Below are 72,089 nucleotides of genomic sequence, written 5' to 3'. Positions count from 1 at the left end.
TATATAACGGTGCGGCTAATCTATGGATTTGTACAGCTAACGGCCACTAGGGGACCTCCTAAATCTATGGGTTTTACAGGTTACAGTCCACCACCTTTAACTCTATGGGCTCTATGGCCGGTCCGCGCCCCCCACCTTTAAGCGGCGGGCTCCAGCAGGAAAAGCTGGAGCCCGGAAAAGAGTGAGACAGGTAGCGCGCTAAAGTAAAAGTGGAACCGAGAGTGGTACGAGAGACAGAACGAGAGCAAGACAGACAGACATTACGAGAGCGAGACAGTTTTTCCCCGTACCACTGGTTGAAAACCACTGCTGTAGATCACTGCCGGTACGTGCGCTGGGAGCGCACCGTTTAAGTTTGAAAGTTGAAAAGTTTGTGTGTCTGAAACGCTATGTGATACAGTACAGTTTACACAGCACATGTTCTGTAGCTACTATTGCACTAAATGCTAACACTTGAATACGTTATGCAAATATGCAACTTGTTTGTTGAAATGTTAATAAATGGGAGCTTCCTCAAACAGCCATCTCTTTCCCGACAATCCCCTCTGTGCACGAACCCTTACATATGGTAATGAAACATTAAAACACCTGCGGCTTATAGTCCAGTGCGGCTTATATATGTACACATCATTCAATTTAGCTGCTGCGGCTTATATTCAGGTGCGCCTTATAGTCCGGAAATTACGGTATTAGCATACATAATATGTTGTCTCCGTCTATATTTATCGCTTGTGTCCAAAGTTTAGGTGGAAAATATCTGGGTCACTTCAATGTAAAAGAGGTGGAGTTTACCACAACAATCTATGCAAAGGGTGGCCAGTAATTAAAGCAAGCATTTAGTTTACAGTTCAGTACAAGCAGTCTTCTGTCTATGGCTTTATTCTGACCTAACTACTAAATATATATTTGCACAACTAATCTGTTATATTCGTCCATATTTCTCCCTCCTGTTCAAGATGAAAGTGAACATTAAAGTCTGCCGTGTTGGCATTAAAGTGTGGTACTCTCTGTCGGATATCTTCCAGTAAGTGTTATGTGCTCTGCAGGGTATTCTCGTAACCTGGACCAAAGGCTTCAAAGCTACAGACTGTGAGGGTGAAAATGTGGTGGAGCTTCTTCGGGACGCCATCAAGAGGAAAGAGGTAATTGCAAACAGGAAGTACATGCCATCATCTTTAAGAAGGCTATTATGTCACTGCAGCAACACAGAGCACGTCCAGCGATTCCAACATGTTCATTTTTCTTGTGACAAATCTGCCATTAAGAGAACATTAGGAAGTGAAATAGTATCATTTTAGCAAAAGGGTTTGCTCAAAGTCAGGTACAGATTTGAGCTTTAACGTAGCAATGAAAGGAAAGTGTGGGCAATACTCCATTTAGATTCAAGATTTAGATTAGATTACTCTTATTAAATTCCATTTGTAATGAACTTCTGACTGCTGCTTTGCTGATGCATCGAGGCAGTTTTGTTTGATTGTGTTTGAGAACTTAAAGACGTTATCAACACTTTGTTTTGGTTTCAATGCACCTTGTATCACCTGTCTCTTTGTAGCTTAGACTGTTGTCTCATGTTGCTTTAAAGCCTGCGTATAAAGAGTCTGACTGACATGCAGCCTCTGTAGCATTGTTGTTGTTGACATTAGATCAACAATCCTTTGGCAGGATGTGTGTGTTTGTCTAGCTACTTGTCTGTTCCTGCTCTACAGAACTACTGTTTGTTATCTTGCCAAAGAATACAAATAGAAATGCTGCCTGTGCTGGACGCTGCGGGGCAAAAAGGAGCCCTGTAATAAACCCATTGATAAAATGTAACGGGCAAAGATAGTCATCATATTGAATAATCCATTTCTTGCACAATAATATCCTGCATTATATTTGTTACTGGAAATGTGTATTTCCACTTTTTTTTAACTTATTAATGCTATTTTATTTCATTTTCAGAATAATTTTGGACTGTTTATGTCTGTCTACCTACCTACCTGTCTACCTACCTACCTACCTACCTACCTACCTACCTACCTACCTACCTACCTACCTACCTACCTACCTACCTACCTATTTACCTACCTGTCTGTCTACCTACCTGTCTACCTGTCTACCTACCTACCTGTTTACCTACCTGTCTGTCTACCTACCTGTCTACCTGTCTACCTACCTACCTGTTTACCTACCTACCTGTCTACCTACCTGTATACCTACCTACCTACCTACCTGTTTACCTACCTACCTGTCTACCTACCTGTATACCTACCTACCTACCTGTCTACCTACCTACCCGTCTACCTACCTACCTGTCTACCTGTCTACCTACCTACCTATTTACCTACCTGTCTGTCTACCTACCTGTCTACCTGTCTACCTACCTACCTGTTTACCTACCTACCTGTCTACCTACCTGTATACCTACCTACCTACCTGTCTACCTACCTACCCGTCTACCTACCTACCTGTCTACCTACCTACCTGTCTACCTACCTGTATACCTACCTACCTACCTGTCTACCTACCTATCTACCTACCTACCTGTCAACCTGTTTACCTACCTGTCTACCTACCTGTCTACCTACCTACCCGTCTACCTGTTTACCTGTCTACCTACCTACCTGTCTACCTACCTACCTGTTTACCTACCTGTCTACCTACCTACCTGTCTACCTACCTACTTGTCTACCTGTCTACCTACCTGTCTACCTACCTACCTACCTACCTGTCTACCTACCTGTCTACCTACCTACCTACCTGTCTACCTACCTGTCTACCTACTTACCTACCTGTCTACCTACCTACCTGACTACCTATCTACCTGTCTACCTGTCTACCTACCTACCTGTTTACCTACCTATCTACCTACCTACCTGTCTACCTACCTACCTGTTTACCTACCTGTCTACCTACCTACCTACCTACCTGACTACCTATCTACCTGTCTACCTATCTACCTGTCTACCTACCTACCTGTCTACCTGTCTACCTACCTACCTGTTTACCTACCTGTCTACCTACCTACCTGTCTACCTACCTACCTGTCTACCTACCTGTATACCTACCTACCTACCTGTCTACCTACCTGTCTATCTACCTATCTACCTACCTACCTGTCTACCTACCTGTCTATCTAACTATCTACCTACCTACCTGTCTACCTATCTATCCATCCATCCATCCATCCACCCAATTTGCATTGCAGCAGCATAAATAACAAAACAAGGCAATGCACATAAGTAAAAATTAAAGACTAGAAATGAACTATTCTAAAATGTAAACATCACAAAATAGAAATAAAACAGCATTAAAAAGTAGAAGAATATACAGTAGACCGTGAAGGTAAAAACATCTGTAGCCCTCGAAGGGCCCGACTTTAGTTTGTTGCATCCGTTTTGTCTTCAGAAAGTTTTCTTCATCAATCATCACGTTTGAGTTTCTTGATTTCACCCTTTCAGGTGGAGGATCCAGTAAGTATTAAGTGACTGTAAATCATTAAGTGACAGGTAAAGCAGTGCAGGCCTGGAGCGGTGTGTTATTCTTGAAATGGCATGTCATAACACCTGGAAAACCAACGTTCAGATACTGCGGCGAAGTGTGTGGGGTTCTAATGATGGGAGTGGATGATCCTTGGGTGTCTGTGTGTTTGGCGAAGCTCCTGGGATTTGCAGCGCTCTGGATCAGCTTGTGTTTTTCATTGTGTTTAGGAATGTGAGTGAACTGCATTGTGCTCAGTGTGGCGTTTGAAAAGCTGATATTAATCCTTCTTTCTACACACCAAACAGATGCTACACATTGAATGAGGACGTAGCTGTGATTAAATATTATGAATTAACATATTTGCTATTTGTTTGGGTTAGTTATCGTTTTACATTTCTACCCTGTCAAGAAAGGGAATTTTGCTTTATCATTATAATAATCAAATATAACATGATTTGTACACTATTCATTTGATTATAACAGCCAATATATTGAATTGTGAGTTTTTTTTAAATGTAATGACAGGTGTGCAGTTTCATGTGATTTCAAACAAAAAATGGCGTTTGTTTTCTCAGGAGTTTGAACTGGATGTTGTTGCCATAGTGAACGACACAGTGGGCACGATGATGACCTGCGCATACGAGGAGCCCAACTGTGAAGTGGGACTGATCGCAGGTTAGTCATTGTACCAACAAGTTCATCTTAAATCAGGATATTGTAGGGCTTTACGGATTTTTCACCTTGGAGTTGTTTTAATAAAGTACATTTTTGTTTACTTCTTTGTTTGTTTTGAGAATTTCATTAGTTTTATTTCCACATCAGTCCCCGCCAAAATAAAATGTTTGAACAAAATACTCAATTCCACTAAAGTGATTTCCCGGGGTGAATCAGTTAGTGTTTCTTTCGTACATATAACTCGGCAGTTTCGTTAGTTTGCTGCTAGACATTATCGTAATACAGGTGTGTGTCTATTTGTGTGCAGCGAGCGTAGAGGAATTTGGAAATGCAGTTTTTGAAAAAGCTAAACACCAACAAATATGGATCGAAATGCAATGCATGGGTGGAAGAAGAATTGTTTGTAAGATAAAAGCATTACTAGATCGATAATTTTATAAATGCAGATTTATTTGACTAACCAATTCTCTGGTTTAAGTAAATGTTCAGATTACACAAGCCCGAAACAATGATGATAGGCATCCACCACTGGTATCTAACTTATAACCGCTTCAAAATGTTCATACAGCCCGAGAAATGTGTTTAAAAAAAAGTTGAAGGTGACAATATTTGGTAATGGCTTAGATAGTGAACTTGATATAACACCAATAGGAGACACTACTCTCAGAAAGGTCTCAAATAACAGAGAGGCTTCAGGGTTTTTAATATGTTTACTGCCTGTGTGTCCTCTCAGGGACCGGAAGTAACGCGTGCTACATGGAGGAGGCGAAGAACATTGAGATCGTGGAGGGGAACGAGGGCCGCATGTGTGTGAACATGGAGTGGGGAGCGTTCGGAGACAACGGCTGTCTGGACGATATCAGGACAACGTACGACCAGTCGGTGGACGAGAACTCGCTCAACGAAGGGAAACAGAGGTGAAGACACCGCCACTATCGAACTATACATTAGATATTAAAGGTCACCTATAGAGTGGTGCAGTGACGAGTCTTGGAACCCGGAAGTGAGTTAGCATTTTGCCACTTCCTGTTCCCTCGTCTCAGAGCCAATGGGATCTCTCCATAGGATTTTGGAAAATAGCTGAAATAAGGTCTGTGGTTGACACAAATTTAAGAGACGGATCACGTTTTGTTCTACGACATGAAATCCATCAGCAGTGACCCCACTGGTGATTCTTTAGAGTTTACGTGTCTGAGAAACGATGGTTGTTACCGAGTGGCTGAATAGGACTACAGAAGTTGTCGAGGCCGTTGTACGTCATTACGCCGAACACGTAAACACTCCTCTAAGTTAGTTTGCCCTGTTCTGCTTGAAAGCAAGTACCTGCCTCCTGCAGACTGTTCAAACAAACGCTTCAACTCGTACCATTTAGAATCTGTATGTTTGAATATGGATCTTAAGTTGGCGTGACGTTGAAGCAGCGACCCTGCTGTAGTTCGTTTATAGCATAACGTTAACATTTTGCTTCGGGCGATTAGATGTATGATTAGAAAATTATAAAAGTAGGGTAGACGTGAATATTATCCGGCTGAAAAAAACGTGCATTTATCAAACAGGTTAGTTTTCCACAGATCTTATTTCGAGCTATTTTCCAAAATCCTATGGAGAAATCCCATTGCTTTTTTGTCAAGGGAACCCATGCGCAGCTTACGGGGTAAATACGTCTCTGTCATGAATTAATATACAGAAGGAGCTGAAACTCTCAGATGTTATCTCTCTGGGGGAATTCAAGTCCATCTTAAAGGACAGAGAACAAGAATCGATTGGTCGATGTGATTGCTCGTATATCCCATACTTGAAGTCGTTTTAAAATGTGTAATGTTTTATAATGGCTTCTTTATTTGCACATTGACTGGTTGATGTGCCTTTTTCATTTGTGTTTTATTTGTGTTCCTCTGCCTGTTTTGTTTTATGTTCATTTGTTGTAACTTTGTTCAAGCTGCCCTCTTGGCCAAGTCGCTCTTGAAAAAGAGATTTTAATCTCAATAGGTGCTTTCACACCAAGTATTTTTCCCAGGAATAGTTTCCGGAACTTTTCCCCAGAACTTTTATTTCCTGGAACTATCTAGTAAATCACGTTCACACGGGAATAAGTCCCTGAGGGAGCCGCTGACGTCACTTCTTCTTCTTCTGCTTTGGGTTTACTGGCAGGCCGCAAACAACTTCACGGCGTATACTGCCACCCGAAGTCCCTGGCCGGAAGTCCCCGGAGTTGGGGACTGGCTTCAGTAGAAGCTGCTGGGACTCCCAGCAGCTTCTACTGAAGCCTTCAATCGCCAGGACGCCGACACCTCCTCATCTCCACCGCTCCCATGTTTTTTTTTGTGTTGCCATAAGTTAGTCTCTCTCCGTTGGTGCGCTGGGCTAATGCTAATGCTAATAATGCTAATGCGAGCAAATAAAATGGCGGCTTCACAAAAACTTTTCAGAGTTTTACGGGGCGTGGTTTGCAATTCGCAATCACAAATTGGAACCTTTTTCTCCCCAGGAAAGTCCCACCTCTCTAGCAGGGACTAAAAAGGGGTGAAAAGTTTCGCATAAAAAGTTCTAGTTCCAGATATTTTTGGTGTGAACGCAAAATCCCAGGAACTATCGGAACTGTTCCTGGGAAAAGTACTCCGGTGTGAAAGCGCCTATTGAGACTTCTACCTGGTTAAATAAAGGATGTATCAACAGTATTTTAGATATTAAATATAGAAGGTATGTGTTTTCTCCTCTTAAGGCTATTTAATGTGTGTCTCTTTGTTATCTGCGTCAGATTCGAGAAGATGTGCAGTGGGATGTACCTCGGAGAAATCGTCAGGCAGATTTTGCTCGATCTGACCAAGCGTGGCTTCCTCTTCCGGGGACAAATCTCCGAGGCGTTGAAGACCCGAGGCATCTTCGAGACCAAGTTCCTGTCACAGATAGAGAGGTGAGTCAAACACCTAACATGCATTACCAAGGCAGACAACGACTCTATACTTATTCTTTATATATTTGTTGTCCTTTTTGTGGTGAAATTAGACCCTCCAGAAAAACGCGATTCTGTGATCGCAGAATTTACCGCATAATTAGCAAAATGGCGCAGATTTTTAAAAGGCCGCATATTTATGAAAAGGCCGCATAATCCCCGCATTTTTCCACACAAAGTTGAGGGAAAAAAAAGTTGTCTTGACGTGACGTCATCAGCTCGCGCATCACAGAATGTAAACAACACTGTATAGAGTGAACGTGTGGAGCTCACACGATAGAGAAAACACCAAGAGGAAAAAATCTAATCCATCTCATTTACCGACGAACATTTCTACTAAAGACCGGGCAAAAAATGGGGGGGAACTATTCTGCACCCCGTGCAACTGTGTGTTGGAGCATAAGAGAAAATCGACGGTGACGACCCACTTCGATTCATTCAAACATTCGAAAATGCTTTCTGCTGCTGCGGACAAGAAAGCCAAACAACTCACGTTCACCGAGGCATCAACCTCCAAAACCCTTTCGAGGGCTACAAGAAACGAAGTGAGTAGCCTACAAGATTGAAGCTGGTCAGATAACGAACGAGTAAATGAAAACGGAATGAGGCGGAGAAGTGTGTGTGTGTGTGTGTGTGTGTGTGTGTGTGTGTGTGTGTGTGTGTGTGTGTGTGTGTGTGTGTGTGTGTGTGTGTGTGTGTGTGTGTGTGTGTGTGTGTGTGTGTGTGTGTGTGTGTGTGTGTGTGTGTGTGTGTGTGTGTGTGTGTGTGTGTGTGTGTGTGTGTGTGTGTGTGTGTGTGTGTGTGTGTGTGTGTGTGTGTGTGTGTGTGTGTGTGTGTGTGTGTGTGTGTGTGTGTGTGTGATTAAAATAGCCCAATTGCTTTTACAATAAATAAACATTGAATGAGTTTAATTGAATAGTAAAGGGGTTTAACGTTAGTGGCAGGTTGTGTGTGAGAGAGAATAAATAAGACAGCCCAATATTTAAAAAAATTGTTATTCTTTCCCCCCGCATATTTAGCATATTTCGCAACTTTCCGCATATTTCGCAACTTCCCGCAATTTCACCGCATAAAATCACATAAAAACCCCGCATGTTTAATCACATAATCAAGGATTTTAGCCCGTGTTTTTCTGGAGGGTCTATGAAATGTTCCTATTTCAGCAGATAAGCAAAACACGTGTGTTGCTATCATCAGATTTAAATGCAACTTAAGTGAAGTATTTCATGGCAGAACATAGCATGCTGTGATCTAGATCAATGCCAATACTTTCCAACAGTAAGAAATCCTTAGAATTCCAACTCCGATAGCAGCAGTGATGATAATGTGGGAAATGTAGAACACGTAACCATAGTTCTGTAGATAGTAGATGTAGACAGGTAAAGGCAATCTACCAAAAACGATAAATTGCCAAAAAATTCCTTTGTTCACACCAAATACTAACTGTGAATGCTAATGGGTGGATTTTCCTTTATAAGGACCATAGCTAAAATGTGTGACTGTTTGATCATAAAAATAACTTCCTCGCAGGACGTTTACTGCTTTTACTCTAGTAAAGGAATTGAATGTGTCTTCCACCTCTGCTTTAATACACTGTTTGAGGCTTAAACGTACAAACACAGTAGTAAGATCGAGAGGGTAAGCACATAAGAGCCCATGCTTAAGCAGCATTGGTGTTGGAGGAGTAGCATCTAGTGGGCTAACAGGTATGAGAGGAGGATGAGGAGGAGGAGGAGGAAGAGTAGGGAGGGTGTCTAATGTGAGGACTTGAGTTTATACACTGTTTAAGCCTACCTTAGTCCCTGGGAGCAGCTGAGAAGTATCCGGTGTCTCTCCTGCTGTTGGCTGACCTCTGACCCCTGTCTCTCTCCACAGTGATCGTCTGGCGCTCCTTCAGGTCAGAGCCATCCTGCAGCAGCTGGGTCTGGACAGCACCTGTGATGACAGTATAATCGTGAAGGAGGTGTGCGGCACGGTGTCCCGTCGCGCCGCTCAGATCTGCGGAGCCGGGATGGCGGCCGTGGTCGACAAGATCCGTGAGAACAGAAGCCTCGAGCACCTCGACATCACAGTGGGAGTGGACGGCACGCTCTACAAGCTGCACCCTCAGTAAGGAGAGGGACACAATGGGGGGGGAAGGGGGTCATTCATTGTAAAAATATTGAATTTCAGGCTTTTTGAAAGGATTCAACCATTACGGCGTCTTTCTTTCTTGTATCAATTATTTATTTATCCCCTTTAAAAACGATGTCAGTCTACACAAAGGTGGCCTTTCAGGAGAGGGAATAATAGTAAAGCCTATTATACAGATTACCAATTGGTTTGGCTTTAGACAAGAAAACTAGAGCGGCAGCAACTTTTAGATTAATTGCTTTTAATTAGGTTGAAAAAAATGAAATGCCAACATTAGATGCACCGAGATCTTTGAATATGAAGATTTGCAGGTTTTTTTCAAGATTTCTGAAACACTGTGGAAGTTGCTTTGTGATTTTGTTTGTAGGTAGTTGATTTGCAGTTTGATTTTTTAACAAACTCAGACATTTTAATATTTTTCTAACCCCAACCCTTTTTCACTTCTTGTGTTTTCTTGAACTTTTTTGTTTATATAAAAAAAAATTCTTCAACTGCACCTTAATACTATAAGTGATTTTGTTTACAGAAATGATATATTTATTAAATATTTTGTTATTATTATTGTTTAAACTACTATTATATTTTACTCTAACTTTTTATGTTTATGAAGTATCTTTAAACTTGTTTTAGTGCACAATCCCCACTTCATTTGTATACATGTTTTTATTTATGTTAATTTTGCATTTATTTCATTGGGCTGTCAAAAAAACAAACAATTTCCTGCGGGATAAATACATTTTTTAGATTCTGTACTCAAAACCATCTCTAATTTCTAAATATATGTTTTATCTTTTTTAACAGTTTATTTTCACTTCTTATTTATAGAAATATTTTAATCCTATTTCACTTTTTTGACATTTTCCTTTAATTGCTGTTTATATAAATATTAATATTCCATTGTATCTTCTTTTACATGTTACTTATATAAATATTTTATAAACATTTATTAATTTCTCTTTTATTGAAAATGTACTTAAACCTCCTATGTTTATATTCATATATGTATTGCACATTCTTGCTTTCACTTCCTAAGTTTATATATCCATACATTTTCATTAAAAAAAATTCATCGATTTCATTCTAAAATAGAGCAAAAGCAAAAAAACGAATTTCCCAGTATTCTGATTGTACTCGAAAACGCATCCCTAATGTCTTCCCCTTCAGCAGCGCCCTCCCTCCTAACCACAGTGTCCTGTCTCTCTCCTCCTCTCAGCTTCTCACGGATTTTCCATCAGACGGTGAAAGATCTCGCCCCGAAATGTGACGTCAACTTCCTGCTGTCGGAGGACGGCAGCGGGAAGGGAGCCGCTCTCATCACTGCAGTCGGCTGCCGGCAGAGAGAGCTGGACGCCCAGCAGCAGTGAGGAAACCTGCTTCTCCTGGAGGAAAGACTACCTGCTGCTCCACCTCTCATTTCCCCCCCTTTTGGCAGCCGTGACTCCGCCCCTCCACACACAGCCAGAGAGTCATGCTGCACGAATAGGAAATCAAATATCTAATTTATTTATACTGAACCAGAGGGTTTATTATTTCCACGTTTGTACATGTTCCCCTATGACTCATCAGTAACCTGATAAACCTACAATAATCCATAGGTGTGCAATATGTGTGTATTGCTTATTTTATTTTTATATGTATGGAGGCAAATGTATTTATATAGCTGAGGTCGCTTTGAATCCCAGAGGTCATTAGGATTTTTGCATCATAGACACAAGAAACTGCAGCATGTCTTTTTATATGAGGGTTACGAACAAGCAGGTCACTTCCCAATGAAGGACGTCTTTCTCACCGAATGAGGAAAGAGTCACGGCTGTCCCAATCATCCTCATGTCTGTGCAACATGCCCACACAATGTGCTTGGCTACTAACCACTTTGTGTAACTGTCAGTGTAACTTATATATTAAAGTAATCCAACGGCACCGCGCCATTTTTCTCCTCCAGAGCTAGAAAGGCAGAAAGTGGAAGTGCTAGCGTATCCTGTTGCTATTTGTGAACTACGATACTTTTGGTGTTGTGATGAATCCCCACTTTTTCTCATCGTATGTGCAAACGAATAAATGTTTATTGGGCCCCGTGAAAAGAGTGGAGACTATGAGCGCTTCTGTGTGTGTTTGTGGCGAATGTGTCTTACTGTAGTGAGCTGTAGCTTTCAATGTCCGAAGCTCTGTGGAGACTGCTACCTTACATTAAGACAAAGGAGAGTTCTGGGTCACTTTTCTTTTCTTCTGTTTTTCTTTTGTACATCAATATAGATTTGTGATCGACACAGTGGAAAGTGAACTCATTAAATTATATTTTGTTGTGGACCAAATCCTGGCGTCTCTTTCTTAAACTATCGAGCAGCGGAAGAGGTATGCTTTAACTTGAAATTAAATAACAGGGAGACACTATATAAGAATATGAGAGGAACAAGAGGACTTGATACCAGTGAGCTAAACATCGAGCAGCTAGAACTGTTTAAAGATGGAGTAGTTAAGATAGAGATCTGTACTTTTAATAAAACCAATTTCCATGTAATAGTTTCTCATTCAATTGCACAACACATCCTAATTAACGGGATCCTGATTTTGTATGTTTTAAAGGACACAATAAAGGCTTCTCAATTCTCTAATTTCCCCTCCTCGACTCCTATCCTCGTGTCTTAGTCCCGCCCACAGGAGATGCGAGTGGAGGAGTCGAGGAGGGGAACCTAGGAGAGAGGAGAGGAAGCAGCAGGCGGTTAGAGAAATGAGAACTCCTCTCCTCTGAGCGGTCATTTTAAAGTCCATTAATGATGACAGGAGGCACGGCAGCCCTCTGTCTGATGGACAGATGTGTTCATGATGACTTATATATTTACTTTGAATCATTCACAGTGCGGTATAATGAGACAGGCTACAGATGCGGACATTTATATAAATATATACAATTTCAGAATCAAACAAGTATGAGAGCACTCATAACGTAACACAATCAGAGACTGGATATATATAAAATAATATCCAGGGGATGCATGCAGAGCTGTCATTGGCTGAGATCAGTCAGGCCGTGCGTCACGACTCTTTGAAACATCTCTGTTGCCGGAAATACATCGGCGGAGGAACCATCCATGTATCCTCGATTAGAGCTCCCCCAGAGAGCCTCCTCGACGCTCGGTCCTCGATGTGCATTGAGAGAAATGAGATGTCCTTCAGCATGGCGCGCTGAAATCCATTTCCGGGTCACTACCGGAGGACCGAGGAGTCGAGGAGGGGAAATTAGAGAATTGAGAAGCCTTTCATGTAGGGTACTTTTCCATCAATACAAGCTATCTTCTCTATGAAGTGGTTAAATGCATGGGTGCAATTAAACATGAGAAATTAGAAAATGCTCCATTTAAATACATCCAGCTCTTCTTCAGTCTGAGAGAACAGAAGGTCGCTGGTGGTTCTTAATTAATGTTCATGGGAGCATTATGAAATGTGGGTAACACTTTATATTAAGGTATTCACCATCAACTAGTTGTTCATTAACATATTAGAGTCAAACTACTGGCTTATTTGTTATGAACAAGACTTCACTTTCAAATAGGGAACATATTCTCCAGCTCTCCCCGTGGGTGCGTTTGACTTCTCTTATTTTTTATTTCCTCGCTCCTCGCTCTCGGTATCACCGGAAGTTGATTTGTCTGCGCCATCTTGAGTACCGTCCCAGTGGCTTTATTTGTGCCGGAGGACCGAGGATCGAGGAGCGATAATCGAGGAACTACCAGACCATCTGTGAAGCTGACCGTTGAGCGGCCCGACCAAGCAAGGAGGCAGAGGCAGAACGTCCCAGATATAACCCGGTGTGGGCATTTATTCAAACATGAACACAATGTCACACAGCTTCAATCCTGCTGCTGTTTCCTTGAGCACAGCCTGCAGCCACCAGGATCTCACACACACGACCTGCCAACACAGACAGGGAAACAGAGCCTAAATACCCACACACTAATCACAGGGGGGGGAGACAACACAGGGCACCAGGTGAACATAATCAGGAGTAACAGACATGGGGAAAGGGAAACACATGTGCAATAGTACAAGGCCCGAAGTCATCAATCCACAGTGACAAAGTTACCTTCGTCACACCATTCTCCGGTGAAATCCTCATACACTCGCCCCGCCCCCTTACTGTGTATCGCTCACTGATTGGACGATGCGGCGCATACACTGATCTGGCTGCTGTCAGACGATCAGCTGTGCGGCGTCATCACAAACGGACGTCGCTTCACGTGACGCTCCGGAGGAAACAACGTCCCATTGCTCTTAAAACTAATTTCCCTGCTTCTCGTGGTTCCTGGGACTAGTCGCAGGGAAACTACGCAAGTGAGGAATGCAAGGAATCCATTTAACCAAAGTGAGATGCTCCCCATGTCTCCTTCATGAGTCGGTGACTCCTCCTGCATTGCTACACAGAAGTTTCTCCCACAAGAGGGTTAAGCCCCAAAGACCCCTTCGGCGGGTCTTTTTTTTTTTTTTTCACGACACTGTCTCAGCCGCTTCTTAATATTAAAAATGTTTTGAATGTGGCATACCCTCCTAATGGGAAGAGACTCAGCTAACTGATGATACAAACCATTTTTACCGAAACAAAAATACAAGTCCCACAAGAAGGGTCTAAATGAGCCCTGAGCGAAAACATGCTAACGCAGAGCACAGAATTCTAGCTACACTGATCGATATACTTATTGGATCTGCACAAACAAGCTTAGATAACATCCTGAGATTCCACAGATTATAGAAATATAAGTATCATCACTGAGCGATTAGAACTCACGACAGGGGAAGCAAATACAGACAACACACGACGTAGCTTTAGGTAGCAAAAAACGGAGATATGCTCACCTTAGCTGTTATTCTGATCAAAAGTTGTGTTCAATGGCATTAAAACGAGAAAAAACGCGGCTGAGGGTTAATCCATAGGTTATACCAATGTGTCTGTCACTTAAAATTCAAAAATTATTGATAATCCATAATTCAATTTTTATGCAAAAATCGGAGAATAAATATTAGCTGCTAATGGTAGCCACCAGGGGTTAGCGCAGCTTCCGGTTTTGCTACGCGTCTCTCTCACTCAGGGACGTGCACAGGCACGGGCTAATGTTGCCCGGGCAACGGCCCTTTTGAACTTTGTGGCTGACCTGCCCCTCTGGAGAGACCGAAAGTCTTTTTTTTCTGTTGTGGCCGAATAAACATGATAAGCCCACAATTAGTATTGTAGAGTCTCGCTGTGATAAAACACACCTTGTCAGCGCTGTCATCTGCCCCCAGTCACGTGACTTTGTTTACAATCTGACAGCTGAGAAGCAAAGGAAAGCCCTCCGAGTCGGTCTGGCCTCATATGGCTATGGTGATCATGTCCCCGGAAATGTACCCGTTTTTTAAATATGCTTTTATTGATTTTGAGTTGTCTCATGGCAGTTAGACTATAGTGGACAAACCAGGGGACTTTACTTCCTCTTGAGACCGTCGGTTATTTACAAAAAAAACACCTAAATATACTTGTTATTGCGCTTCTGTCTTTCTGTGTCTTTTCATCTGCTCCATAACCTCCCTCACCACTCTCTCTCTTTTCTTGATCGCCCTCTCTCACATACGGGAGAACACTTCACTGCCCCACTTCATTGTAGGATTTCTGCCATGTCTCAACTTAAGTTTGACCATCTCTGTTATTAAGTTAAGGAATATTAAATAAATAAGTAATTAGATACCTTACCGTTACTGCGCTCATAAAGAATGATACAAATAAGAATGATGCGTATTGAAACTTAGATATGTTTATGTTCTTACATTTTCGGGGGGGTGGGGGGGAGGCCCTTTTTCTAGTTTAGAGCAATAGCCCCTCCAAATGTCTGTGCACGTCCCTGCTCTCACTCCTTATTTGGTCACCTGTGTGTGTATGTGGAACCTTCCCTCGATTCCATTGGCTCTAACGGTTAAAAAGATATGTCAATCATCAAAATCGACCAAGGGAGGCCAGAGATATGGAAAATCCACCCAAACGACCCCAGAAGGTTTTTTTTGTTGCTAAATCTCTCTAAAAAGGTCACATTTCACTTGTTTTGCATCAATGTTGATACAGGGTACTTATTATATCTTGTACTTTGGATTCCTAAAGCTTTTAGTCTACCTTACCATCATTCAAGGTTAGTTTTCACTATAAGTAAAACAGAATTTTTGAACGGACACTATAATTTACAGTTTTTTACTATGTTCAATCTGAATTTTCTTTAAAATAAAAAACATCTATATTGATTCTAACTTTTCTACATCCAACTCACAGGTTTATCATTACTTTGAGAAAAAATATTATTAATTTTCCCCTTTTAGAAGTGTAGTTATGGTCATTTGTTCTGGGAATGTCATATTCGAGCCTGAGACCTGGAAAACAGGCTCGGGGGCTTAAGGAAAAACTTCTTGGCCTTGTAGAATATGGTCATGTAGAATAAAGCATTAATAAGAGTTTAATACTGACTAATAAAAAGCCAGTATACTGCTAATATGCATGCTAATTAATAACTAGATGGTGAATCTGCGTACCTTAATATAAAGTGTTACCGAAATGCGCAGACTCTCTGCTGAATCTGTTGCATGTTCTTCTGTCCAGCGCTTAGCGTTTATCGTCAGGATGTACAGGCCTTTTGTAAATGCAGTTATGAATAAAACTATTGCCGATCCACTCTGATTTAGAAATAAACCTGAGGACAATGATGTCGTAACTTGTCCAATATCACACTCGTTTTCATTCTGGGTTTGGTTGCTCTTTATAGACTGTAGGTGATGTCTCTTTAAAAGCATATTTTAAGAACAGAGTATGATATTATCTTTAGGTAGACATAAGTGGGCTGATTATTTTTGCATAATGCATTTTGTAGTGTTTTATGTACATTAAGGAGCATATTATACACTATTTAAGTCCTAAATGTACCAGGCTTAATTTTATCATCGGGCTAAGGCGCTTTGACTCACTTTATCACTGCTATTCTTTTTGCATTTAATGACATCTTAAACTAGGGTTAGGGATATCAAAATATGTTTTTTTACCAAAAACCTTGATTTCATGACGATATTGTTTGACGATAAATGCTTTGAAACAAACATATTTACACATTTCTGATAAATAGTATCAGTAATATGGATATTAGGGCTTCATGATTTGGAAGTAATAACAAATATTGATTATTTTGACCCATACTGTGAATTAAATATAAGAGGGATTGATTACTTTCTTTTAACATTTATTCAGCCTTTATCAAAATACTGTGCTTCCTGTCATTTCAGTATTGCATAACTTTTTTATGAATGGTGCAGCCCTATTGGATATGACTAGTGAGTGAAGACTAGTCCAACAGGTCTGGTAAGTACAGAAATACACACACACACCTTTTCTATTCAATTTGTTTTGACATTTTACTTTAACTTCCTATTTTTATATAAATATTTTAATATTTTATCTTTGTTACATGCTACTTTAGATTCTTATGTTATATAAACTATGTTGCCTTTTTTCTTTATCTTCTTATGTGTAGATACATATTTGTAATAACACGTTGGTTTTCTATCCTGGCTCCAAAATGGTGGAATGAGCTCCCCATTGACATCAGGACAGCAGAAAGCTTACACATCTTCCGGCGCAGAAGGAAAACTCATTTCTTTCGACTCGACTTCGAGCGATAGAACTATTAACAAAGCACTTATATACTAACAAAGGACTGGCTTATCTAAAGCCAGTTGAGTAGCACTTGAAATGTTTTAGCTCTATGAAACCTGATGTACAAGTATATGATTCTGTTGTCTTCAAGTTTGTATCTTCCTGGTCGAACGCACTTATTGCAATGTAATGTCATGTAATATGTTCTATTTGTATTTTACTTCAAGCACCTATGTTTGAATTAATATATTTATATACACAAGGGCTTCATTTTGGTTTAGTATTCATCTTTGTTTTACATTATTGCTTGTTATACTTATCAAACGCCAAGCATTGATATTGTGTGAGCATTTCAATAATTTGTGCTGAAGCCATGGACAAATTCCCCCATATGTAACACACCGATTTGAATCAAATGAAGTTTAAACAAAAGCCTTCTGTGTTAGTATGCATCATTCCTTTGTTACAGTGTGTTTCCCGCAGTGTGTGGGTGTGTACAGGTGTGCTCACATGCATTTATGTGCATTCCAATATCTGCTGAGAAAATCTGTGTTCAGGAATTTGTCCTGAAAAGGTGTGATCACGTATTCATGTGAGACCAACACAGCATATATAATGGCTTGCCAAGCTGGCGTTGTTCTTTATGGGCTGTAAGTGTTGTTTCTTTATTTTTTGCAGTATTGTTGTGATTTAATATGGACTAATTATTCATTAGATGCATGTAAACTAAGGTGCATATTACACATCTATTTAAACGAGTTCTATATGCTTTAGTGTGCATCATTCTTTTGTTAGTGTTTCCTGCAGTGTGTGGGTTTGTACAGGTGTGCTCACGTCACATGCATTTCTGTGCATCCACGTCTCTGATCAGTCTGATGTGAGAAAATCTGTGTGCAGGAATGTGTCCTACTTTATAAAAGGGTGAGAATGAGAGAGGAGCACACAGCATATATTATATGTGTGGATTGCCTAGCTGGCGTTAAAGCACGAGAAACTCCACATCCCTTGTCTGTGTGCAAGACAGTCCGTGTGAGTATGAGAGTGTGTGTTTGCGTGCATGTGTGTGTTTGTTTCCAGCTCTCACCAGGTTGGGTGCGTTAACACTGAGAGCTTCCTGCTGCATCCATCTGCCTCACACTCAACAGCGCGGAGCTGTCACTGCACATTGCGGGTAGGTGATCACGATTAAACAACCTGGGACACTGTTCAACTAACACGAGGGTCACGTTAACGCACTTTGTGCCGAAAAAAAGGGTGGTGGTAGCCCGTTAGCATGGCATGCTAACGTAACTAGTTGTGTCAATTTGAGCTAGCTAGCTAGTAAACCGAGCTAGGTTAGCATTGTAATGGAGCTAGCTCCGATAGCTGCTTTTATGTGTCACGATAGGCACGATGGCGAGGCTCATTTTGCATAAAGAAAATCTGTACATTTCGTGCAGATTTCCGTGCGGGTGTCAAGTGGCTAATGTCAACAGCTAACGCTAAGCTAACGGCTAGCTCAGGTTAGTTCTGGTTAGCTTGTCACCGTTAACCTGGAGCTAACGTCGTTGCTCGGAAACATATTTACTGGAACTGACAGTTTACACTTAATAAACAAAGGGTTATGATTGTCCATATTTTACTACCTCACTCTTTGTGCATCTAACAGACACATGTATCTTTGGTGTTGCGTTACCGGCCACCAGCTGTGAGTAATGGCCAAATAAACTGACCTGAGGGAACTGTTGGGCTCGCGCACTGCACGTGTTGTCATTTGTCCAGGACAGGTGTTCCAGAGGATGCACGAGACTTGATTGAGGAATTAATTAGCATATCATTTAGTTGTCTGCTTCAAATACAGCCGTGTTTCTTAGCTCTAACATGGCACAAATCGGTGTACAAAAAGCATGACATGATGATTGTTAGTTTTAGTATTTGTAATATTTTCTTGTATTATTATATGTATTGTAGTTGCCATTCAAAGTAGGGCTGCCACATCTCAATTAGATGATCTTTCGATTTCTTAATCGATTTGTAGTTTTGTGATGCTTTTTCCATGCTGATTGACTGATTTCTAAGGATCTTATGAACACATCTAATTTGTTGTCACCTTTAAACACAACAAAATACTTAATGTATGCAATGATGATTGTTAGCTTTGTAATTATAATATGATTACATAAATATGATTATGTGTGTTCTAGTTGGTCTGATAAGCATTTAAAAACCCAAATATGTTCATTTTACTGTCACTCGATGTAGGTCCGCCACTTCTAAATGAGATGGTTTCTATCTGGTCTTAGTCAACTAAGATTTCTTGAGTCTATAAGTTATTTTGTATTTCTAAGGGGTGTCAAAGTGTTGCTTTACCATGATCTTTATGGAGAGACTCAGGTTTACAGATCTGTCTTTCGTATCAACTAATCATGAGTGTCAAAGAACATTCATCTGGTTCCAACTCATATATCAATATTCCAATGACTGTGTAGACTATTCTGCACTGTTTCTATTATATTCTGTTTCTGTTATATTTTATTTTATTTACTTGTATTATTTTATCTTTGTTATTGTGTTGCTCCGTTGGAGGAGCCACATGTGACCTAAGATTTTAATGACAATTAAAAAGCCTTGAAACCTTGAAGTCATCTAAGACATTCTGAAGTCGAGTCAGACACCTATAACTAAAAGCAAAGGAAACAATTCTAACATTTTAGAAACTGGAATCAGGAACTGGTTTTGCATTTTTGCTTCATGCATCACTGCTGGATGACATTCTTGGAGATTTGGAATTTTCTTATATTGATTGATCCTTTATTTCTGAATGTTTAACAGCTGCTTAGTGTTTCGTCAAAGTCAACTTTATTGTCAAGCTTTCAGTTTGTGTGTACAGTCAGAGAGATCGAAATGCCGTTTCCCACAATCCCGAATACAAAATGAATCGTTCTCTTTCTGATTTATCTCAACAGGGTTGTGAAAAAGAAAGGGACGCTGGTGGAAACCCCCCTCTCTCTCAGGACAACACACTTATCTCCTCACTCTCTCTCCCAAATCAGAGACTCATGACCGTTTGAGGGAAAACGGACCCACCGTGGCCCATGCACTGTACCCGTTTCCCTCCCTGTCCTCCTTATCCCTCAAGCTGTCGCAGAACCCCAGACACCTGCCCCCTCTCCCTCACCCCCACTCCCACCCGATCCCCAGCGACTCGCCGCCTCCCGCCATGGTGTCCGGCACAGAGACCGTGCACTACATCCACCTCCACAACTCCAGCCAGTCGGTGCTGGAGGCCCTGAGAACGCAGCGGCGCGAAGGCCTTTTCTGTGACGTCACGGTAAGGATACACGACGCGTCGCTACGAGCCCACGCCTGCGTCCTGGCCGCCGGAAGCCCCTTCTTCCAGGACAAGCTCCTCCTGGGTCACTCTGAGATCTCCGTGCCCCCTCTGGTGCCTGCGGAAACCGTCAAGCAGCTGGTGGATTTCATGTACAGCGGTTCCCTGGTGGTGCTGCAATCCCAGGCCCTCTGCATCCTCACGGCCGCCAGCATCCTGCAGATTAAGACGGTTATTGACGAGTGTACTCAGATTATCTCTCAGAGGAAAGCGGCGGCTACAGCAGCGGCGGCGGCGGCAGCGGCGGCAGCAGGAGGTGGAGGCGGAGGAGGAGGTGGAGGAGGAGGGATGCTCGGAGGAGTTCTCCCTAAACAAGAAGAGCGAGGCGGGGGGAAAGGGAGAGATAGCGGGGGCGGTGGGAGCTGCTCTGTGGGTGCAAGCGGAGGTGGAGGGTACGCAAACTTCCCCAACTTCATGGCAGAATGTGCAGCTAGCAACATGGGCGGCGGGTTAGGGGTCGCCAATGTTAACGATTCGGGTCAAATGGAGCAAGCTAACACGGTGAGTTTGATGTCTTTGGGCGACTTGGGACCAGGATCCATGTGTGATGGAAACGACGGAGCAATCCTCATGAAGCAGAACTCCAGCTGCACTCAGGACGTCCGGTACAAGCTGCGGGACCTTTTGGCGCAGACGGCAAACGGAGCGGGCAGCACGGGGAACCTGTCGGCCGGGTGCAGCTCCGGCGTGGGCAGCGTCGACAGCATCGGCAGGGACAGTCTCCGAGGAAACGCCGGCGATCTATCGGACGAGCTGGTGGCGATGGAGCGGTACAGCGAGGAGGAGGAGCACGACGGCAGGGATCGGGGGAGAGAGGGAGACCGAGACAGAGGGGCGAGTCACAGCCGGAAACAGAGGCAACCGCTCAGGCACCAGGTATCAGTCAGAAACAGAATCAATTCAATTCAAATGTGGTTATATAGCCCAGGAGTTCCCACGAGACCCCGAGTGGGGGTCGCGAGATGATTACAAAATAAAAATGGAAAATTAAAAAAAAAAAAAATTATTAAAAAAAATGGATTATTTTTTTTTAGATTTTTTAATTTTTTATTATTATTAATAATAACCTTTGCATAGACATTTTCAGGGGCGGACTAGCCATCTGTATAATTTCCCCGCAACAAGGCTCCCCCTTTGACAATCCACAGGGATATATTATAGCCCAATATCACAAAACACATTTCTCTCAGAGGGCTTCACAAATCAACAAACATGAATGATAATGTAACAAAAACAAACATATCTGAGAATATAGTAAAAATGACAAGATAAATGTGAAAATACCAGCGAATGGGTATTCAAACACAATGACACAAATACAGTTAGATTTACAATAATTACAATGTCATCAAATCAGAATCAGAATACCTTTTTTAGTCACACAGAGGGGAATCAGAAACATGTTTATTACCAGGTAGGTTGACACGTACGAGGAATTTGACTTCATGTCATGGTGCATACATACAAGTAAAACAAAACATGTAAAACACACTATTTTAAGAAAACTATATTAACATTAAAAAATATGGTAAAATAAAATATAGCAGTATTTACATTGAAATAGAATGGAATAAAATATGTGCAATAATCAAAATAAATAAAAGACAGATTTAATGTTAACGAAGAAGCATGCATAAAAACAAAAGTACGTTAAATAAAGTACCGGTAAATATATTAAAGTGAGTAGGAGCTGCTGTAACAGGAACCAGTTTAGGTAGGGGGAATAAGGGGAAGGGTTGCCATGGTTACAGCTTTCAGGCACGCAGAGCTGCTTTGCTTTTTCGCTTCTTTTTCCTTTTGCTGCTTTTTCCCCTCTTCTCACACACACCACACACCGACTGCATTGGCGTATATCGCTGAGATGTTCCTGCACTTTGCACAGTTGAAGAGGAGCTCTCGCCTCAACTTCTGCAGTAATTGCCTTGTTGATGTTCTATGGACTTCTGCTCATTCACTGTAGGTCGTTAAACTTATCAGTTCACCGGCTTTTAAAGAGAGCTCTAACTAACTCCATATGCTGTGATCTTCTGCCTTTTTAAGCTCCTGCAACTAAAGCAAACGTTATCTCTTCACTACTTTGCATTGAAATGGGGTGTTTTTCTTTCTCCTGGTCAGGTGCTGGGAGGAGAAGGCGTGGTGGTGAAAGATGAAGGCGTTCAGGATGGGACCATCTATTCCATGCAGGACGGGAGAAGAGATGGACAGCAGGAAGGCTCCCAGGAACCCATGGCAGGATTTGGACAGGTGGGTTTGACTCGGAGGTGCCTACGAAAAAGGCCAACTGAAAATGTACAGATTATGCAGATCGTTTAAAATATCTTTTTTGAGAAGAAGCATTACTCTATGCATTACATTAAAGGTGGGGTAGGTAAGAATGGAGAAACCGGCTAGAGTGCGCTAGAATTTGAAAATACACAGCCGAAAAAAATCTGCCTCTTCCTTCAGACTTCCTGACAGAGCCCCTCCTCCAACACACACGAACGCGCACATGACCAATGAGGGCACGAGATAAGTTTGTGCACAGATGGAAGGCTGACAGGCAGGTAGGCCATCCAGTTATTTTAGCCGGGCCGGCTCAGATGATTGGTCGTGCTTTTTACAGCGCCACGGCTTCCACAGATGACATTTATTATGGATTTATTGTCAAAGCATGTCAGATATTCATTGCTATCAGGATGTTAAGAGCATTCCATGGAATATAACAAAAAGTGTTTCTGAAGTGAATTACCTACTCTACCTACATAGTCGTAGTATATATAATAAACCAGATTATGCAGATTTTAAACCTTCCTTTCTGCGTTGTGCTTTGGTGAAAACTCCTGCGTTTGGCCAAAGAAGGAAACTTTTCAGAAATACCTTGATGTGTAAGATGTGTTTTTGTATACTCTTTTTATTGTCATTTTTTTAAACATTCAGACATAACATACATACAACATGCACCCGCATACATACAACATGCACCCGCATACATACAACATACACCCGCATACAACATGCACCCGCATACAACATATACCCACATACATACAACATACACCCGCATACATACAACATGCACCCGCATACAACATATACCCACATACAACATGCACCCGCATACCAGGGTTTCCGCTAGGATCATTTCTCGCCGGTCAAATGTCAGGACAGAATTTATTTTACCGGACAAGTTTGAAACTTACCCGTCATGTTTCAATAATAAAAATAAGACTTGTGTAGCAGAGTTTCCGTTAGCAGGTAATTACCGGACTAGGACCGGATATGCTGATGTTTAAAACTCCTTCATGGGAGCCATTTTTATATTGCTTCAGTTTATAATCGTAACAGATCGAAAAATTCAGATTCATTTTTCAATAAATGATTCCACAAACAACATAATTATTACATTCAAATAAATTACTTGTAGTAGATGAAGTACATTATTCAAAAGTTTAAATTCACTTTGAATAATAACACGGGAGAAACGGATCCTCTCTTTTTCCTCTCCCCCTCCTGACAGCCCGTCAGTTTCTCATGTGGGCGGGGCTTCAGGTGATTATGCAGCAGCTGATCTGACCTCCCTCTGGCGTCCGGTTACACTTCACTCGCGTTTATGTCCATATCGATCAGGTCCAGCTCTCCTGATCGGCCTTTATAGAGAGCACAGATCAAACTATTACGAGTTAATATCGGCCGATAATGACCGTCGGCCAATCGATCGGAGCATCGGACATTTTGACCGGCAGGTTTTGAATCTACCGGTTTTTATTAAATTTTACCAGCTAAAAAACGGTAATTACCGACTAACGGAAACCCTGACACATACATTCATACAACATACACCCGTATACGTATCTCACCTTAATCATGAGGGTTTTCAGTCTGTGGCTATAAGGATGGTTTTATTGTCTCGTGCTTTTACATTCGTTTTGTTTTGTCCTATCGGTTTTTGTCTAAATGTATTTATGCTGCTTTTTTATATATGCATTGATGTACAGCACTTTGGTTCACTCTGTTGTTTTTAAATGTGCTATATAAATAAAATGGGATAGCATGTAGCAAGATATCTATGTATATTTCAGCTTACATACCAATGACTTAAATACAAGCACAGAGAGAAGATTAATAAGAATAATAAATCCTAATCATAATGGCCTGAGGTGTGGATCCATTACAATGAGAAACATCAAATAGAAGGGGAAGGAAACATTATTCTCACTATTTCTGTCACAACTCTTGAAGTAAGTAAGAGAGAGAAAACACAGCGGAGCGGATTTATGCCGCAGTCTGCTGCAGACAACACAAGGAACATCTGCCTCACAGGACTCAGCTGCAGGCCCGTCAGTATGTTCCTCTAAAGTGCTGCAGAGTCACTCAAGACATGAAATGGAGCAATTTGGGAGGAGGTTAGGGCGTCGTGTTTTTCATGTGAAGGAAAGCATGTGATCATCCATTTACCCAGCACTGCTTGAAATAATCTAATCTTCTGAACATGAGCCGTCTCACTGTTCTGCTCTTTAGATCTTTTGACACAGTGTCTAAAGACATCTCATCACAAACCTTTGAAATCTGATTTATCTTAGAGCATTGGAAGTGTAAGACTAAAACGAGCCTCCGATTGTGGAGCATTATCTATTTTACAAATCATGTTTTTTACTTATCTTTCTACTAATTTGATCCTTTTCAAATTTCAAGATTATTCATGCCCAATATTGAGAGATGTTTTCATCTCAAAATAACTTATTATGAAAAGAGTTATGAGTTAGAGGTATGATCAAATACACTGAGACATTTAAAGGGCCCATGTCATGGCCATTTCTACTGACCATAATTCCATCGTTGAGGATAGATTCACATTGTTCAACTTTCCAAACTCACATTGGTTTCTCACAGCATCTCTGTAAAGTATGTGCATTCACTCTCTGTCCTACACGGCTTGTTGGAGCTCCTGCCCCCCCCCCCCCCCCCCTCCCGGTGAGCCCACTGTGCTCTGATTGGTCAGCTCGCCCACTCTGTTCTGATGAGTCCACCACCGTTACAGCGGAACATCAGTGATTATGTGTTACAATGGCGTTTGTTAGCAACCAGGAAATGACACCAGTAAGGACAAACAGATGAGAGAATGCTGCGTGGGGTCTGGGCGCCGTGTGGGCGGGATGTTGTGAGGAGCGGACAGTGTGAGCTGGGTTACTGGTGTCGTTTCTGTGAGACATCGCGAATGGACGCGGGAAGGGGGGGGTGTTGTGGGGTGCAGAACCCCCCCCCCCCCCCCCGAAAATAAAAAAATGACATGTTGCAGGTTATCTTCCTCCCCGCCTTTCGGCTATCTTAAGCCGTCAAAAGTGTAAAAGTATACCTTAGACTCGGCAAGGATATAATCAAACAAACCACTCAAACCACTATACCGTTCAAGATGGGGGTAAGGTAACTGACGGTGTTAGCTGATCTAAAATGAATGCTAGAGGAGCTAGCAAGCTTTTCCACTGATTCTGATATCCTTCTTATTGTATAAGTAGTTAGCCTAGCTGCAAATAGTTCTGCTCTGTTGTGATTGGTCAACCGCTTAAAGATGTCCCGCCCCTTAGCCTATCATGTATGATGTGTTGGAGCGCTGGCCAATAGAAGCGAGAGTGTTCTGTAGTGATGTCATTATGTTATGGAAGTAAACAAAGGAATCCAATGGAGGCGTTTCGGGCAGGGGAACTTTGGGATGTTAGCCTTTGCAGACCATTTACATGCACTAAAACCTATAGAACGCCCTACTACAGGAAAGGGAAAGCCTAATAGAGCCTCTTTAACTAAAAACGTACATTTCACTTTCTTGTTCTATTTGGGAGTGGATTTTCCAAATAACTAAATAATTGCATTTTTCTACTGCACAAACACATCGACATCTGCATCTACCCTTTACGGTCCATGTGAATTGCAATGCCAGCAATGTGTCAGTTAAACTCTTATCCCCCTGACAAACAGAGACAGTCATGTTGGGACCCTCCTCCCGTCACCTCAGACGAGCTTCTCCCACCCTGGTATTTCTTCACACATTATCTCCCCGGCAGCCATACGTTAGAGTTTACCTTTGATCCCTGCTGTTTTGACAGAAATGCAGCGTGACTGGTCGGACCGCTCTGTACAAGTTGTAAACAATAGGTTGCAAATACTGGGGGGTGTGGTCTGTAGGTATATGTACAAGAGAGGAGACGCAGTGAAGGACCAAACATATGTAGTTAGGGTTCGTTTCTTCATGCACACGTTCATCAAGGGAGACGAGGAAGTTGTGAATCTATGGAGCAGGTAATCGTTCAGTACTTAAAGATACAGTATGTTTTTTATCGACTTTAACAGAAAAATCCTTGATGTGAAGCCGAAAACATGAAATCTATAGAAGCTGTTGTTGTCAGGTATCCTGAGATATGAGTTGGGCTCTTTAATTATTTATCCTGTGTGTTTCTGTGTGTATTTTCAGAATTTTTACGATGAGCAGGGGGTGTTTTCGGAGAGTTTCTGGCCCCAGAGTGAGCCTCCTCAGGCCATGGCTTTCAACCCCAGAGGAAGGGTCAACAAGCCCCTGACTCCCCCTCCCACCTCTCAGTCCATCAACAACCAGGTCAGTGTGCTCAGCCGCTCATAAGCAACACCCTAATTATATTCAAGCTGTACTGCAATTACAGAAACACTTTGTAAATTGCATATCGTTTTCTGATGACTTTCAAGGACATTTTTATTAATTAGGAACTCTCTTTTTAATTAAATATCTACATTTTATGGAATTCTGATACCAGATCATTCTCCAGTATCTTAATATTAACATTAATTATTAAATATGGAGAAAAATCAAGCTCAAGATGTATAAGACGGATCACTTTATCACTACAAATAATACAGAATCCAAGCTGAATTTAAGCTCTAGGGAAACTCAGAACAATGAAACGGGTGATGGAGTTTTTTAGATGGTCTACTCATTTTGATTGACAGGTGTGTCAACCAATGGAGCCTCTTTCCTTATTTACCCATAATATATATGTATAAACAGATACCCACCTGCAAATACACCCTCATACACACACACACACACACACACACACACACACACACACACACACACACACACACACACACACACACACACACACACACACGTGCATAAACAGCTGTCTATGCATACATGTTTACCACACACTGTTATTATAAATGAAATACAACCCAAAAAATACCTGATAATGATTATGAAGGAAGAAAAAAACGTTATCAACTTCTAGGTTTATTTTAGTTCTCAAATACCATTTGTTGTGTAGATATGGAATAGAAATACAAAGCAATTTCAGATGATCTTTTAAACAAAACAGCACAGCAGAGAGAGAGAACATCGACCCCCTCCCCTTATATTTGTAGATATTTAAACAAAATAAATACAAAAAAACCAGCATGTATACAGTTCATTCTCACATTTGTTCTGATATATTGAGCAAAACAGCACAAATCAAAGAATACCGGCCCCCTCCCCTTATATTTGTAAATATCTAAACTAAATCAATAAATAAATACAAACAAGGAAATATAAAAACATGTTCACAGTTAATTTTCACATTTATTCTGATTGTGACTATCTTTTGAACAAAACAGAACAGCACAAATCAAAGAATTGTATTGTAGATATCTAAACAAAAGAAAGGACGTTTTCACTTTCATTCTAGAGGTATTTCCTCCGGCGCTAACAGTTGACGTTTCCTTCGTCCTCAGCTCCTCTTCCAGTACCCAGTGAGCCAATCGCAGCCATCCCCCTTCTATGTGGGCGGGCCAATGGGAGGGATTGACAGCATGGCAGGGGCGGAGCCAACTCAACAGGCTCCACCTCCTGCGCCAATGACCCCGGCCCCGCCCCCTCCCGCCTCCTCGGCAGGCCCCTCCCCTTCCTCCCAGGGATCTGAGACCTCGTTCGACTGCACGCACTGTGGCAAATCTTTACGTTCCAGGAAGAACTACAGCAAGCACATGTTCATCCACTCCGGTAAGACTCCAGAGGGGGAAAGTAGTGGAGTACAAATAATTTGTTACTATACTTAAGTACCTTAATTTTCGGACTATAAGGCGCACCTGAATATAAGCCGCAGCAGCTAAATTGAATGATGTGTACATATATAAGCCGCACTGGACTATAAGCCGCAGGTATTTTAATGTTTCATTACCATATGTAAGGGTTCGTGCACAGAGGGGATTGTCGGGAAAGAGATGGCTGTTTGAGGAAGCTCCCATTTATTAACATTTCAACAAACAAGTTGCATATTTGCATAACGTATTCAAGTGTTAGCATTTAGTGCAATAGTAGCTACAGAACATGTGCTGTGTAAACTGTACTGTATCACATAGCGCTTCAGACACACAAACTTTTCAACTTTCAAACTTAAACGGTTCGCTCCCAGCGCACGTACCGGCAGTGATCTACAGCAGTGGTTTTCAACCAGTGGTACGGGGACAAACTGTCTCGCTCTCGTAATGTCTGTCTGTCTTGCTCTCGTTCTGTCTCTCGTACCACTCTCGGTTCCACTTTTATTTTTGCGCGCTACCTGTCTCACTTTTTTCCGGCCTCCAGCTTTTCCTGCTGGAGCCCGCCGCTTAAAGGTGGGGGGCGCGGACCGGCCATAGAGCCCATAGAGTTAAAGGTGGTGGACTGTAACCTGTAAAATCCATAGATTTAGGATGTCCCCTAGTGGCCGTTAGCTGTAACAATCCATAGATTAGCCGCACCGTTATATAAGCCGCAGGGTCGAAAAATGGGAAAAAAGGCGCGGCTTATAGTCCAAAAATGATGGTACATCGTTCTGGTTTCAGTACTTTACTCCACTACTTATTTGAAGACTTTTTACTTTGACTTCTTACATGTTGAATACAAATCCCTGTACTTTCTACTTCTTACATGTTGAACACAAATACCTGTACTTTCTACTTCTCACATGTTGAACACAAATACCTGTACTTTCTACTTCTTACATGTTGAACACAAATACCTGTACTTTCTACTTCTCTCATTTCCCAAACAGGCTGGTTCCTTTAGTCTGAATGTGTGTTTGGTGGCGTGATCATTATTATTTAGAGTCATTGCGTGCCTATTGATTTGAACACGATCCGTGTATCCATCATTTCCTGGTCTTCTCTAAAGAAGAGGGACCAATGAAAACGTTGTCATGTTGCCGTTGTTCACCATGGAAACATTCATTAGCTAACAATGACATTATTGTTCTATTAATATAAAGGGAGGTCAGGTACTCTTTAAAACAGCTGCTAGTTATGGGTACTTTTTACTGAAGTACATTTCAAAGCCTCTTTACTTTGAGTTGAGTAAAGAAGTTTAGTCAGTACTTCTACTTTCACCAGAGTATTTTTAAACACGAGAATCTGTACTTCCGGCTTGGACTGTGAGCCGTAGGTTCGCCGGTTCAAGTCCCCGAACAGACCTAAATATGGACTGTGGACTGCTACTTGGAGAGGTCTCAGTTCACCTCCTTCCCTGCTGTGGTGCCCTTGAGCAAGGCACCGGACAACCCCAAATAGCCAAATGTCACTGTGTATGCATGTGTGACCATCACAGAGGGTTTCGTCCCTCCGATTCTATCTTCTACTTGAGTAAAGGATACGTGTACCTCTGCCATCTCGGTCGTTTGTCGGGTCCAAATCTCAGGTAATTTGGTTTAACGACACATTTACTCTCTGTGGTTTTCCGTCAAACTTGTAATCAAGCTGTTCTCATCGCGGATGTACAGTAAACTAGGAGTTTGAGAAAGGGTGGCACGACATCAGAAAAACATTCGATAACACTGTTTAATATTGCGATAACGATATCACTTATCAGCTGAGTAAAGGATACCTCTGGTGGTTGGCAAGACTTGCATCAAACTCGTGTTTGTAGAACTTAATCTTTATTGAAACGCAAATACTTCCAAATAACTAACGTACGTTATTTTTACATACCAGTTTTTTTTCTGCCTCGTCTCTCCCCCTTTTATTGCATTCAAAATATGCTATAATGTGAGATGTTAACAGGGAATATACCAGATTCAGAGACAGCTTCATCCCGCAGGCAATAGGACTGTTAAACACAACTGAACTGTTGAAACAACATCCATATCATTCATCTGCTACTTAGTCATTATTTATCTATTTTTCTAATACATCATTCCAATAGCTTGCATATAGACTTATTTCACTTATTTCAAACTATTTTCCTCTTTGTATTTACTTTTTAATATTTACTTGCACTATATTTTTCGGTTTTTCTGTATTATTGTGTTGCACTGTTGGAGAAGCCTGTGACTAGAGATGTCCCGATCCGATCACGTGATCAGGGATCGGAGCCGATCACGTGATTTTCAAAAGATCGGAATCGGGAGAAAAAAATCGGGGATCGGGATATCTTTTTTTTTCTTTCTTTTTTTTTTTTATAAATACTTTTTTTAAATTTTGTATTCAATGTTACAAAACAAAAATGACCATGTACAAGTCTTAAAGTCATCCTGAGGCCTTAGTTTTGGTTTCAAATTACAGAACATCATGTATGTGTTGCTTCTTTGGGGCTTGTTTTCATAGACCTGGTTGCTTATTTCTCTCAAATCTGGCAACAGAGTGGGCGCAGTGTCTAATAGTAGCAGTAAGCTAACGAGTACTGATAAGCTTTATTTTGTTTTGATCCAATGCTGGACAACTGAACTGATCCAATGCTGCTGTGAAAGAAAGAAGCTATATCCATGTTGGATAGAATATCCAATTTAAATAAAAAAATAACCTTAAGGGACAACTTGAATGCTTTTTTTCTCTTAATGCATTGCATAAAGATCGGATCGGGAAAAATCGGTATCGGCAAATTGTCAAAATCAAATGATCGGAATCGGATCGGGAGCGAAAAAAGGTGGTCGGGACATCCCTACCTGTGACCTAAGATTTTCATCGACATACCTAACTACTGTAGCTATGTTCGTATGACAAATAAAGAACCATGAACCTTGAATGCAAATGAAGATCTGTTCTCTTTGCACCAAAAAGTGATTATTACCTCAATTTGATGCATTTAAGGTTGTGTTCGTTAGACTGGGTCATGTTTCTTACATTTTCTAAAATCGCAAAATATTGCCGTGCCAACAGTGTTACGATATATTGGGATATATAAAATCTTAACCCATGTATCATCATACATATTGTATTGTGACATTGTTACATATACACAGACCTAATGTAAATGGCATATAGACACAGGAAAAGGAAAGTGGAATATTTAGCTACTTCAGCGCAATATTTTTCTCAAATGACCAAAAATAGGCTAAAAGGAGAGTTAATATAAGAGAACATTGATCAGGTGGATTTTAAATGTATATTGACAAAGCTCTGTGACTGCTGGATGTTTGAATACGTGAACAAGTTCATTAACAAAGGATTTATCAAGGCTGTGCGACGTCTGCCAGCTTGTTGAAGAAAGAAAATCCTGCAGCTTGAGTTCGTACTTCCTCTCTCAGACGATAAACCTTGAGCTTCTGAAGAGGCAGAGGCAAAGATCTCTGGATGCTGTGCAGATATATATATTCCACCATACAGTGGCATTAATCATTGATAACATGGAGGATCCTCTGAAAGTCAACCTTAGCAGCATATACTGTATAGAAAGAACCAACCCTAAACCTGTGAAAGACTTCTTATCATCTTGCCTTTTTTTCTACTAACTCCAATGCTAACACATTTACTTTGAATTATCTAAAGCAGGGGTCTCCAACCTTTTTTCATCTGAGAGCTACTTTGAAAAAATGAAAGTGGCCAAGAGCTACTTGCATCACATCGCTTACATTTATTCACATAGCCCTCATCAGTTGAATCAAGCTACTTTTTTGCACGTGTGAAATTGCAATACCTAATCCTTAAAAGGTAAAAATCTTCACTTCACATCAAGGTCCAAGAAAAGGACAATTTCTCACATATTATTATGGCCCACATAAATTCACTTAAATGTCCTTAATCACCACCTTACACACATCTTAGGGCACATGTGTAAAATAAGTGGCATTCACTCTTTCTTACAGTTAGTGAGATGACTGGCACGGCATGGAGTCCACCATAGAGGTGTATGCTGGAGTGTACCCACTTAGGTTCACTCTAATAGTCATTTAAATGTTCATCCGTCAGTCTTGTTCTGTATTTAGTAGGGATGTCCCGATCACCTTTTTTTGCTCCCGATCCGATTCCGATCATTTGATTTTGACAATTTGCCGATACTGATTTTTCCCGATCCGATCTTTACGCAATGCATTAAGACAAAAAAAAGAAAAAAAGCATTCAAGTTGTCCCTTAAGGTTATTTTTTTATTTAAATTGGATATTCTATCCAACATGGATATAGCTTCTTTCTTTCACAGCAGCATTGGATCAGTTCAGTTGTGCAGCATTGGATCAAAACAAAATAAAGCTTTCAGTACTCGTTAGCTTACTGCTACAGTTAGACACTGCGCCCTGCCCACTGTGTTGCCAGATTTGAGAGAAATAAGCAACCAGGTCTATGAAAACAAGCCCCAAAGAAGCAACACATACATGATGTTCTGTAATTTGAAACCAAAACTAAGGCCTCAGGATGACTTTAAGACTTGAACAATGGTCATTTTTATTTTGTAACATTGAATACAAAATTTAAAAAAAAAGTATTTAAAAAAAAAAAAAAAAATCCCGATCCCCGATTTTTTTCTCCCGATTCCGATCTTTTGAAAATCACGTGATCGGCTCCGATCCCCGATCACGTGATCGGATCGGGACATCTCTAGTATTTAGATTTCATTCATGTCAGAAAAGCTGCTTCACAAAGGTATGTAGAACAGAACCAAATAAAGCAGACATGTTCCGTGCTGCTTGGTGAATGTTCTTATCGTTTTCTGGGTCTACAAGGCTCCAGAAATGTTGTGAGTTTTGCTGAGACTTAAGCTGAACATTATTTTGGAGATTTATAACCTCCATCTCCATCTCCACTGGATTGACACTGAACAGTTCAGCCATCTTCTTCTTCTTCTTCTTCAGTTTGACATGAAATTATAAACCATAATAAACCAAGTGTATAGGTCTAGCCTCCCGATATCTGTGTGTGAAATTGTTCCATACTAAAAACAATACTTCTGCGGTCTAGTTGCAGCTTCTAGCAACGGTCTTCAGCTCAAAAAAAGGTACTGAATGTCCTCCTGAATGTGGCATCACGAACATGACTTAAGTCTGAACACAGCAGACAACAGGAGTATTTACAACAGCATATAAAAACAAAAGTAGTGCATGTGGGCGCACACTTATTCTCTGTCACTGTTACATAAATCCCATGAATGTATGAGATTAAGTTAGCTTCATCATATCTCAATCAGTGATTAAGTGAATGCGTTGATGGCTAGGCCTTTTTAGGCCTTGTTAGGACTGGCTCACTTTATGCTGCGTTTCCATTACAGTTTAGTAGCTGGGGCAGTAACTATAGTAACGCAGTGTAGGCGGAGCCGTGACGTCATCTTCAATGAGAGCCACAGAAAAACAACATTAGCCGTTAGCTGTTAGCACTCAGAGCTCACACCTCCTCATATCTGTTCAGAAACTAGACAAAAGTTAAACAAGTACAAACCACAGACTGTCTGTGTCATGGCGAATACAGTCACTGGTTTATTTATGTCTGTAGGCCGTTGTTGTGAGTGTGGACGGTCGGAGCATTTACTGCGTTAGCTTAGCCGATCTCCATTCAGAAGACACGCATTTTAAAAGGTATTCGCCTGCCGTCTGTCTGAAGACTTGTCAAAGCATTAATTCATGGTTTTTACTATCCGGTATCAGTATGTTGTTACTTCGGCATCATTTTGAAACGTGTATTACAATGAAATCACGGTCAAATATGTTCATCTTGTTGTAGTTGTAGCCCCCTTGCCAGCGATTCTCTCTCTAGTTTAGCATACTCAGCCCGACTCAGCCCGGTTGTTGGTGCGGAAAGAACCTGGATTTTATGGGGCCAGAAAAACTGTGAAATAAACCCGCTAGCCGGAACTACGCCAAGTGGAAACGCAACCAAAAACGAGCACGGCTCCGCGCTGTAGTGGAAATGCGCCATAAGTGACCTACCGGCGATGTAAGGATGGAGAAGGTCACATTATATATTCCAGTGTATTTCCACGCAGGGCTCTATATGTAATAACCAGAACCTTCAAATGAATTCTAAAAGTTCTTACGGCACTTCTTCTGTGTGTGTGTGTGTGTCCTGCAGGTCAGAAACCTCACCAGTGCTCCATCTGCTGGCGCTCCTTCTCTCTGCGCGACTACCTCCTGAAACACATGGTGGTGCACACAGGCGTGCGGGCCTTCCAGTGCTCCATGTGTGGAAAACGCTTCACCCAGAAGAGCTCGCTGAACGTGCACATGCGCACGCACCGAGCCGAGCGCACCTTCCAGTGCAACGTGTGCCAGCGGGCCTTCACCCACCGCACGCTGCTGGAGCGCCACGCCCTGCAGCACGCCCACCCCCACCCCCCCCAGGGGAGAGGGGCCGACATGACCTCACCCCCCAAGCACAGCCCCACGCCGCTGGGGGGGTCCTCAGGTATGGCTACGGCCGCTGGGATGGTGGGAAACATGGCCAACATGCCCAGCCACGGAGCCTCATCTACCTAAAGGTCTAGAGGGCAGCTAGTGGGAACACGGAGATGTGGAGGAGTTCCCGAAAGTTTTATATGAGAAATGTTTAGCACGGGGTCCCCAGGACGTAGGAGCTGCTGGATGCTAAGGTTCATACGTTGGGCGATTTTCAGGATTATTAATAATAATTGATTACATTTGTATAGTGCCTTTCAAGGGACCCAAGACCACTTTACATAGTGAACAAACAAACAAACAAAAGGGGTGCATAATAAAGTAAAAATTAACTGTGATGGGTTAGGGGTCAAAGGCCATGGTGGCACGATTAGCATAAGTTGCGTTGATTAGCATACGCAGGCAATAGCTAAAAAATGGCTTGGCTGATTTGGACAATTTTGGTGTGGTATATTGAGGATGCTGAATCTATTCTGACATTTTTAGGTTAACAAAATGACAGTTTTGAGTCCTGTAATTCCCAAACTTCTTAAAATCAGGTCACCGGGAGTACATAGACGGAGACTTTAACTCTTTAACTTTAGCTAATTAACACCACTTAGTATGCTAATTCTGCAGAATCGCCCAAACAAGCAAGTTAGCATCCGATAGTTTCTTAGTGCTGGGGACCCTTGCTATACATTTCTGTCATAAAACTTTGGGGTATTCAACATTTTAACGGGTTCACAATCAGACTGAGCTGCCAGATAGACTATAGGGGGAGAATAAGGGGAAGATAGGGAGCCCATTCCTCAAACCGACCATTTTTAGGGTCCTAGTTCTGGTCGGAAAAGCACTTACAGGTTCCCGTCTTTTAAACTTAACAACACTTTCAATCAGGGTTCTTACACACGGCTGGAACATAATGTAGATTTCTAAGGTGGAATTGCACATAATCCTGGAAACATTTGTAAAAAAAGAAAAAAAATGGTCTTTTAACAGCTGTTTGTAGTCCTTCCCTCGTGTTGTGACATTTGTTGCTGTTATCGTACGCTAAAGAGCGGCACCGCTAACAATCACACACCTTGATGAACAGCCATCCAAAATCCAGCCAACATGTTTTTTTAAATGTGTAGGAACCCTGTTTCAAAGACACCAGAGAGTCACCAAAGGTTAGGGAGTGGGTTTGGGAGTGGGTTGGGAGGTGAGGGATGGGGTTAAACAGAGAAGCAAGTAAGGAAGGGTTATTAGGGAGGGGGGGTGCAGGGTTTGATTCACCCTCAATTCATTTAATTCAGGAGTTCAGTGTCACATCTTTAAAGTGCATCAAGTCAAACGTAGATTATTTAACTGAGTTTATGTTATGAAGCACTTTGTTCATCCCGACACCTGGAGGAAAACAATCCAAAAACTGCATTTAAAAAAAAAAAAAAATTTCTCTTTAATATTTAAGAGATTTTCTCTTAGAAAAGGTGTCGTATATATTTTAACTCAACTCATACATGTAAACCGAAAGACGAGGCCTTCTTTTACAATCCTCACACACACGCTTTTAAATATTACATTTTAAATGGTTATATATTTAGTTAAAGTAGAAGAATTGTTTAAAAGGGAACTTATAAAACACTTAAATCTGGTTGTTATCTGTTACGCTGGAAAATGTAAGCAAAGACCTGCATTGCTAGAATTTGAAAATGTTTTTACATCCCTCCTCCAGGAGTTAAACGTATGAGACAAACAGGTGTGTATATCGCTCACACTCCTCTGTGGTTGAATGTGTGACTTATTGTCTGTTTGTGGCTAAAGCACATGAAACAACAGAAAAACACCTTAAAAGCCTTGTTAATTAAAAAAGTTCCCTTTTTTTATACATTAGAGAAAGAAATTCCTGAATGAACTGAATTGAAAGTGAATGGAGCCCGGAGCTATTCAACGCAGGGTGATGAATGACTCAATGTAGAGTAGTGACTACAGCAGGGAGGAAGAGGAGGAGGAGGAAGAGGAGGAGGAAGAGTAGGCGTGACGCACAGCAGTGTGAATGAAATTCACCATCATCCATCAGACAGCTTTGTAACATTTTCCACAGGCGCCACTGGTCGGCCCAGGATCATATACCTCGAAAAAAAAACAGGACGGGACACTATTATCTCTTTTGAAATGTTTGGGAAACATTTCAGCATGTTTTACACACACACACACACACACACACACACACACACACACACACACACACACACACACACACACACACACACACACACACACACACACACACACACACACACACAGACACAGACACACACACACACACACACACACACACACCTACAATTACCTCGGTGGTCCAAAGACAGGCATTGTGCTTCACATCTTTTAAGCTACAGCAGACGAAGAAACAGTGAAAACGAAAAGCTACGACAGATCCGTTTACTTTTTCAAAAAACGTACTAAAGTACTTCTGTGTAAAGTTCCTGTACACATCGCTACGACGCGCAGCTTCTTCTTTGTTGCTCATGTGATTCTTTGATGCAGAAATAGGGCAAAAAATCAAAAAAAGATTAAAAAAAGTTTAAAGTGAAAGAGCCATCCAGAGGAAGTGACTATGACAAATCAATGATTTTTATCAGGATTTTTATTAAGTGTTTGGTTGTGTTGGTCTTCTTGGGCTCTGGTTAATTATATTAATAATGAATGGGACATTTTTGTTGCTTAAAAAAACCTATAAAAGCTTTTCTCGCAGCGCTATAAAAAAAACTACCTTTTTTTAAAGTTTTAGTAAAACTAAATTAATCATGAAAATGTACAATCACCCCGACAAAGTTTAGACAAAGTCAAACTTGTGATAATGTTAATTGTCACTTTAATATTTATTACAATTTGATCTCTATGCACAATTAAGTTTGCACATCATATGATTTAGACCTAGATGTTGTTGTCCCCCCAAGTATTTGGCTTAAGATTGTTTTTCCCTTTTCTTTACACCTTGATCTTAAAAAGACCTTAAGTGTCCCTGCTTTTTGCTAATTTCCCTTCATGTTTGTCAGTCGGAGCATTATATGATATTCAGTAGTTTACTTAAGCTTTGTAAGAGCCTTCTAATTAAAATGATTTCTTACGTGGACCTCCCCATCGTGAGCTTTGCGAGTGATGAGATCATTTGACTTCAATATCACTTTCCTTCAGAAAGAGTGAATCCAGCAAAGGCTTTGGTTCAAATCCTTTGTGTCTGGACTTCACTATAAATATTGACATGTAATGTCCCATTTTAAATGTGGTTTATAAAAACATTTGCTTATTTACGTGGAGCAGGCCTTTCAGCATGTGTTCATTGGCGTCAGAATGCTGCAAGTTAATTTGTTTCGCCAGCAGTGCGGGTGATAATCGAGTGGTGCAGTGATGACGTATTACGACGATAGCATCCCCCGGGCTCCCTCGACAAAAACAATGGGATTGTTCCATTGGATTTCGGCATATTGATGAATACAAGCTCTGTGGCAAACCCACGTTTATGATACTTACATGTTTTGTTCAGCAGGATAATCTCAACACATTTGAACACTTCTTTATGATTTTTAAGTAAAAAGCTAACTGTAGGCTATAAAGGAACTACAGCACGCTCACATGACTTCATTTCAGCACCGCTAAGCTAAAGGTGGCTAATGTTCAACTCGATTACGTTTAGTCGTCTCATTTAGCACATTTTACAACTTTAAACCCTAATTATTTAAATAAGGGCTATAAAGGTGTTTGTGCTGGGTAGTTGATTTAGTTTTAAATCAGCTGATTAATGGACGTTTCGTTCCCAATGTTAGTCAATGGGAAAAAAACGTTTTGGGCCCAATTAATTCACGGAGTTGTAGTACCGCTGTTTGGCCACTATGGGAATTTGCTTCGACGTGTGGCGCACTTCCTGGGGGCTTAACATTCACCAGTGGGCTATCTGAACGTTAAAATCTACTTGGCTAGCGTTAACCACAGACCTTATTTCAGGCCTCTTACCACAAAAACATTAACTAAACCAGACGAGGTAAAATGCAAATTTAAATGCGGGTTATTAAAGTATACGTTCTTAGTAGTTGATTAAATAAAAAATATAATATCCGCTGATCTACAGACATCTGTTTTCCAATGTAAGTCAATGCGGAAAAAGTATTTTTGGGCCCAATGACGTCACGGACTGACACAGATAGCGTAGTACCACCATTTGGCCACTAGGAGAACTTGCTAGAACAAACAGGAAAATCTCGCAAACTAGTGTCAACCACAGACCTTATTTCAGGCATCTCACCACCAGAAAACGGTCATAAAAAAATGTCAAGACGAGGGAGCCGGAACCATAAAATGCTGACTTATTTCCAGGTATTAGGACTCATTCCTGCACCACTCTATAGATAATTAAAAGAAGCTGGACTGAAACTCCTCCAACAATCTGTTGGCTATAAGCTATATGTAACATTTTACGCCAAACCTTTGGTGCTTTTTTAGGAAATATTTACCTCATTTGCCAGTGTCCATGCTGTGGTCTGTTTGGTGAATAAGCAGTGTTGATCTGTTTGAGGTTTCGGTGCATCTTGTCTGAGGCGGACCCTTGAACAGTACTGTAATATGTGTGCTTTGAAGCCATGTCAGCGCATTGTAACGTACAGTGTTATGCCTTTTTTCTGTTTTATTGGGAGGGAGGTTGATAATTGTTTTTCTACATTATTATTTCTTTAACAGAGGTTAAATATGTCAGAAGAAGAAGAAGAAGAAACATTCATTTTATAAAAAATAAAAAACCATTTGTCATCGTAAAACCACATCTTTTATGTATAAAAAGACTAAAAGGCATGATTTTAACTTTTTCTGAGAACTTAGATGTCGTACTCAATGAATTAATTGAATTTTAAAAATGAGTGATTTCAAAGATTTCTTTCTCCAAATAAAAAGTCTTCTATGGCTCAAGGCCAGCTGTGCGTCACAGAGTACATTGTTTTCCCAATTAACAAGTGTTGTGTGTGTCTGTGTGTCTCACACTAGGTCAGGTGAGTAAATGCCTCAAATCATCTATATAGTGTACTGCAAGTTTGCTTCATTTGTATGTCATGTTTACTAATTTGATCAGATTTTGCCAGATTTAATTCAATATGCTTATTATATTATACTTTTGGTTGTTTGTGTTAAGCTTCGGTGGAAAAGGAATCCAGATTTATTAATGGTAAAGCTGAAAAACTGTTCTGAAAAGTCCTCATTATGCGACATAATGGCCGGTCAGAGTTATATACATTTAAAGAGTTTAAGAACATCACTATTAATTGTTAAAGGGGCTCTAATAAGCTGATGTTCAGGTGTATATCAGTATGTAGTGTCTCTACTTTAAAGAGTCCTCCCCTGATGATGTTCAGGTGTATATCAGGATGTAGTGTCTCTACTTTAAAGAGTCCTCTCCTGCTGATGTTCAGGTGTATATCAGTATGTAGTGTCTCTACTTTAAAGAGTCCTCTCCTGCTGATGTTCAGGTGTATATCAGTATGTAGTGTCTCTACTTTAAAGAGTCCTCTCCTGCTGATGTTCAGGTGTACATAAGTATGTAGTGTCTCTACTTTAAAGAGTCCTCTCCTGCTGATGTTCAGGTGTATATCAGTATGTAGTATCTCTACTTTAAAGAGTCCTCTCCTGCTAATGTTCAGGTGTATATCAGCATGTAGTGTCTCTACTTTAAAGAGTCCTCTCCTGCTGATGTTCTGGTTTATATCAGTATGTAGTGTCTCTACTTTAAAGAGTCCTCTCCTGCTGATGTTCAGGTGTATATCAGTATGTAGTGTCTCTACTTTAAAGAGTCCTCTCCTGATGATGTTCAGGTGTATATCAGTATGTAGTGTCTCTACTTTAAAGAGTCCTCTCCTGCTGATGTTCAGGTGTATATCAGTATGTAGTGTCTCTACTTTAAAGAGTCCTCTCCTGATGATGTTCAGGTGTATATCAGTATGTAGTGTCTCTACTTTAAAGAGTCCTCTCCTGCTGATGTTCAGGTGTATATCAGTATGTAGTGTCTCTGCTTTAAAGAGTCCTCTCCTGCTGATGTTCAGGTGTATATCAGTATGTAGTGTCTCCATGCTCTAATGTTCAAAAAGCTCTGTATTGTTCTCATACTGTCTGTGCTGCAGCACCTCTTTTCACCCTCTGTGTCTGAAACCAGAGCCCTGTCTGCTCTGATTGGTTAGCTGGCCGGCTCTGTTGTGATTGGTCAACCTCTTAGAGATGTCCCGCCCCTTAGCCTATCACGTACAATGTGTTGGAGCACTAGCCAATAGAAGGCTGACTGTTACATAGTGATGTCACTTAGTTCAGGAAGTAAACAAATGATTCCAATGGTGGAGAGAACTTTGGGATTTTAGCCTTTGCAGACCATGTACATGCACACAAACCTATAGAACACATTACAGGAAAGAGAAAACCCCAAAAAGCTTAATAGGGTCTCTTTAACTTTTTGTATTGACATAAGTAGCTTAATCAATCAATCAATGTTTATTTATATATAGCCCAATATCACAAATGTTACATTTGTCTCAGTGGACTTCTCAGTTAGTACAGAATATCAGTATGACAATTAGGGCTGCACGATATTGGAAAAAACTGACATTGCGATTTTTTCCCTTACGATATATATTGCAATATGAAAACATATAATACAGGAACTGTTTTTTTCCCCGCAAACCATCCTTTCTTGAACTTTAATGCAATATAATTGTTATTTTTTTAACAATATTTAACCGGATGAAGGATTTTAGTCAAGGACATCTGGATCTTAAATGATCAGAGCAACAAGCTGAGCTAGCTCGGTTAGCAGCGCGGAACCGACTTTATTCAGTGTTTTTACCTTTAATCACCGTCCGTTTGCTTTGGAGATTTGATTGTGATTGGTAGTTTGCTGTCACTCACTCAAGGACCCCTGACATGAGAGCCGCACAAGTTTTCCTTTTCTAGCAAGCAGCAAAATAATTTTAACATGACGTGTTTGAGTTCATTTGCCTACTTAATATCCCAAGTCCAAAAAAATAAACAAATCGCGATGTGAATATCGTCAAGACACGATACATCGTGCAGCCCTATTGACAAAACGACACCCTCTGTCCTTAGACCCTCACATTGTACATGGAAAAACTTCCGGAGAAAACCCACAGTTTAAAGGGGAACATGGGGGAAACCTCAGGGAGAGCAACAGAGGAGGGATCCCTCTCCCAGGACGGACAGACGTGCAATAGATGCTGTGTGTAAATCAAAGAGATAATACATTTCACAGCGTAGGTGGACCAAATATTTGGAAATCCATGTGTCTGTAATAAGAAGATGAATCCACGAGGATGTCAACAATCCTGTGGGAGCCATCAGAGAAGTAGTATGATGAGTCAGGCAGGATCCGCAGAGACAGGTTCAGCTACGAATCGAAGTCCAGGACTCAAATACAGGACTCAGGACACAGGACACAGGATCCAGGACACAGGACTAAGGATCCAGGATAGAGGATCCGGGACTAAGGATCCGGGACTCAGGATGCAGGATGCAGGATCCAGGACACATGATTCAGGATCCAGGACACAGGACTCAGGATCCAGGACACAGGACTCAGGATCCAGGACACAGGACTAAGGATCCAGGATAGAGGATCCGGGACTCAGGATAGAGGATCCAGGACTCAGGATAGAGGACACAGGACTAAGGATCCAGGATAGAGGATCCGGGACTCAGGATAGAGGATCCAGGATAGAGGATCTGGGACTCAGGATAGAGGATCCAGGACTCAGGATGCAGGATCCAGGACACAGGACCGTAGCAACAGGATCAGCCACGACTCAGGATCACGGCGTAGATAGACACCAAAAAGACATTTGGGGGAAGCTGGTTTATTGGGAACATGAGAGTACACAGGTACAGACAGAGAGAAGGAAGAAGTAAGGTGTCCCCCGACAGTCTAAGCCTATAGCAGCTAAACTAACGTGTCTACGTACATGCACTCCCTTAGGATAGGGTGAGGGAAAAGAGTAGGAACTAAGATGTACGCGCCACAGCTATACCATGAGCGCATCGCTCCTAAAAAGTGTTTCTGGCACTGACACCAATGAACAGTTGTGCTTCGACTCGGCAGGGATCAAGGCACGTCTATGCCTCTCCCTGCTTCCATCGTGTACACACAACCAGATTACATCCCATCAGTAAGGAAAGAGAGTAAGAACTGAGATGTATGGTGAAGAGGCACAACGTGTCTATGTCAATGCATCTTTCTGTAAAAGCTGCTCATATGTTTTATATGTACAATGTTAAAGTAACTTGTAATGCCAAATGCAATGAAATAAAAAGTACAAATACTGCTTCTAAAATATAGTAAATCAGACAAAGTACACAACTAATAACTGTACCTTAATGTTGGAAAATATTGAAGTACACAAAGTAAAAATGTATTACGTTGTTTATTTAACACAAAAGTTGCTGTGTAGAAAACACAATCTAACTGAACCATCAACAGTTTTGAGAAAAAGCGATTGTTAAAATTACATTTTAAGTAAAAGTGTTCTGGTTCTAGCTTTTCAACTATAAATATGCTTTTTAAGTATAAAAAAATATAAATAGCTTTCGGGACAGGCGGTCACACAAAACAAGAAATTGTGATGTGAAATATTTCCCTTTTTCTCTGCCAATGATAAATGAAGAAAAGCATTTTAGTTGCAGCTCTTGTCAATACCTTATTGATTAAGTAATTGCAATATGAAAAATACAGCTGTAGATGTTTTTATGAAACATTAATGTGTTATGTGACGTTTAAAAAGCTGCTAAATACCGTTTTTTATTATTTTAAATGTGAAAAATATCTTCTTTTATTCCCCAATTGTTGCTTCAACGCTGTCTGAGTTCCTGCAGCCTTACTGTAGTTTCTTTATCTTAACTCACCTGTCAACAAAACAAAAGTCCTCTTAGTTGTTCCTGTTATCCCTGCCATCGAACTCCCAGCACATGTATCATGAACACAGTGTAAAAGCTGTCGTTTCTTGAAGGTTCATAGATGATGTTTTTTTTCTTCGGGGGCCTTTGAAGGTCTGGCTGGTCGCGGCCGAACTCTGGCCAGAAGGCATCTGTTACTCAACAACATCTGTTCCTGTTACTCTCTTTCTCCCAGCATGCCGAGGGACACGCAGGCTCTCCCAAGGGTGGCCCTTTTGTGTGCCCCATTGTCAATTCCATCATTGTCTGTTTCGAAGTCTGTTCCCATAATGCCGCGGGGTTATAAACCCCTTCAGAGGCCATTTCTACCGGGCGGATGATTTACAGTTATTTGTGTCTAAAAAACAATCAGCGTCTCTATGTTGGGGGGAGGGAGGGGGGGTTGGATTAAGAAAGAGAACTGAGGGGAATTTAAAGAGGTAATGGGTAAGACATTTAAATAGGCTGATTTTATAACACATGTTTACTTCAGCTTCGTATGTTTATATAAATATTTATTTAGTTTATTCTAAAATGGTTACGAATTGTAAATTTCCCGTCGGATAATTAAAGTGTTTTGATTTTAAGCCAAATCAGAATGAAAATACTTGAGTTAGTTATCCCAGGGGGGAATTAGGATTTGTGACAGTTGTACCATTAGTAAGACTTCCTCTCTACAGCAAAAATAACTTTAATGGGGCATATCTCCGCGTTTGAATTGTTTTTTGGAGATCTCCTAAAGTGTTTTTTTTTTTGTTCTTAGAAAAAAGTCAGAATTCTTAGATTTTCTGAGTCTTCTTTTTTGATGTTGAAAATGTTGGGGGGATTTTCAGAAATGTACAAGAAAACTTTACTTTAATGTAAAAAGCTTCAGTTTTTAGTGAGAAAAATCCCCACGACAGTTATTTTTACTGTAAGCAGGAGGGAGGAAAACCCATAGTATTGGAAAATGTCACAAAACCCCTTCCCCCCCCTAATTTAAATGTCCCACCTAACTTATTCCCCCCTGATTTAAATGTCCCCCCTAGCTTGAGCAGATATGTAAGATAACTTTTCAGTGTAAAAAGCTTCAGAAATTAGTGAGAAAACCCCACTAAAGTTATTTTAGCTTTAAACGGGAAGGGAGGAAAACAGTCCAACTGTCACTAATCCTATTTTCTTCTAGAAATAAACGTAGTATTTTATTCTGATTTAATGTTTTCTCTTTTGCTTTTGCAACATTTTTTTTAGATTTCAGTGAGAAACCCCCCACAAAACTGGAAGTGTGGAAAACTCACAGAACTGGAAAATGGTACAGCTGTCTGGGATAATTCAAGTATTTTGAATCTGATTTAAAGTCTTTCTCTTGTACTTTAGCAGATATGTAGGCCTACGAGATAACTTGACCACAGTGTAAAAAGCTTCAGAAATTAGTGAGAAAACCCCGCAGTAAAGTTCTTTTTGCTGTAAACTGGAAGCGTGGAGGACCTAAAGTGTTGGAAAGCTGTCATGAATCCTAATTTCCTCCTGGGATAATTCAAGTATTTTGCTTCTGATTTAAAGTTTTGTCTTGTACTTTAGCAGATGTCCACAAAAAAACTTTACTTCAATGTAAAAAGCTTCAGTTTTTAGTGAAGAACCCCCCACTAAAGATAGGTGTGCTGTTAACAGGATGTGTGGAAAAAGTGTTTGAAAATGGTACAGCTGTCATGAATCAGTTTTCTCCTGTACTCAGTGCTTGAATTGGGCCGGTACTCACCGGTACGCAGTACCGGCACTTCTGATTTTTACCCATGTGGTACCGGCACTTCTTACTGAGTACCGGCAAGGTGCCGGTACTCAGTAAAATGCCGGTACTCAGCCGCCGGCAATATACGTATATATTGTAAACGCAACGCAGCGCAAATGTGGGTCTGACTCTGCCTCACAGAGGGTGACTGGCTGTCTACATGACGTGGCCGGCCGACATTGCCACTTTCATACAGATCATACTAATGGCCTCGATTGGTCTCTGTGTGTCATTCAAGCTCGGAAGGGTGTGTGTTGGTGTATGTGTGGCGCGAGCGAGCGAGAAAGAGCGCGCACCGGTTACGTGTATTGTTGTTAGCATCTGGTGCTAGCTAGCTGCGCTAACGGATATAAGGAGCTGTTTCAACAACAAGGTGGAGGGACAGTCCTTTGCTGTCAGACTGAGAGGCTGATAACTACAGCTCTGGTGAGGTAAATTACTCTCTGAGTCTTTAGATAGTTAACTTAGTTTAAGTTATCTCAGTGGGTCTCAAACGGTTCGGTCACCATATGTAAACACATATTTCCATTTGAGGGGGTAGTGATTAGTAAAATATGCATGAATAATACAAACAAAATGTTAACTAGGTGAAAAAAGGTAAGATAAACTTGTTGAGAGCTAAAACTAGTCTTTGCTGTTGCCTCAAAGAGGAGCAGGGGGGAGAGGAGGGAGACAGGAGAGGCCGATTCAGGAGCCCAGACACACTCACAACTATAAATGAACCAAAAACAAATAAATAAACAAGTTTCAATGTTTTTTCATATTGGATATTGTATGTTATTGGTTATGGCCATGTACTTATGATTTTATGATTATTTAAATGTATACATTTTTGTTTCATATGGGTGTAGTCTCTTTATTTCCCCCTCAAAATGCACCAGATTGATGCATTTAAGTCCAACATTTAAAAAAAAATCTTACCGGGGGAGCATGCGGAAATATCAGCCTGAAATTACAATGGGCTTTAATGGAGACATGTTGAACGTTTTTGTCACTTCACTTGTGTGAAAGTATGAATGAACAGTTAACAGTCAAACTCGCATGAAGATTTGTTGAAGTCTGAAGAATTTCTCCATTGACTTCAATGTTAAAAATGTGATAAATTATGGGATGTTTCTCTGGAATTATGAAAGTTATGAATGAGAAAAGTAATAGCCATCGATTCCCGACCGAGCTGAACGTTTTGATGTTTGTTTGGAGTTTCTGCGATGTTCAATGAGGGAGGAGAAGCGCGGCAAAATACCGGGTGGAATAATAACAATAAAGAATTTTGTGCGTAGAAGAACAGATCACTAAATGATCAGATTTACATTAGGTTTCCCTCACAGTGACTCCTCTCACGTGGAACATTTACAAAAAGGGAAAAGGAAAAGTGAGGGACATAATATATAGGGGGGAAAGTCCTCACAACAATAATCTCCTGAGCACAGCGACCACACTTCAGAGGTTCCGCCCACTGATCTCCGACCTTGTCAGGTATTGAACATTCAATAAAATGAAGAACACAGAATTACTTAATATAACACAGAATGTGTGTGATTATACAAAATGATTTACAAATAAACCCCACTGCATATTTACAACTGTTACATATGTACAAAAGACACTTGAGGTTTAAAAGAAAAAGCTTCAGGTTTTAGTAAGAAAGACCCCCGTAAAGTTATTTTTACTGTAAACGGGAAGCGTGAAATACCCAAAGAACTCGAAAATGGTACAGCTGTCATGGATCCTTCCTTTTCTCTTATACTTGTGCAGATGTACAGTCAGTTCTTAAAGAAAAGCTTCCAGTTTTAATTAGAAAACCCCCCAGTAAAGTTATTTTTGCTGTAAACAAGAAGTGTAGATAACAAAAAGTGTTGGAAAATGGTACAGCTGTCATGAGTCCTAAGTATTATATTATACTTGTGTCGATATGTACAAAAGTCACTTGAGTTTTAAAATAAAAAGCTTCAGATTTGACAGAGAAAACCGCACTGAAGTTATTTTAGCTGTAAGCAGGAAGGGAGGAAAACCTAAAGTGTTGGGAAATGGTACAACTTTCATGAATCCTAAGTGTTCTCCTGTACTAGTAGATATGTACCAAAAAGCTTCAGATTTTTATTTATTATTAGAAAACCCCCGCTAAAGTTATTCTTGCTGTAAACGGGAAGCTTGGGATACCTAAAGAACTCAACAATGGTACAGCCATCATAAATCCTAAGTTTTCTCCTGTACTTGGACTTAAAAAAAACGTCAGTTTAAAAGAAAAAGCTTCAGTTTTTAATGAGAAAACCCCCAGTAAAGTTATTTTAGCTGTAAACAGGAAGGGAGGCAGACCCAAAGTCCAGGAGGCGTTTCTTCACATTGATCTGACTTTCAGAGCCATGAATTACCTGACTTGTTCTTTAAGCAGAGGAATAGGAGTGGTAAATCTAGCGTAGGGACATTGTTTTTTTATGAATAGGCCCCTCTCCCGTCTCCAGGGAAACACTTTCAACTCCTGGCAGCAGCCAACAGTTTGGGCACAGAAAGGCCCACTATGGGGTCCTCAGGGGAAGACAACAGATGTTCCTGATCAACTTTGCTCACAGACCAGAAGTGTTTTTCACAGTGCAGATGGATAAAACAAAAGTTGGACACAATTCAAATTTCATGTTTAGCAATATTTATTTGGAAAAATAGTCTTGGCTAATTCCTTCATTCAAAAACGGTAAAGGAGACGGTAACATAACAATTTGTACAGTACAATCCCTCTTAAATAACATTTTCTTTAAAAAAAAGTCCCATTGACCTGAAGTGCCTTTGCAAAATATCATCATTAATAAAAAAAAGCAACTTAAATAATCATAACAAACATCACAAATATACAATACGAAATAAAAATAACACAAAATCATTAAATTAACTTAAATTAAATCATAATTTTAAACTTTTTTCTTGTTTTTTTCTTTCTTTATTTTACAAAATCTGTATCAAAAAGCAACATTTTATTTATTTAATTAAGACAAAAGTTTTCATGTCCCGAAAAGAAACTGAAAAGAGTTGAACAATACTATGTCATAAATGGTTTTGGAGGGCTTAGGGAAGGAAAACGCACTTCAGTGTACACAGCGATCAATACATTACAGTCTTCACAGTGCAGCGATGGGTGCACAGCCCAAAAACAGCTTCGAGAAGAACAGGCCAGTATGGCCAAACATCCACCGTTTGATGCAGTTCCTGCGCTCAGCAACACGTGTGGGTTAGAGAAAAGGCCTGGGTGCAAATGTTGCAAAAACAAAAAAATCGTAGCGTCGCACGTTAGCGCCACGAGACAGTGTCCGTTTATATTTTTTTACTATTTTTACTCCCCGATAAAAGGCAGAACAGAAAGCTAAGTGGCAGTTTACTTTCAACCGTAAACTTTGTATTTATACCCCGCCAGTTCTTATCCCACACGCTGCCTGCGCTTATTTTTTTCCAGTAGAGAACCAGCTCACTCTGAATATCAGTTAAACGTCTCAGTATCAGCAGCAGTCTCAAGGCGGGACACCTCCCCCTAGGGTTTAGAGCAGCATCTGAAGGAGTATTAAAACTCTCCCATAGAGCAAATGAGCAACGGGCAGCCCACTGGTGGCTCGTTACACCTGGAGGGACACGAGAAGACAAAAGAAACGTTAGGGTTTGTTCGACAGACGACCACAGAGAGACGAGTTTCAACACTGAAATGTATAACCGGGTAAAACATCGGAAACTCACCTCAGTTGCAATTATACATTCGTCCTTTTCCTCTGACATCACAAACACAGATTTGTACTTGGTGTCCGCACATGCAGACATTTCTGGGGCGTTCTTTTCTGATGAATCGCTTTAAGAAAGAAAGAAAGACGTGGTTAGTTTTATCGTTCTGATAGCTTCAGTGCTACATTAGCTTCAGTGCTACATTAGCATTAGCATTACATTAAGCGCTTTGAGCACCAGGAAAAGCGCTATATAAATCACATGTATTATTATTCGAGACCGTCAGACAGATATTTACCATTTTAATCGTTTGCTGCGTTTCTCCTCAAACTCAAACGAGTCGTGGGATTGGCACTTGTCTTCGCTAGCCGCCTCCAGCATGGCTTCCTTCGCCGCCTGCTCGTAGTTGACCTCCTGTACGAGGTTGTAGTCTGAAGGCTGATGGCGGCTCTTGTAGCTGCTCCTCCCCGGTGGAGACCCCTCGTCAGGATCGCTGCTGCAGAAGTCCATCTTCTTGTTGATGTTTTTAACTCCCGGCGTCGGCATCATGCTGACCGCCAGATCTCTGTCACCTCGATGACAGTTGTTGGTCAGGTTGTTTATTGTCTCTACCTCACCAACTGTTTCTATTTGACCGCCCCGCTGGACTTTCGATCGGAAAAATCCAACAAGAACAGCGCACCCCGCCAGCAGAAGAAGAACCAAAGCCACGCCGGACCCCACGGCCATCCAGGGAACGTCGGACCCTCGTATCGCAGCGTGCTCTGGGAGCAGGAACTGGCAGTTTCTTCCTCCGTATCCGGGAACGCACGCGCACACGTAGCGGTTGTTCCTCTCGTGGCACGTGGCTCCGTTGTGGCACGGGTTGTGTTCACAGCGGCTGATTGGAGAGCTGCAGTTTCGCCCAGTGATCCCCGGCGGGCAGGAGCAGATGTATCCGTCGAGACCTTCCTGACACGTGGCGCCGTTTCGGCACGGGTACATCGAGCACTCGTCCCCCGTGTGGTCGCAGTTCATGCCCGTGAAACCCTCGGGACACTGACACAGGTACGAGTTGACCAGATCCACACAGCGAGCACCTGTAGGCAGAATCAGACATGTTTAGTGTTAGAAAAATATCACTGAATGGAAGTAGTCATCACATCCAGAGCATCAACTAGTTCCTGAACAGTGTCCTTCACATGCTGATATCCAAGAGAGGGAGTTACACAGTCACAAGATGGAGGGATACCGGGTCTTCTGGGTAATCATTCATCCTGTCAAATACAAAATACTGACTTTTCCCTCAAAATTTCAAAATTCAGATTTTTTCAAAATATTCTGACTTTTTCCTCAAAATCAAAAAAGTCTGACTTTTTCCACAAAATCTCAAAACTGTGACTTTTCCCCCAAAATATCAACATTTTGACTTTTTCTTCCAAATCTCAAAATATTGACTGTCTCCTCAACATTTCAAAATTCTGACTTTTCCCTCAAAATGTCAAAATTCTGACTTTTCCCTCAACATCTCAAAATCCTGACTTTTTCCTAAAAAGTCTGACTTTTTCCTCAAAATCAAAAAAGTCTGACTTTTTCCTCAAAATCTCAAAACTGACTTTTTCTCCAAAATATAAACATTTTGACTTTTTCTTCCAAATCTCAAAATTCTAACTTTCTCCTCAAAATGTCAAAATTCGGACTTTTTTCTCAAAATTCGGACTTTCCCTCAACATTTCAAAATCCTGACTTTTTTCCCAAAATCTCAAAATCCTGACTTTCTCTCAAAATCCTCACAGTCACAAGATGGAGGAATAGAAAGCAGTCTTCAATGTTTACTTCAGATTAGCTCCACGTCAGAAATGATCATGCTTGTCATATGTCTCTCTCCATAGAGGCTGAATCATCATGTTAATCACATAGCTATCATATGCCTCAAACAGTCCTGATGCTCTTCTAGGTAATCACACATCCTGTCATGTTCACAGCTACAGTTGATACCTTTGTTATCATGCTACTCTCAGATTGGAAGAGGACACTCAGTATTTTCCAAACATTTAGTAATGCTGGAGTAACATCTGATGTTTTGGTATTCGAGGCTAACTTCAAAACTGGAGTCAAAACTGCTCAAAGATTGTAACCTTTTGAATCAGCTTACATAAATTACAATATTGAGGCTGTCCAACAACATCGTCTCTGACCCCAACCATGTCCTGAACAGTGAATATGAATTGTCACAACCAATCGGAGATACAGGGTCCCACGATTTAATAAAGTTAGTTCGAAGCACTCCTTTGTGTATTTCAAATTAAATACAGAGTTAAATCCCTAGTCGAATGAACGCTAGAGGGTCTTGAGATGTTATGTTTGCTCCCGTATGTTTGCTCTTGTCTTAAATATTTGACTATGTTGACGTTGCAGCTTCTGTGATGCAAGAACATTTTAAGACTCGATCTGACAATACATTGTTATTGTACCGTATCGTATCTTACTACACGGCTATGCACGATATTTCAGAGGTTGTTAATAGTTGATAACACACCGCTGCTAAGCAAAATAACGACCGTTGCTAAGTAGGATCAAGGGTGAGAAAGGGAAAGAGGTTAAAAGACAGAGCGCTGGACGTCAGATAAATCAACAGAAGAAGACAGCGGAGAGATCTTAATCAGCCTCCCTTGAAGGTCCCTATTATACTGTGTTTCATCAATATATCACAGGTCTCAGATATATACAGAACCTGTCTCTGATTGGCTGAAACACCAAACGGATCATTGCAGCAATACCCATAATCCCCTCTGTTTCAGCCCTGTTTCCAAAGTGCTGATTCTCTGTCTGTTACTTTAGATGAAAATAAGGAGCCCCTCCCCACGCCCCTCTGAGAGAGATTTGGTTACAAAGAACACAATGGTGCTCTAGGAGGAGATTCAGGTGATAGGGGGGGGGGGGGGGGGGGTTACCTTGGTTGCTGATTGGCTAATGGTTACCCAAGACAAAACATCGTTATGACATCATAAAGTGGCCAAAATCTGATCAGCTCATTTTCAGACAGGTTTTTATAGAAATGGATCAAAAAGAGAGAGAATCTTTGTTCCTGAAACTTTCAGAGTCTCTTTTCACAGAGGGGACACATGTTGATGTAGAAGAGACATGAGGAAGAGGGGACACATGTTGATGTAGAAGAGACATGGAGAAGAGGGGACACATGTTGATGTAGAAGAGACATGAAGAAGAGGGGACACATGTTGATGTAGAAGAGACATGGAGAAGAGGGGACACATGTTGATGTAGAAGAGACATGAAGAAGACGGGACACATGTTGATGTAGAAGAGACATGAAGAAGAGGGGACACATGTTGATGTAGAAGAGACATGAAGAAGACGGGACACATGTTGATGTAGAAGAGACATGAAGAAGAGGGGACACATGTTGATGTAGAAGAGACATGAAGAAGACGGGACACATGTTGATGTAGAAGAGACATGAAGAAGAGGGGACACATGTTGATGTAGAAGAGACATGAAGAAGAGGGGACACATGTTGATGTAGAAGAGACATGAAGAAGAGGGGACACATGTTGATGTAGAAGAGACATGAAGAAGAGGGGACACATGTTGATGTAGAAGAGACATGGAGAAGAGGGGACACATGTTGATGTAGAAGAGACATGAAGAAGAGGGGACACATGTTGATGTAGAAGAGACATGAAGAAGAGGGGACACATGTTGATGTAGAAGAGACATGAAGAAGAGGGGACACATGTTGATGTAGAAGAGACATGAAGAAGAGGGGACACATGTTGATGTAGAAGAGACATGAAGAAGAGGGGACACATGTTGATGTAGAAGAGACATGAAGAAGAGGGGACACATGTTGATGTAGAAGAGACATGAAGAAGAGGGGACACATGTTGATGTAGAAGAGACATGAGGAAGAGGGGACACATGTTGATGTAGAAGAGACATAAAGAAGAGGGGACACATGTTGATGTAGAAGAGACATGAAGAAGAGGGGACATATATTGATGTAGAAGAGACATGAAGAAGAGGGGACACATGTTGATGTAGAAGAGACATGAAGAAGAGGGGACACATGTTGATGTATGGTATCGTACAGATTGCATGAGGTAACCCTTCTGGATCAGTCTCTCTTACCGTTGGAGCAGGGCGTGGAGGAGCAGTGGTCGATCTTCTTCTCGCAGGTGAACCCGGCGTACCCTGTGGGGCACTGGCAGAAGTATCCCCCGTCGGGGTTGTCGGCACAGCGGCCGTCGTTGGAGCACGGCCCGTCGGCACACGTCATGGCACTCAGCTCGCAGTTTTTGCCATAAAAACCGTGAGGGCAAGTGCAGGTATACGTGTTTTCCAAATCCTGCGAGGGGAAGAAATAGAAACAGGTTCGACATCAAGGTCTGTGTTTGGCAGCTGCTGAATCTTTTTGTATCTCAACATCTGTGAGATTCCCATTAGGCCAAGTTGAAACTAATATGTTTTATTTAAACGTATTGCTTTCAACTAACCTAATTACAGTTTTGTGAAATCTGTTGACATAATACATTTAATTAAAGTCAACCTTTCAGTTTTTTCAGTGTAAATGTGTCTTTCTGCAGAATAACTACTTCTGGTACTTAAAATATATTATGATTCTAATCCTTTTAAATCTAAGAACACATTTCAATGCATGACTTTGACTTGTAACTGAGTATTGTTACACTGTGGAATTGCTACTTTACTTATAATCTGAATACTTCTTCCACCTACTGAGCCCCAGCTTGCACGATGTCTCTATCCTCCCTACTCATTTTTTTTTTTAAAGAAGACCAAACACTTACGGCACAGCTTCCTCCGTTGCGACAGGGGTTTCCGGCACATTCGTTGACCTGCATCTCACAGCTGGACCCGGTGAAGCCCGGTCTGCAGGAACAGGTGTAGCTTCCCTGACCCGTGTTGCTACAAGTGGCTCCATTCATGCACGGCCTGTGGTGGGTGCAGTAGTTGAGATCTGGAGAGACACATGTGGATTAGCCACAGCTCAACACATGGCAGAACAACAGCAGCAGCAACAGAATGTGTTTTGTCCTCCGGCACACTTGACTTTTTCTCTTCTTCCAGTGGTTTTTTGTTTCCTTTTGAGCCCTCCCTGCTGTCCCTGCTGTCCCTGCTGTTCCTGCTGTTCACGCTGAGACAACTGCTGCTCTGTTGTGGCTTCTGCACCACAGTGGTGAGGCTGTTATGTTGCTATTTTGATCTTCTTCAATTTCTTTTTGTCTTTACGAGACTTTGAAATGTTGCTAAACAGTCCTTGGTAACACCCCTAAGTAAAGGGCACTGAGAACTTCCACACCAACACTATGTGCAATATACTGTAAGTTCCATCACTGCAATACACTCGCTGCTATATATATATATAACTATGTGCAATATTATATCATATTATTATTATTAGTATTATTAATAATGCTATGATAACGTGCAATTACGTAACTGCCACTACGTTTTAATTTTTGCACTATAACTACTAAATACTGCTAATAATAATTGCATTGATTGTGTGACTTTCTATGTTTCTACGTTTCATGTTGTCTGTAAATGTTTAATTGCTCTTTTTGCTGCTGTGTTTATTGTGTTTATTGTATTTTGTTAGTCTGGCACAACAATTTCCTTCGGGATAAATAAAGTCTTATCTTATCTTATCTTGGCCGGAGAGGAAAGTTCCTGAGCAGAACTACCGTAGATAAACTCGGCATATAAATCTAAACGCTCTCTTCCTAATAAGCATTGCTTAAACTCTGACACAGATGTGGTTTCTAGGGAAAAGTTGGGCTACATTTGGTTAAAACGTCACTTTTTCTTTGGACATATAGTTTCTGTTTCATCAGCTTTTCAATTAACAATCTTCCAACTGCAATTAGGGTCTTTTTGTTTATGTATCCATTGAAGTGCTGTTGATGTAGGCGATGACACACAGCAAAGATCCTGAGCTGAACTACGCTATCAAACTCTGCATCTATACACTTTTCTGCACTTTCGAGTCCCGGCTCTCTTCACATTAAGCATGGCTTAGCTTATTGGCATTTGATATAAACAAAGACACAGATGTGTTGATTTGCGAGATTTGGAGAAGGAATTTTGGCTAAAGTTGGTTTAAAAGTCACTTTTATGGATTTATAATTTCTGTTTAAATCGCTTTTCAACCCCCATTCTTCCAAAGGGTCTTTTTCTTGTTTAACCTTAACTTTCTAACCTAACACTTTCTGATCAACAAATTCCCCAATTGATATAAATCTAGACACAGATGTAGTGGATCGGCGAAGATTTAGTTTGGACATATAACTACTGTTTAAAACACTTTTCAATCTGCATTCTTCCAAATGTAGTTAGGGAATGTTCTTATTTATACATCCATCAACACGCTGGTGATTAAGGACTTTCAAGGAACCACAACTTTCACTTTTTAACCCAACTTCACACTTTTCCATCAGCAAATCACCGTATCAGTGCTCTCTGCTTCCTTTCCTTTCTCTCTTTCCTCCTCACTCCCCCCACACTCTCATCTCATCCTCACCTTGGTTGCAGAAGAGCCCCCCCCAGCCCTCCTGACAGTTGCACTGCCACGGCTGCTGGCAGGTCCCATGGAGGCAGCCCGGATAGCGGATGCACTCGTCGCAGTAGCGGCCTTTGAATCCCACTCTGCACCTGTTGTCCAATTAGGAGGGAAACGCCGGTCAGAACACTCACATTACTTCATGTGTCCCACTAATTCATGAATGCCCCAGTGAACAGGAGAAACAACGTACTTGCACTCTCCGGGTTTCTCACAGAAGCCGTGCTCTTCATCGCAGCCTGGCAGGCAGATTGCTGTGGAAGAGAAAGAGAGAAACTGTTTGGATATTTGTTTGGTTTTTATATAAATCTCAAGAAAGTCATTATAAATCAAGGACAGGGAGGTGCTCTGAAAAAATTGAAACGCTGACATATATATATATTTGCTTTCAACTAACCTAATACAGTTTTGTGAAATCTATTGACACAATACATTTAATTAAAGTCACCGTTTCAGGTTGTTCAGTGTAAACCCATTAGCTGATACCTTAAACTCCTTATCACCGTGGAAGAATGTTCTGATTAACATAGTGCTGAGACAAAGGAGGGAGTGTGTGAACGTGTGTGTGCCACAGAGTCTACACACTCACACACACACACAGGCCCCGTCAACCCACCCCACCACCCTCTTTTTTTTTTCTTCTTCTTCGCTGCGGGTCAAAACTCTTTTATTCATTCTGTACACACACACACACACACACACACACACACACACACACACACACACACACACACACACACACACACACACACACACACACACACACACACACACACACACACACACACACACACACACACACACCCCTTAATGTCTCGGATTGGGGCAGATAAGAGTGGACAGCTGGCGAGTGTGTTGCCAGTGCGCGACAGCTGCTCCATTGTCTCCTCTCTGCCGGCAGCTGCCCACTTCAAACAATACCTCCCCCGCCCCGGCCAATCAGCGCCCGGCCCACTCCCACAGTAACCAATTCGAAGGGAGCGTGTACATTTATGGCACGCGTGAGATTATTCCCAAAAACTTTCCTTAGAATAAATCAAGTGGTCGTGTGTGTGTGTGAGGGCGGAGGAGGGGGTGCGCGTGGTGTTTACGCACAAGTTGCCTTCTAACGGCACTCAGAGGATCTGATTACAGACCCAACGTAGAAATTAACTTTTTATACGTTTTCCACAAAGAAAGATACTTAACTTGTATTAAGTTTAAAGTAGTGTAATGGTGTTTTAACCCAACAATATCCTCCGTATCCATTGTGTTTGTGTTTGGTTTAAAAATATATGTTAAGATCCAGCATCTCACACACATAATATTATAGAAATAGAAACAATAAATGAACTTTGTATATGTTCTTAAAACCACAATGCATTACTTTTACTCTCTTTATAACCAATTTTAAACCACTACTGGGTGTTTTATCTCACAAAATATCCTCTGCATCCTTTTTTTTGGTGTGTGTTTTAAAAGCGGTTGTCTCATCATTCACCACACACACACGCACACACACATGCTCCCAATACAATATCAGAGTTACTCACGTTCAGTGCAGTAGTGTCCCTTCCACCCGGAGTCGCACACTATCTCCCCCCGCTCTCCACAGGTGAAGTGGCCGAAAGCATCGTCTCTGGGCCGGCAGAAAACTGAGCACCCGTCCCCGTAGTAGTGCTCATCACACACGAACCGGTACGAGTACTTTAGCTCCGTCTTGCCTACGGTGTGCAGATCCTGGGACCATACCTCTCCCACAGTCAGGTGCCTCTGAGTGGTCATGGTGCTGATAACGCGGTCTGGAATATCTAAAATGCACATGTGGATGCAGAAAGTGAGGATTAAGGGATACAAATTGTTTGAATGTGGTAAAAAATTGAGTGTCGTGGTGTTTTTTTCCTACCTGTCATGAGGTCGTCTTTGGAGTCGGTGTGTAATGCCTCAATGATCAGCGAGAAGGTCCCCTGGGAACACAAATGGCTTCATGAGACAGGTGGCCAGCGGAGATAACATCAGGAATAAAGCCCGAGGCGATTGTGCCTTATACACTAACTGAATCCGCTGAAACTAAACACCTGGACAACTTTCAGCCCTTAAAGTGGATGTCAGACAAAGTGCTGAGGCGCGTTTTTACGCACGGATTTACCCCCAAAAATGGCGCGATTTCGCTACCTTCACTTCTACTGTATCTGACATGAATGGTTGTACTTACAGGCCACGTGAAGCCGAAGTTAATCCTGACGGGGTTTGAGAACGAGCTCTCCGGGATGACATCGGGGACCTGGAAGGAGTTGGAGCCCAGAACAGGCGTCACAGCGCCGCCGTATGTGCACGGAGGCTCCGGGGTGGCGTTGGGCTGGTAGTGCTTGAGACAAATCCTGAAGAAGGTTTTACAATCGCACTGCTGCTGGAAGGACGACATCAGGCCTCCTTTACAGCAGTTTTTGTTGCCCTGTATTCCCTTCTTGTTTAGGAACTCCTGCAACTTCAGCTCAAAAACTCCCGAACATAACCCCTGTGGAGGAAAGTTATTTTCATTAACTAAACACACACAGTACCGCCAGCGTGTGTGTGTGTTGTGGTGGGAGGGGAAGGGAAGGGGGGTTAATTGATTGTGAAATAGAGAATGTGTGTCTTACCTGGCACAGCAACATGGACATGACGGTGAGAGTCAGCAGGCTGACGCGCCGCATTTTAAATAAATACATAATAAATAATAAATAAATAAAATAAAAAGTCTCGGGCTCGGCTTGTCCTCAGGGTGCCTGCTCCTCTTCAGTCCCTCTGAGGAAGATGCATTGAGCACGTTTCTGTTGCCTCAATGGGGTTTTCTCTCCCCTCCACTCTCATTCATGTCCCGAGGAACAAAAAGGATAAATCCCAAACCTTGAAAAAACGAAAAATAGAAAAAAGCCACAAGACAAGATGTGTGTGCGTCAGAGAAGTCCTCCAGTTCCGTTATAATCCAGTTCGTAAAGAGGGGGGAAAAGATGGGTTCCTTGTTTTTGTTTTCTTAAGAAAGTGACTGAAGGAAGTAGCTTTGTTTGTGTCTAACCCAAGGACAGATTTGTCACTGGTCCAACATGCTTCCTTCTCCCCCCTAATGTCTTTCCTCACTGTGAACTGTGCGTCTGTCTCCAGCCGAGGCCGCCTGCAGCCTGTTATATACGGCCTGACACATGCTATGGTAATAACATGCAAATGGTCACCCCTCCTCCTCCTGCGCGACTTCACCTCCCAATCTGGCCCGGCTCTCCACAATGGGGTCCCATGCAAGTAGCCCCCTTATTACCCCTGCAGCAGCAACGCGTTCATATCTCAGCCCAAAATGGAGACGTGTGAAAGTATTTTCGATATAATAAGAGTGAACATACAAAAAAAGGATCTGAGTGACTCCTACAGGCGGAGGAGAAGAATATCAGATAACCTGTTGAGGAGAAAAGATGAATGAAAGTTTCTACCTTTTATAACATATTGCAGGTTTAAGAGGTGGTCATGCTAGCATTAACAAGGCCAGGAGGAACTATGATTGACTTTGTATTACTTTTGTAATTGTTTTACAGATCATTAAGTAGTTTTCAGTGTTTCAATTGAATCTGGAAAACGTTATCTCAGATGTTAATAGATCATAGTTTCTTTTGAAATAAATGCTGAAAATGTATGTAGGCCTACATCTGGGAAACGTTATCTCTTTTCTTTACAGTCTGAACAAGTTACATCAGGAACATGTTATCTGAGATTCAAAGAGTCCCACTGAACCCAAATGTAAAGCGCCACACACGCCAGGTTTCCTTTGACAGGAAGTTAATGGCGTGTGGTTGAATTGTTCCCTCCAGCTGTTGCCTCGCTGGACAATCCCCTTTGTTTTTAGGCGTCTTTACATGTTTGGGTAAAATGCCAAAAGCAAACCCCCTAAAAAGCAGCTTGAAGTTGATTCATAAGAAAAAAAAGGAGAACAAAAATGTTTTTGGTGAAACCCTGACTCAGTTAATTGTTTACACCCCTCCTCCACCTCCCCCTCTTCCTCCCTCTTTCCTTACACTCCCCTCTGAATTTTGGCTATTTCTGGTTGTGGGAAGAATTCAGAAAGACTAAAGAAAGCATTCCTTGGCAGAGCTGCGCGGTGAGGTAAACGACTTTGAGGGGCTGGACGTTTCCATTTTGCTCCCTTTCTCCTCACTAACATTTTTTTTTTAACCGCGTGTGTGCATGCAAGTGTATTGAAGTGTGTGTGCGTGCAAAAGGGCGCGCGCACCGGCTCACGTGGCCAACATGAGGGGGAACTTTTGTTTGTGTGTGTGTGTGTGTGTGTGTGTGTGTGTGTGTGTGTGTGTGTGTGTGTGTGTGTGTGTGTGTGTGTGTGTGTGTGTGTGTGTGTGTGTGTGTGTGTGTGTGTGTGTGTGTGTGTGTGTGTGTGTGTGTGTGTGTGTGTGTGTGTGTGTGTGTGTGTGTGTGTGTGTGTGTGTGTGTGTGTGTGTGTGTGTGTGTGTGTGTGTGTGTGTGTGTGTGTGTGTGTGTGTGGAGGAATAAGTTTGCTCTCCCCCCCTCAGCTGTATGGTAATTCAGCCAGCACCTGCTCTCCCCTCAATAACAGCGGGAGCGCGCCTCCCTTAGCAGAGTGCGCGTCCACATGTCCCATACACAATACACTCTCCCCTTCCCTACACACACACACACACACACACACACACACACACACACACACACACACACACACACACACACACACACACACACACACACACACACACACTTCCATTCACATCAAACAAACATAACCTGACAAATATGGCTTCTTTGTCTTTTAATATTGACCAAATGTCGAAAAAAACCATAATTTAAGTCTGTGGTGTGTGTGCGCGTGCGTACGTGTGGTGTGCGTCTTTGTGATAGGGAGCAGGAGATGGGACTTATTTCTTAATTAGGTCCTTCATTAGAAGTGTGATTTGTCTGCTGTATAATGGGGCTGCCGTGCACGTACATTGCGTCACTTTGCTCAGATATGACGTCAAGGATGCGTTTCTCCGGTTACCTGATGCTGAGACAATCACCCCACCCCCCCATGCCCTCCATCCCATCACCAAACAATGAGACACGCTTTCCCCTTCTCTTCCAAATTACCTTCACTTCTCCTGATGTGTCCTAGAGTTAATTATTACCTCCAATCAATGGCAGATACAACCAGACAAAGTCCTCCTCCTTTAATAAACCTGTCCATCTCGGGACATTTATCAAGCCAAACGCCAGCTGATCCGTGACCATCGCGATTTAAGGGACAACAACAAAATCAATGTTTATTTTCACTCAGAGAAAGCAAACGTTTACAGCTACAATTAAGAACAACTCTCAGTTTGGAGCCACTCTGAACGTTTTAGATTACTTTTAATACACAGCAAATCTAACCATGAAGAGCTGCAGGCTTATATATTTGAACTATAAGCCGAAAATTAAAAGGACAAGTCTGTAAACTGTAAGGCACAAGGGATGGATGCCTAAGCCATCTTCTCAATGAACCGAACATCAGTCCTTTGCCAGGTTTGAAATGCCTTAGACAGCACTGCATTACCAATGCATTACCAATACCCATCAGTTTTGGTCTCACTCTGAACCTTCAAATACACCGAAAGTGAAACCAATAAGATCCCCAAGCTTACTCTCCAATATAATCGATGTTTGTATTGATTATTTACTAAAATATAGCCTCAAATCTGGGAATGGCATGACCAGAAATGGAGTGAAAAACTTCAACCAAATTGAAATTCTCCTAAAATATTCTGAACATTTATCATTTTTGGCAGGTTTGATATGACTCATTAATGGCAATCAATTACCATTAGCCTTAACAGGCCGCTTGTGTGACAAGATGACGAGTTTTGAATAAAATATGCATCTCAATGTAAACATTACTGAAGCTGTAAGCATTCTGAGATTAACTGGGAATGAACCTCAACCAGGAGCTGAACCAGTGAGACTAAAGTAGAAACTCTGCTCAGTGTGGACACATCCGTCCCTACAGTATATTGTTTCTCTACCCCTTCCCCTGGCTGAGCTCTGACTGTTTAACTAAAGCGCTACTTTAGGGGCTGCTGTAGTTTAACTCCTGCCCACCAGTAGCTGCGCCAAACAAAAAAGGGTGACTCGGGGTCTGACTATTCATCCATTCTCTGCGCTTTAATTTCCATTGATTGTGAATGCAGGAGGGGGGGAGGAAGGGGGTCTTCAGTGAAGGACCACGACACGCCTTCAGACGCGGACAGACCCTTACAAGCCATCTGCCACTAACCCCCCCCCCCCCCCTGCACATACAGAAAACGACGTTTATTTCCCTGCTCCCCTCCCTCCCTCCTCCGGCTGAAGCACGTCTCTATGTCCGCCGGTCTACCCTCCACTGGAAGCATGTTAAAGGACCTGTAACGGTATGGGCCCTCCGGTGCCATATGGCGAGGGGGAAGCCAGGAGGGGTTTTTTTCTCCCTTCTTTGGTCCCCGAAGAGGAGACACCACATGGTCACTCGTGGGAACGTAAACACGGCGCGCATCACACGATATCGATCATATGAAGCGCAATTTGGGAGGGGGAGTGTGGCGGAGGGGTGAGGAGAGGGGGGGGGGAGTGATAATATGTGAGGATCAATTGATTTTTTAAAACATTGATACCTCAGCAGAAATATTGACGCATCTCAACGCGCAGTGAAAGCTTCCAATCTGGGTGGAGTTCAGGAGTGTGCCAGGGTTGGAGGTTCAACTCCCTGATGGATGCAGGAGGAGCAAGGCAGGAGAGACACACTGCCGGGAGGAGGAGAGAAGCAGGGGTAGGGGGGGGGGGGCAGGAGAGGAGGGAGGGGAGGGACGGGTGTCGTGAGGCCACTCGTGCTAAACAGTAGTCTATAAACCTGAAGGAAATGGAAGGTTTTGAATCAGCACTTTCCCAGATGGTTTTACGCACGCCTCCCCGAGTTAATGATGATTACGCACCAAATCAGACTGTACAAGCACCGTAGACCACCGCGCGCACCAACACACACCCTGACACGCTTCTTTTGTACGATATACTATTTAACAATTGCTAATACTGGCTGCTACTTTTTCGCACTCCATTATACTGTGACAAAATATACATATTTTTTACGTTTCACCTTTTTACAAAATACGTATCTTGTGTACTTTGGATTATTTGTATTTTTCTTTATCTATATTAATGTAATCTATATTAAATCTAGTATATATATTGTAATCTATATTAAATATAGTAGGCCTATTAATGTCATATATATTTCCCCTGTGGGACAAATAAAGGATTTCTGTTTCTGAATTCAAGTCGTTAACTTCCTGTAATAATCACATGAAAACATATTCAATAATTCCCTTTAGTAAGTTTACAGTTATTATCGTTAACTCCCTTTTAATGTGTGTTTTTAACAGGATGTTGTTGTTGCGTGTTTTGGAGACGCCATGATTCCGGACCTGCTCTGTCTCCGCGGGTTTTACCTGCTGTAACGCAGGGATCAACAGGCCTTTGTGTCCAGATCAGATTACTGCGGCCAGCTGCTGGCAGAGGGGGCCACAGGCCACAGATCCGCGGCTCCCCAGGGCTCTTTGGGGCTCCTCCCGGCTCCCCACGGCTTCCCACGGCTCCTCCTCGGCTCCCGGTCCGGGCTGCTGCCTCATTAGCATACGGTGCTGTGACTGGAGCCGTGCTGAGCTTATGGGAAGAGTGCCGCAGTAATTACGTGGGGGGCCCAGAGACGCGACTGCAAGTGTGTGTGTGCGTTATAAGTGTGTGTGGGTATAGGGAGGGGCTGGGCTGTGTGTGTGTGTGTGTGTGTGTGTGTGTGTGTGTGTGTGTGTGTGTGTGTGTGTGTGTGTGTGTGTGTGTGTGTGTGTGTGTGTGTGTGTGTGTGTGTGTGTGTGTGTGTGTGTGTGTGTGTGTGTGTGTGTGTGTGTGTGATAGACACTAGGGGCCTAAGGGGGAGGTAAAGAGAGAGAGAGCTGTACGTGGCCAGTCGCGCGCCAATGTTTATGAAAACACATCTGCCACCAGTGGTGTAAGGTAACCAAGTGCAATTATTAAATTACTGTACTTAAGTACACATTTGGAGGTAATTTATAAGTATTATTATGTTATGCTACTGTGTACTTCTACTCCACTACAGTTCAGGTAAATGGTGTACTTTTACTCCCCTACATGTATTTAATACATTTAGTTACTTTACAGATCTGGATGAATGATGTGAAATCTAATCAAGTGTTAAATCAGACTTTAGTTCCACCTGGAGTAAATCCACCAGCTACCCTGCAGTATACAAAGTCATTCAAACTAGCTGCTCCTTTACCAGCTTTGAGAACACTTTCATGATCAATCATTATAAAACATATCATATATATTATTCTGAAATGGACCAATCTGCACAATGAATACTTTAACTGTCGCTACTTTCACTATATTTTGATGAGAATACTTTTCTACTTTTACTTGAGGAACATTTTGAATGCAGTACTTTTACTGTTACAGAGTATTCCTACACTCTGGGACTTCTACTTTGACTAAAGTACAAGATCTGAGTACTTCTACTTTTACTCAAGTACAACATCTGAGTACTTCTACTTTTACTCAAGAACAAGATCTGAGTACTTCTAATTTTACTCAAGAACAAGATCTGAGTACTTTTACTTTTACTCAAGAACAAGATCTGAGTACTTCTACTTTTACTCAAGTACAACATCTGAGTACTTCTACTTTTACTCAAGAACAAGATCTGAGTACTTCTAATTTTACTCAAGAACAAGATCTGAGTACTTCTCCCACCTCTACCAGTGTTATTGAAAACACATCTGCCGCACCACAGCATCTGTGGGTCCCTATGAATAATATCAATACTGCACTCAACACGTTTACCCACAACACATACTCAGTTAGTGTGGAGGAGAGATCAAGCTGCTGAAGTGATGAGGAGCTAAAGGGTTAAACAAACATCAACACACACTTAAAAAATGGGGTGTTAATTAGTTTATTAAAAAATGATATACAAATACGTGTGTATGGATTCATGTCCCTGTAAGAGGAATACTCTGTTACAGTAAAAGTCCTGCATTCAAAATGTTCCCCAAGTAAAAGTAGAAAAGTATTATCATCAAAATCTAGTGAAAGTAGCGACAGTAAAAGTAGTCATTGTGCAGATTGGTCCATTTCAGAATAATATATATGATATGTTTTATAATGATTGATCATGAAAGTGTTCTCAAAGCTGGTAAAGGTGCAGCTAGTTTGAATGACTTTGTATACTGCAGGGTAGCTGGTGGATTTACTCCAGGTGGAACTAAAGTCTGATTTAACACTTGATTAGATTTCACATCATTCATCCACATCTGTAAAGTAACTAAAGGTATGAAATACATGTAGTGGAGTAAAAGAACACAATTTACCTGAACTGTAGTGGAGTAGAAGTACAAAGTGGAAATACTCAAGTACAGTACAAGTACCTCAGCATTGTGCTTAAGTTCAGTACTTGAGTAAATGTAGTTACTTTACACCACTGTCGGCGACGTTGTTTGTTGTGCAGTCGCTACACAGGGTTTAAGGGAAGGGGAGGATCTTGTAAATATGCTGTGTGTGTGTGTGTGTGTGTGTGTGTGTGTGTGTGTGTGTGGGTGTGTGTGTGTGTGTGTGTGTGTGTGTGTGTGTGTGTGTGTGTGTGTGTGTGTGTGTGTGTGTGTGTGTGTGTGTGTGTGTGTGTGTGTGTGTGTGTGTGTGTGTGTGTGTGTGTGTGTGTGTGTGTGTGTGTGTGTGTGTGTGTGTGTGTGTTTGTGTGTGTGTGTGTGTGTGTGTGTGTGTGTGTGTGTGTGTGTGTGTGTGTGTGTGTGTGTGTGTGTGTGTGTGTGTGTGTGTGTGTGTGTGTGTGTGTGTGTGTGTGTGTGTGTGGAAGAGAGGGTGACACAGGGTCGTTGTATTTTTTCGTTGACCGCAAGTTTTAGGATTGCTCTGATCATTATAACAATGTCTATGTAAAACAAGCTGATCATCTCATTTCTCATTAAACTACATTATTATTCACTACAATTTGGATTTCAGCAAAGTATTTTTTTGATAGCGTGTCATACAATAGCAAACAGGCCCGTCCTCCGCCTCCCAGCGACTTTGTTTGTTTCCTGCTGTCGATACAATTGGTCTAAAGCCATCTCTGGATCCACTGGTGTTCCTCCAGCAGGCCTAATCACCAGTGTGAATGATGGGAGAGTAAAAAGGGAGGAAGTCCCCCTCCCCTCCCCTCCCTCCCCTCTCCTCCCAACTCTCCCTCTCTATCTCTACCACCATGAGCATCTGCCCAGAAATGAACAGATGTAGGCACCTGCGTTCTGGGCTCACATATGCGCACATGTCCCCCTCCCAAAACAAAACAAAAAACCCCTTTCAACCTTCCCTGAGACCCGGAGCCCACCACAATGGGGGACAGATCAGGGATGCAGTAACCAAATACTGCCGATCCCCCCAGGACCCCCGCTCTGTTAGAGGCATTGTCACCAGTTATATCAAGTGGCTGCACCAAACAATCTGCTGTATGACTGCTCATTTCAGACATGACATAATGCAGAGGGACAGAGAGGGGGAGACGGGGGAGGGAGGCGGAGGACAGAGGTGGCGTCTGGAGGATTTCTACAGTATGGATCCAATATCCAGAGGTCAGAATCAGAATCCCTTTAATAGTCCCTCAGAGGGGACATGTACGTTGTTAGATTAGAAAAGAGACAAAGACAGTTTAGTGTTTCCTAAAGCATGCATTAAAAAGTTTTTCAGATTAAAAAAAGGTGGGAGAAATACTCAGATCTTGTACTTGAGTAGAAGTACCAGAGTGTTGGAATACTGTGTTTATCATGGATGGTATTATAAAGCAGTATTTATATGGTGGCTGTAATGGAGGGTGTTTCCAGAGGTGTAGAGTAATTGATTTACTCAAGTACTTTACTTTAGTTTTGGTAAAGTTAATTCTTTTCATGCTGATCCTTTTCTAATCTGACTAACGAAATGTTTTCCAATGTGAGACTTTTACGTACAAAGTATTTTTCAGGGTCGTGAAGTAACATTACTGAAGTACTGTACTTAAGTTTTGAGGTACTTTTTTTGCTACAGTGTTCTTTTCCTCCACTCCATGTATTTAATACCTTTAGTACTTTAGAACACTTTAATGATCAATCATTATAAAACATATCATATATATTATTCTGAAATGGACCAATCTGCACAATGACTACTTTTACTGTGACTACTTTAACTATATTTTGATGAGAATACTTTTCTACTTTTACTTGAGGAACATTTTGAATGCAGGACTTTTACTGTAACAGAGTATTCCTACACTCTGGTACTTCTACTTTTACTCAAGTACCAGATCTGAGTACTTCTACTTTTACTCAAGTAAAAGATCTGAGTACTTCTACTTTTACTCAAGTAAAAGATCTGAGTACTTCTACTTTAACTCAAATACAAGATCTGAGTATACTTCTACTTTTACTCAAGTAAAAGATCTGAGTACTTCTACTTTTACTCTAGTACAAGATCTGACTACTTCTACTTTTACTCAAGTACAAGATCTGACTACTTCTACTTTTACTCAAGTACAATATCTGAGTACTTCTACTTTTACTCAAGAACAAGATCTGAGTACTTCTACTTTTACTCAAGTAAAAGATCTGTGTACTTCTACTTTAACTCAAGTACAATATCTGAGTACTTCTACTTTTACTCAAGTAAAAGATCTGAGTACTTCTACTTTTACTCAAGTACAATATCTGAGTACTTCTACTTTTACTCAAGTACAATATCTGAGTACTTCTACTTTTACTCAAGTACAAGATAGTACAAGATCTGAGTACTTCTACTTTTACTCAAGTACAAGATCTGAGTACTTCTACTTTTACTCAAGTACAATATCTCAGTACTTCTCCCACCTCTGGTTGAAAGCAAAACTATTAAGTTAACATAATATTTTGTATTTAAACGTAATATTATTGCTTTCAACTAACCTAATACGGTTATTTGAAATCTGTTGACATACTTTAATACATTTAATTTAAGTTGAATTATTAATTGTTTTTCCAGTGTACTTGAATAAATGTACTTCCCACCTCTGTAAATTGAGGGGTGTTTCAAACATCAGATTTGGATTGAATTGATGGGGATAAGTGCCGTTGGGCTGCTGTGGTTGTACAATTTGACTCATGTTTAAACTTTTTAAAACAGAACAATTTGGGTTTTTTTTGTGCAAAAAAATGACAAACGATTATTTTACTGATAGTTGTAGCACCTTAGATATTTGCGTATAAGCCGGTCAAGTCCATCCGCATGTCCCAGTTTGGTGTGGATTCAAACACTTGATTGAATTGATGGGGATAAGTGGCCGTTGGGCTGCTGTGGAGGGGGGGGGGGGCGGGCGGCAGGTGCTAGCTGTGGTTCAGGATGAAAGAGAGGCAGAGTGCTACAAGACCAGGTTACACTTAAAAGCCTTGTTTTTGTCCTGAAAGGAGGCCAGCAGCCCACCGGTAGAGCAGCGATAATAACCCCCCCGCCCTCCATCTCTCAGCTGCTGCCGACAGAGGATCCTCTCGCACCTGTTGTCTCCCCCCTTTGTCTCCCTGGCTAGCGTTAGCATGTTGTTCTTCTTGTCCTTTATTAGGACTAGCATGAGCATTGGCTATTCTTCCTGGGGTCCTCACACACTGTCAAACATAGAACAAAACTAAAACAAATCATTTCATGCAATTTACAACTTCTATACGAAGTGAAAACTAAAACTGGTCATCCTATTTTAGCCATCATAAGAACAAACTAATAATTATACATAATAATACATACACATAGCCACAAGCCCAGTTCAATTATACTTTATAATACTGAGATAATGTGAGCATGCTACACCTCAGGAATGCTAACCCGTCCAGAGGCTAATGGTCCCAGGAGAGAGCTTAGAGAGAGGTGGGGGGAACCAGCAGGGAAGCTTTAGAGGACAAGACAAGGAGAAGGAGGGTGAGGAAAGGGAGGGAGGAAAAGGAGGGAGGGAGGGTGCGTTCCTCCAAAGCCAGTGTCCTCTCTCCTGTCCAGAGCCCTGTCCTAAATCACTGGCCCCCGGGGGAAGGCTGTCCTTTGTGAGGAGACCCTGCAAGCTGGGCCGCCAGCTGCCAGCGTCATGCCCCCCCTCACACACACACACACACACACACACACACACACACACACACACACACACACACACACACACACACACACACACACACACACACACACACACACACACACACACACACACACACACACACACACACACACACACACACACACACACACACACACCTTCAGCACCATGACAATGCTGGCCGCAGCAGAGCATTAAAAAGGACTTGGAGGAGCCTCTGGAGAAAGGCCACATGTTTTTAACAGGAACTATAATGATGACAAACTCGGGCCGGGTTACAGAGCACGACACGGTAACCTGGAGGAAGGAGTATTCAGAACTTGTAGAAGTAGAAGTACTCAGATCTTGTACTAGAGTAAAAGTAGAAGTACCAGAGTGTAGGAATACTCTGTTACAGTAAAAGTCCTGCATTCAAAATGTTCCTCAAGTAAAAGTAGAAAAGTATTCTCATCAAAATATAGTGAAAGTAGCGACAGTAAAAGTAGTCATTGTGCAGATTGGTCCATTTCAGAATAATATATATGATATGTTTTATAATGATTGATCATGAAAGTGTTCTCAAAGCTGGTAAAGGTGCAGCTAGTTTGAATGACTTTGTATACTGCAGGGTAGCTGGTGGATTTACTCCAGGTGGAACTAAAGTCTGATTTAACACATGATTATATTTCACATCATTCATCCACATCTGTGAAGTAACTAAAGGGATTAAATACATGTAGTGGAGTAAAAGTACACCATCTACCTCTGAACTTTACCTACAGTACTTGAGTTCATCGATTTAGTTCCTTTACACTACTGTCAATAACCTGGATGCAGCAGCACTCAGATCTGTAACCTAAAAGTTATTATACAACAGTGTAGAAATGCTTTCTTAGAAATAAAAAGTCTGGCATTCGAAGAAAAGCCAAACAGATATCTAATATATTATATTGATGAATTCTAATCCACTTGATAAAGGTGGAGCTACATGTCATTAGAAGTCCTTCACTCGTCCCATAGCGGGGACATGTTCAGTGTCAAGAGCAATGCAACATGTTCTAGATTTAGCCATATAGGCTAATCGTAATCTGCAGGTTGATGGCATTATTAAAAGAAAACACTGCCTTGAAAGACTTCCCCCCCCCCCTCAGAGTAATACATTATAGCAAGAGAGATCATAATTTGTGATGGTGCAGAACTTACTTCATTTGGAGCAGAGATTTAGAAGAAAGAGCAGTTTGATTGAAGAAGGCGATCCACAAAGGTCCCAGCTGTAAATGACTTCTCAGTCTTTTTAAATCCAAGGAGATTTTTACAGTTTCATCTTCACTTTCTTTTCCTGACTCCACCGTCAGCATAAAGCTCAGACTTCAACCTTTAGAATATAAAAGCAAAGTTCAGGCCTGATAATGCTGATGCTAGTCTTATGACATCAGATTCATTGTTATGATCTCTTTAACATTTACCCCTCTTAGTCTAGGAAAATTAGCCCTTGATTATTTTTGGACCAGGGAAGTATTTCTGAAGATAACCAAGAAGACGAGATATGTGTAATTGGTGAAAAATGTAAAGAGGAATATTTAGTGTCTGTACTTTAAAGAGTCCTCTCCTGCTGATGTTCAGGTGTATATCAGTATGTAGTGTCTCTACTTTAAAGAGTCCTCTCCTGCTGATGTTCAGGTGTATATCAGTATGTAGTGTCTCTACTTTAAAGAGTCCTCTCCTGCTGATGTTCAGGTGTATATCAGTATGTAGTGTCTCTACTTTAAAGAGTCCTCTCCTATTGATGTTCAGGTGTATATCAGTATGTAGTGTCTCTACTTTAAAGAGTCCTCTCCTGCTGATGTTCAGGTGTATATCAGTATGTAGTGTCTCTACTTTAAAGAGTCCTCTCCTGCTGATGTTCAGGTGTATATCAGTATTTAGTGTCTCTACTTTAAAGAGTCCTCTCCTGCTGATGTTCAGGTGTATATCAGTATGTAGTGTCTCTACTGGGACATGTCTCCATGATTTAATGTTCAAAAAGCTATTTATTTTCTCATACTGTCTGTGCTGCAGCACTTCTTTTCACCCTCTGTCTGAAACCAGAGCGCAGTCCGCTCTGATTGGTCAACCGCTTAGAGATGTCCCGCCCCTTAGCCTATCACATACAATGTGTGCGAGCACTAGCCAATAGGAGCAGGAGTGTTACATAGTGATGTAATTTTGTTCCTGAAGTAAACAAAGGCAGTGTGTGATGAATGTTCTCCAGGTTCAGCGGTGGCTAACTAATCAATGCTAGACCACTTGATGATCGGACTGAGAGAGTTTCTGCTCGGTAAAGAACGGTCACCAAACCATGACACCAAAGAAAAAGGCAGAACGGACTCACGTTAAAACATGACCATCATGGTTTTCTTCCATGTTGAAAAAAGGACAGTTCCCTCAATCAAAACAAAATCACTTTTTGCACACGGCTTCACAATTTCCCTCAAAACTGATCACCATTTCTGAGAGAACACCAGAAGAAGCCGCCCTGTTCTCGGACACATTAGCGCAGTGTTTAATTTGCAGGCTTTAAATGAATCTGCCTCTCCAGACAAAAGTGTTGCAGCTTCACTAAATGGAAACATTCACTCTGACTTTATTTTATTTATTTCATCCCCCAGTAGTCTCTGTAGGAGGATTTTCCCATCCATAGCTAAGGGAGGCGTACTCCATTGTGCAGCGTCTAATGATGATTGTAATGATGCCTTGTCCATCTTTGATAAGAAACAGCACGCCCCTCATTAAATGCCCCGGGGCCCGGTTCTCATGGCTGCCGGTCCTCCATCCGAGTCGGACAGCAGGCGAGGGGAGGTGGGGAAAAGGGGGGAGGAGAGGGAGGCGAGACGACACCCGTGGCACACGCCTGTTGACCGAGCTACAAAGCAAAAGCGTGTGACACTCGCCCCTCCCCCTCTCCCATTGTCCTCACCCCGGGTCCCACAGACAAGACCAATCCTGTTACCCTCACCCCCTCCACCCTACATCCCTCACCCCTTTCTTGCAACCACAACACACACTCTGCTCACACACTCTGCTCACACACTCCCCTTCTTGCACTTCATTTAAGTATTCTTAAACTGCCCTGTAAGTCTTAATGTGTTTTATATCTGTGCAACCACACTGCTACCTGCGCAATTAAAAGTA

General features: G+C 41.6%; 3 protein-coding genes across 3 annotated transcripts in view; 2 read left to right on the top strand and 1 right to left on the bottom strand.

The window, feature by feature from the left end:
• LOC307017880 (hexokinase-1-like) overlaps positions 1-11,535 on the top strand; it is a 47,588-nt gene extending 36,053 nt beyond the window's left edge. The window contains exons 13-18 of the mRNA XM_079647780.1: positions 1,047-1,142; positions 4,038-4,137; positions 4,871-5,054; positions 6,896-7,051; positions 8,966-9,199; positions 10,437-11,535. Of these exons, the coding sequence (XP_079503906.1) occupies positions 1,047-1,142; positions 4,038-4,137; positions 4,871-5,054; positions 6,896-7,051; positions 8,966-9,199; positions 10,437-10,587 (921 nt within the window). The 3' untranslated portion in view covers positions 10,588-11,535. The remainder of the gene's footprint in view (positions 1-1,046; positions 1,143-4,037; positions 4,138-4,870; positions 5,055-6,895; positions 7,052-8,965; positions 9,200-10,436) is intronic.
• Positions 11,536-17,682: 6,147 nt separating this feature from the next.
• On the top strand, positions 17,683-39,724 carry zbtb45 (zinc finger and BTB domain containing 45). Its single transcript, XM_079647817.1, has 6 exons — positions 17,683-18,048; positions 19,823-21,123; positions 22,363-22,491; positions 26,690-26,830; positions 27,964-28,231; positions 34,474-39,724. Exons 2-6 carry the CDS (start codon positions 20,077-20,079, stop codon positions 34,875-34,877), a joined length of 1,989 nt encoding a protein of 662 aa, XP_079503943.1. The 5' UTR covers positions 17,683-18,048; positions 19,823-20,076; the 3' UTR covers positions 34,878-39,724.
• An 8,395-nt stretch (positions 39,725-48,119) lies between these two features.
• On the bottom strand, positions 48,120-70,255 carry dla (deltaA). The gene is made up of 12 exons (XM_079647790.1): positions 70,122-70,255; positions 58,396-59,183; positions 57,969-58,271; positions 57,660-57,720; positions 57,307-57,564; positions 55,968-56,028; positions 55,736-55,866; positions 54,003-54,172; positions 53,326-53,542; positions 49,496-50,276; positions 49,216-49,324; positions 48,120-49,103 (listed from the first exon to the last, which is right to left on the bottom strand). Exons 2-12 carry the CDS (start codon positions 58,462-58,464, stop codon positions 49,098-49,100), a joined length of 2,166 nt encoding a protein of 721 aa, XP_079503916.1. The 5' UTR covers positions 58,465-59,183; positions 70,122-70,255; the 3' UTR covers positions 48,120-49,097.
• Positions 70,256-72,089: the final 1,834 nt, after the last annotated feature.

This window comes from Notothenia rossii (genome assembly GCF_949606895.1).
Source record: "Notothenia rossii genome assembly, chromosome: 1".
NCBI lineage: Eukaryota > Metazoa > Chordata > Actinopteri > Perciformes > Nototheniidae > Notothenia > Notothenia rossii.
This window is presented reverse-complemented; position numbering and strand designations above follow the sequence as displayed.

Coding starts and splice junctions, on each gene's coding strand:
- zbtb45 (XM_079647817.1), top strand. CDS start 20,077: ATGGTGTCCGGCACAGAGACCGTGCACTACATCCACCTCCACAACTCC. Junction 21,124..22,362: donor GGCAACCGCTCAGGCACCAG/GTATCAGTCAGA, acceptor TCTCCTGGTCAG/GTGCTGGGAGGAGAAGGCGT. Junction 26,831..27,963: donor CTCAGTCCATCAACAACCAG/GTCAGTGTGCTC, acceptor CTTCGTCCTCAG/CTCCTCTTCCAGTACCCAGT.
- dla (XM_079647790.1), bottom strand. CDS start 58,464: ATGTATTTATTTAAAATGCGGCGCGTCAGCCTGCTGACTCTCACCGTC. Junction 57,721..57,968: donor ACTTCGGCTTCACGTGGCCT/GTAAGTACAACC, acceptor TTGTGTTCCCAG/GGGACCTTCTCGCTGATCAT. Junction 49,325..49,495: donor CGCAGCAAACGATTAAAATG/GTAAATATCTGT, acceptor TCTTTCTTAAAG/CGATTCATCAGAAAAGAACG.